This window comes from Scardinius erythrophthalmus, assembly GCF_964197995.2.
Source record: "Scardinius erythrophthalmus genome assembly, chromosome: 4".
NCBI classification, from domain to species: Eukaryota; Metazoa; Chordata; class Actinopteri; order Cypriniformes; family Leuciscidae; genus Scardinius; species Scardinius erythrophthalmus.
The window spans coordinates 37594895-37666983 of NC_138224.1; the positions used below are offsets into that span (position 1 = coordinate 37594895).

The 72089-nt window shown below is 38.7% G+C and overlaps 2 protein-coding genes and 1 long non-coding RNA gene across 3 annotated transcripts in view; 2 read left to right on the forward strand and 1 right to left on the reverse strand.

Annotated features, from left to right (window-relative positions):
- LOC308689580 (uncharacterized protein) overlaps positions 1–5071 on the reverse strand; it is a 16637-nt gene extending 11566 nt beyond the window's left edge. Inside the window, exons 1-8 of the mRNA XM_081363368.1 lie at positions 4951–5071; positions 4709–4823; positions 4440–4561; positions 4239–4343; positions 4015–4107; positions 3833–3902; positions 2016–2239; positions 1530–1689 (exon numbers count right to left, since the gene is read on the reverse strand). Of these exons, the coding sequence (XP_081219494.1) occupies positions 2188–2239; positions 3833–3902; positions 4015–4107; positions 4239–4343; positions 4440–4561; positions 4709–4823; positions 4951–5002 (609 nt within the window). The 5' untranslated portion in view covers positions 5003–5071 and the 3' untranslated portion in view covers positions 1530–1689; positions 2016–2187. The remainder of the gene's footprint in view (positions 1–1529; positions 1690–2015; positions 2240–3832; positions 3903–4014; positions 4108–4238; positions 4344–4439; positions 4562–4708; positions 4824–4950) is intronic.
- Positions 5072–24120: 19049 nt separating this feature from the next.
- On the forward strand, positions 24121–48718 carry LOC308689160 (uncharacterized protein). The gene is made up of 4 exons (XM_081362736.1): positions 24121–24153; positions 24671–24880; positions 25106–25154; positions 45813–48718. Exons 2-4 carry the CDS (start codon positions 24728–24730, stop codon positions 47693–47695), a joined length of 2085 nt encoding a protein of 694 aa, XP_081218862.1. The 5' UTR covers positions 24121–24153; positions 24671–24727; the 3' UTR covers positions 47696–48718.
- A 9058-nt stretch (positions 48719–57776) lies between these two features.
- LOC308689039 lies at positions 57777–58588 on the forward strand. The gene is made up of 3 exons (XR_014029952.1): positions 57777–57847; positions 57944–57991; positions 58244–58588. It is a non-coding gene; the product is annotated as an uncharacterized lncRNA (long non-coding RNA).
- The last annotated feature ends 13501 nt before the right edge of the window (positions 58589–72089 follow it).

The window sequence follows — 72089 nt, forward strand, 5'->3', positions numbered from 1 at the left end:
CGGCTCCGGCTCAGGAACAGACACCACCGGCTCCGGCTCAGGAACAGACACCACCGGCTCCGGCTCAGGAACAGACACCGGCTCCGGCTCAGGAACAGACACTGGCTCCGGCTCAGGAACAGACACTGGCTCCGGCTCACAGACACTGGCTCCGGCTCAGGAACAGACACTGGCTCCGGCTCAGGAACAGACACTGGCTCCGGCTCAGGAACAGACACTGGCTCCGGCTCAGGAACAGACACTGGCTCCGGCTCAGGAACAGACACTGGCTCCGGCTCAGGAACAGACACTACCGGCTCAAGTTCAGACACAGGCTCGACGTCGGCAATCTTGTCTGAAGACACAGGCTCGGCAGACGTGACGTGAACAGTCTCTGTGGCGGCCATCTTGTCCGAAGACACAGGCTCGGCAGGCGTGACGTGAACAGGCTCGGCGGCGGCCATCTTGTCCGAAGACACAGGCTCGGCAGGCGTGACGTGAACAGGCTCGGCGGTGGCCATCTTGTCCGAAGACACAGGCTCGGCAGACGTGCCATGGACAGTCTTGGCACTCTCCAGGGTCTGATGTAGTCTTTCGAAGTAATCCAACAGAGTTTCAGCTGCTCTGTCTATCTCAGACTGCACGGGGACCTCCGAGACTGGGACCACCGGAACTGGGACCACCGGAACTGGGACCACCGGAACTGGGACCACCGGAACAATCATGGAGGAGGTCTTCCTTCTCCTCCTCTGTTTCTGATGGCAATGTGCCGGTTCTGAGCTGGGCGGAATCAGTGGCGGATGGGGCTCTGGGCTGGACCTCATCAACCCAGAGTCGAAGGGGGGCCATGGTGGAGAGTGGTGTTGAACACCCTCTCGCCCATCCACTCCTCTGCGACCTCCCCGGGTCCCACGAAAAATCACCAGTCGGGTTCCCTCAAATAATCTTCTCCTCTCCTGTTCAGTGGCTGGGGAAGAGAGGTTTGAATACATACCGCTGGATCAAGATGTGACGGAGTCCTTCTGTCACGATCCACACAGGGAAACAGAGAGATCCAATATGCAGTAGTATATTTTATTGGGCAAATCCAAAATCGTATCCAGTCCAGGCAGAGGTCAATATCCAATAGAGCAATCCAACAAAAACAGGTACAAGACAACAGCAAGAACAGAACTTGGAAGTGGTGTGATACAAACAAGGACTCCGTGACACATACTAAAACAGACAGGGTATATATACACAGGGAAATAACAATGCTAATGGGGAACAGGCTGAGTGCAATGATCAGTGATAAGGGGCAGCTGAGTGCAATGAAAAGACAAGGATCATGGGGGATGTAGTTCAAGAGTGTGATGGACACCGTGGGGAAGGAGGACATCTAGTGGTGACCCAAGGAACATAAACCAGACACTGTGACAATATATATATATATACGTATTAGTATAACAATCAGTTTTGACTGCTAAACTCTTTTCCAGGAGTAGTCTGTAAGACTTTTGAGTGAATAAATACTAATTCACTAAGGGCATTTGAAGCAATAGCCTACTTACGGCTGAGGAGGGTCCGTGATGCCATCCTGTGGAGGGCCCTCTTCTTGTTCACACCCTTCCAATTAATTGTTCGGGAAAGGGGGCAGGAAAACAGGTATGATAGAATATTCCATGTCACCCTCTTCAAATCCACACCCCCGACAGCAGACAGGGTATTCACCTAGGGGCATGACGCCAGTGGTAGTGGTTGGATCACCGTTGCACAAGTTTTTAAACAGGTAAGCCACTTTTTTGACAGTTTTTTTTTCACAATTAAGACATGTGGGCAATTGGATGATGCTTTTATCCATAACATTCAAGTTACATCATCATAAAGAGCTTAGTCTAGCAATAAATATTACTTTAGATGAATTAGATTACATTTACATCATCATAAAGAGCTTAGTCTACTGTAGCAATAAATATTACTTTAGATTAATTAGATTTAGTGTAAGATGAAACAAGCGTCTTGAGTACAATGAGAACATATTGGGGGAATATGCTTACAAGGGCATGTTTCTGCCTATCGTTGGCAGTGTCTGCCAGCCAGGCCTCAAAGCGGTCCAGCTCTGCATCTGATTCCAGGGGGAATTGAAATTCCCCGGACCACTCAAAGGCTGCTGGTTGGAGGCCGTTATTGACCTTGGCCATGAGCAGGTTCACGGTGGTGGCGAGTTGGTCAACCTGCTGCTTTAGGTTTTCCAAAAGCAATAGGCCATGTAGCTGAGCCGCTGAAACATTGTGAAAGTTGAAAAAAAAAGTGTTAATCTGGAGAAAAGACTCAGGTTATTTAAACATTAAGGAAATAATACACACAATGATGGTCAATAAAATCAACCCACAGCTGCACACTATACTGTATATATATACAGTACAGGCCAAAAGTTTGGACACACCTTCTCATTCAATGCGTTTCCTTTATTTTCATGACTATTGTAATAAACCTCAAAACAGCCCTACAGTGGTCAAAGAACAGCCAGCCGGTTTAATCAAAGAGAATTTACACTTTATTTCAAAATAGAAGGCTAAAACTCATCATACGGGTACAGATAAGATATGGAGCCAGGGAAGAGAAACACGGGAAACTCCGCAAGGCACAACACTTCATATACACACAGTGAGTTTTCACGCTCAATACGTCACACAGTGTTTAATACTCAACATAACACCCCAACCTGCACAGCACACAGTAAACACACGGAAGGCGTGTTTCCTCCGTTCTCAATTCCCCAACCTCCCTCTCCAACCCACTGTCCGTTACACAATACACAGTCAAACAATTCATGTAGGAATAGATTAAAAACACTTCCCTCTCGCGGGGCAGAGAAGACTCATCCGTAGGGGGTGAGTAGTGCGAGCAGCAACCCGTCTTCTCACCGAAGACGTAACTCTACCGTCCAGGGGCGGAACTTAAAGTTCATTCATAAAATCCATCCGTCGTATGCGTCACGGCACTCATAAAGTCTCGGTAGCACGTAGGCATTCATTCATAGAATCTCGGTAGCACGTGGGCATTCATTCATAGAATCTCGGTAGCACTTGGGCATTCAGCCGAGCAATATTCTGAGGTAATCGGTGACACTAATTCCCCCCCTCTACAACTCAACTATCTCACCCCAAGGCAGCTAGCTAACTAGCTATCTTCATCTCCGGAGGACCTATTATCCCCGAGAGACAGCCAAAACGTTTTCACCACCCCAGCTCTACCCGGTTGCACCACACCTCTTTTTTTAAAGTCCCTTTGTACTCCCTTCACAGGTGCATGCCATCAAAGCAGTCATGTAATCAGCCAATAATGACACACTACACTATTTACATTGTAGATTCTCACTGGCTACTTTGAAGGAACTTGAATATAAGACATGTTTTCAGTTATTTCACTCTTTTTGGGTACATAATTCCACATGTGTTCATTAATAGCTTTGATGCCTTCAGTGAGAATCTACAATGTAAATAGTCATGAAAATAAAGGAAACGCATTGAATGAGAAGGTGTGTCCAAACTTTTGGCCTGTACTATATATATATATATATATATATATATATATATATATATATATATATATATATATATATATATATATATATATATATATATATATATATATATATATATATATATATATATATGAAGACTTCAGATGCAAAAGCCTCTAAGTGCCATCTGATATTTTCTTCTATGATCATTTTTATCAAGGTTCTATGTTTATGTTCAGTTATTTCACTTTAATGCACTTTAATGAAAATGACCTATTAATTGTCATTGAAGTGAAATATATATATATGTTGTAAACATTGTTAACACTCTTTTTTTCTTTTTCTTACGTGTGCAAGGAATTGGCCCTGAAGGTTGGCTTGAAGAGTAGGTGACCTCCAGGCTCTCCACCACCGCTGGCTAATTGAGGAAAGGTATGTAAATGTTAAAATCAGAAAACAAGAAAAAAATAAGTATATATACAGGATATTTATTGTACACATGTACTTGTAAATTTGTATGAAAAAGTCACCATTTGAATAGGGGAAGCCCATATTAATGTCAAACACTGGACTCAAGTGTTGAGGTGGTGGTGGTGTTGACTGGTGCACTGAGCTATTGATTACTAGATGACCATTGAGGGAAAATGATAACAAGAGAGGCAGATTGTCAGACAAGGAGAGAAATGAACAGGACAGAACATCACCTTTGTACTTTTATTTGTATTGTAATTTTGCTACTGAGCATGATTCCTACCATTGAAGGGGTCTGACTCCCTCCTCACATTCCAGCTTATGTCTGTATAGGTTTCCTGTCCTGTGTTGTCCAGAGACTCCTGACCCATGTCCGCTGCGATGTCCGCTTTTGGATAAAGGGATAACCGTGAATCAACATATTGCAGTGGTACAAATCACTGGACTGTACATTGTTGCAGTTGGCAATCAAATCAAAACTTACAGAGGGGGGCTGGAGGGAGACTAGGAAGGGTAGCGCTAATAGGGAGAGGCCGAGACTCTGGTCTTCTTTTTGGAGTCTGCTCAGTTTCAGAGTCAGTACTGCCGTTTTCAAATCCTGGGTAACTAGTGAAGACAGAGGTCAAATTGTAATGACAAGGCAATAGCATCATTCAATGGGCAGGCATGAACAAAGGCTTTTTTTTTGTACCCTAAACCCATCCCCAGCCATAGCTTTTGCAGTAATACAACAATTATCTATAATGTACATACTGTGTCGCTTTTCTTCTCCTTTTTGCCATTGAGCTCTCATCCTCTGACTGGAGGACTGCCGTTCCATTTCTGTTGTAGTCCTTCAGCTTTTGCCTTGCCTTACTGAAGTCATCTACTATTATAAAAAAAATAAAAAAATAAAGAAAGACAGATATGGAGATAATTAAGGACAAAGGAAGTAAGGCATAACTGTTGTCCTAACATGGAAAGACATAGAATTACCCTTTTGCTTGTTTATTTACCTTTTTCAAAGAGTGTTTTTATTTTGAAGATTTTCCAGCCAGGGCCTGGCATTTCATGCCTCTTTATGGCCTTTTGGGTTTTTTCCTCGGAAATGAATGTTGGCCAAAAACATTCATCACCTTTAACCCATGACCTCGGCACAACTTCTGTAATGTCCTCGTCGAGGAAAATTACTCCACAAAATGTCTTTTAAAAATCATTGTGAAAAAAATAAGATGATTAAAAAAATACATAACTGAACTGAACTGAACTATGATTTTCAAAAATAAAGTCTAGTCTTTCATATGAAACAACGGTATAACCACCATTGCCTCATTGAAAGGGACAGCCATGCATTTTTGTGTGAAAGATGACAGTTTGGAAAATTTTATCTTATGGTCTAGGTCAGCTGGTATCACAATGTTTAAAATGTCCGAATTAAAAGGATATGTAAAAACTTTTCAACCATCCCGTACTGTCTGTAGGCAATTATGATATCACCGTTACAGTCAATTATATTAATTATTTGACACACATTTTTGCCCATCAGAAATGTGTTGTTTCGACATGTTGTGGTCATGGTGAACCTCTCTGATAGGGCCTCGGGCATGTTCTTTGCACAATTTGATGGGCTGGTCACTTGTAACACCACCATTTAATCCCTCGGACAGGCGTCTGATTATTTGGGCCAGGGGATTTGAGGGTTTGCGTACAAAACCCTTGAGTTTTTGCAAATAATTTTCGAATGGAAAGGATGATATAACATCCAGATTGCCAAAATGTTTTGCATCCTGTGCAAGATGGGTCAACCCATGCACATTGTACACTAGCTGATCATTTCCATACAGGCGGGCAAAATGTTCCACAAAAGCATGAAGGAGGCTGTTGGCATATTCATTGTACTTTCTGGCAAAGAAAGGGGAGACCAGCATTGCCATGGCTGTCGACAGCAGCAGGAAGTTTGCATATAGATCAGGTCTTAACACCTCACGCAACACCACCGGCCCTGTGTATAAAGCCTGGAACACACCAAGCCGACGCCGACGAACTAGCGCTGATGAAAGCCGACTGTGTTGTCGCCTCGCGTCGGGGTAAAAAGCTGCACTTGAACACACCGAGACAACTTCTGCCGACTGTCAGCTAGAAAGGGCGTTCTGCGCCTGCGTGTAAATGAGACAACTGTCTATTTTTGCAGATATATTCATCTATATTCATCATTCAAAAAGGGAAACGGACGCTGCCGGCTGCAGATACACAAACGTAAACAAAGCAGTGCGCGCTTACCGTTTTGAATATCAAACCTGCTAAACACTTTCTTTATTCCACTCCTCTCGTGTTAATATTTAAATATTAGCCAAGGAACACCCAGGTAAGATGACGTAACATTAGAACAGCCGAACTATCTGTACCGTTTTGACTTTGCTCGCTGTTTTGCTATTATTCTCGTGCACTGACTTGTTACAGCCAATCAGAGTTCCCTCTTTCACCGACGGCCCGACGCCGATTCAACATGTCGAATCGCCCGTTACAAAGCCGACGAGGACCAATTTCAGCCGACGGTGCGGAACACACCGAGAAGATTTAGTCGGCCGACGCACGGAAACTGCCCGACGGCCGACCGTCGGCTTGGTGTGTTCCAGGCTTAAGAGAAACTGACGGAACTCCGTTGCCTTCCACCTATCCACTTTGTTCAGTGCTCTTGGCCTTCTAGCAAATTCCGAAGGAATGTGGGGTCTTAAGCTTAGAAGATTTCTGGATATTCTGTCCACGTCTCTCCCTGGCACACGGTGGTTGAGGTACACCCCACTCTGAATACACTTGTCACAGCCATAGTAACCGTTAAAAGCCTTTGTGACTTTCACAAAGGATTTTGCCGGTGCGTCACAGATCATCGAATGAACTTTTAAAGTGAGCCTTTTCCCCTCAAATGTAAACCCCTCCGGTAATTGTGAGAGTTCATTTGCCAAATCTGTGAGATACATTTTTGATGATTCAGGTTTCTTTATACCTGAGTACATCCCGATGACTACAGGTTCTTTCATGGGTACTCCAACCAATCTACCTAAAATGGGCCACAACTGAAGACCTGAACTTTTAAAAAGTGGCAGGCCATCCACTGACATTTGAAGATGTAAACAACATCCATCGACAAGCTTGTCTTTCCACTGGGAAAGGGTGTTTTAACGCCTCAATAATGCCAATGTAGTGGTATAGGCCACCGCAGAGCTCCCTAACAGAATAATCTCTTCTTGTGTTAAGAAGAGTTTGTGCATCTTTTGGCAAGTCACAGTGGTGGACCGTTAATATTGCCAAGAGAGCCGAAAGTGCAATATGGGAAATACAATATGTTAATGCCCAGTTGGAAAGACGATTTCTGAGTTTTTCTGGTTCCTCCCAGTCAGATATTTCTTCTACATCACTATCATCTTGATAATAAGATCTATCCTCTGGGTCAGACACAACAGCTGCCATTGGATCTAATCCAAGATTTTCTTCCATGATTTCATTTTCAGGTTCTGCAACATCATCTGTTGGAGACCCAATATCTCTGGGAGGAAGTGTGGCTGCAGGTGTTTCCTGGCCGATATCAATTAACCTTCTATTAAGGACCACTCTGGCTCTTCTCCTCAATGCTGAACTGGAAACAGGTGTCTTGCGTCTATTCATTTTTTACATTTAGGTAACTATCTCAACTGTAAATTGAATAATAATAATAAAAAAAAAGAATGGAGTTTGGAATGGAATGAAAATCTGAGTATTATACCTTCGTCTCAACATTTTGCATCATGTTTTCAGCATCTGGAAAAAGAAATGGAAAGTATGTTGTAAGTTGTTGTCTTAATTTTATTTATTATGTGACTGGAAAAGTTGTCTGGTTTATCAAAAATAAAGATTTGGTAACAAGTATAACATTTATTTCTCTATCCCTCTATTGGTCTATATCTATCTATCTATCTATCTATCTATCTATCTATCTATCTATCTATCTATCTATCTATCTATCTATCTATCTATCTATCTATCTATCTATCGCTGACTCAGGAGACTCACTTTTGTTTACAAGAAAATGAAAGTAAAATACCAATAACAAAATTGTAATTGTAAGGTTGAAATTGTAATTGGGATAGGCTACATGACAAGAATAGTGGTTATGGTCTTTGTTCAGTGTAAGGTTGGAGGCATATACATTCAGATGTATTTCTAAATTATGTAGGCTAATGTCCCTGCCACTCAGTTCTATCATATATTTTCTCTTCCTTTTCTTTAATGAATGTATATTTGATTTCAGTAATGATACTTTGGCCATGAATAAAAAAAAAAATCATAATCACAATTACTTAATTTATTTTTAGTCCAGGCAAAGTAGCATTTTACGACAGACTAATTATAAAATAATTTCTTTTCAGCATAGATCATTTCTATGAGGTGACCAGAACAACATACTAAAAGAAATCCTAGTTGAGGAAATGTGTTAAATTCTCATCAATCCGAAATGTGTGCCAATAAGGCCAGGCAACAATACGCCCCAATGGGGCTATTTTTTCCCTTTATTCCTATCAAAATGAAACTTTACACAATGAAAATACCCATGAAAAGTATTTTTTTTTGTATTACAAGTTTCTTTGAAAATTAATTGTAATATGCAAATATGGGGTGTGTTGTTGCTGGCCTTAATGGCACACATTTCGGATTGATGATAAATTAACATATTTAATAAAATACAGTTTATTATTCTCAACCAGTGTAGTCCGAGTCCTAAATGACTCTTATGAGCCGGTTCTTTTAGAGATTCTAACACACTTTTGAATCAGTACGAGCTGCTACTGAACTTTTTTCTGTTACTGAAATTATCCTGACGCTTGATTGAACCGCAATTATTACTTTCGGCATGTTCGACTCAAAATGAACCAAGCTGTTACTGTGGTATGTGTTAAGGCTCGTGAGACTTAAGAAAGTGTTTTTACTGACTGAATGTCATGTACATAAAGATACGCATTATGAGTTATTGCACAGTATGGCTATTTCATAAAAACAAAAATTAATAGCCTACTTAATGAAATGTCACCATGGTTTTTAGCTATGATTACAGGGGATTGGGAATGACAAACTCTAGAGTACAATTGCAATTCATATAGTTTGGTGAAGCTGGTATTAATGTGGCTGATTTTACCAACTGTTCTTCTAGTAGCCTTCAATTTGATCAGTACACTATTTTAAAGATAGCATTAATCTCTGTTAAGGCCTAACCTTTTACTATCGTGTGTCAATTGATTTTGATTAATATGCGTGAGGGAGAGAGAGCAAGACAGCGCTCGTGTTGTTTGAAGACTGTGAGAGTGCGCGCGCGCAACCGGGCGGGTCTCTCTCTCTCTCTCTGCTCGTTCGTGTTGTTTGAAGACGGTGAGAGTGCGCGCGCGCGACCGGGCGGGTCTCTCTCTCTCTCTCTGCTCGTTCGTGTTGTTTGAAGACGGTGAGAGCATTGTTGCCAACTTAGCGACTTTGTCGCTATTTTTAGCGACTTTTCAGACCCCTTCAGCGACATTTTTTCAAAAAGCGACTAGCGACAAATCTAGCGACTTTTAGGACAAACCTTAGCAACTTTCCAAATTTTGCCAGTACTGCAAGCGTGACGTCTTACTTCCCCGCTGCGTCTCTCTGCGTCTGCTCTGTTCAGTGAGCGGCTGAGAGGAGCAAGCACATTTGACTGCACGCTAGCTGACATAGACATGAATGAGCTGCGCATGTGCATGCTGTGTTAGCAGGGACCAATCAGTGATCACATATCAGCTGCCTCTCCTTTGTTTTTAAAGGAGAACTTGGTAACTTTTTTAACTTAATAAAACGGTCTAGAAATCATTTGGATGGTTAAACAACCTGTTCTGGTGATATTGGTGACTTTCCCCGCTCCCCCCATCGTTCCCAGGCGGAAAACCAACCTTGCAACATGGGGACTACCATCCCGGCAAAATAGAAATTGGAAGTCTCGTGAGAAGCGAGAACGAGAACGAGCGCGAAACACGAATCGCTTTATGGCAATTCAACATAAACACACATGCATGTATGATGTATTACCAGATTACCCACCTCAGTAGACATAGCTCCACACGATACAGTTGGCTTGCTCCGATCAAAACAAACACACATGAGCAGCGGTAGAGAGGGGGAGGAGGCCGCCGCAAGTGAGTTTTTTACGACCATGTTGTGACATATACGCCCCCCCACAGCTGTAGGGGGAGCTCGTGGGGAAAACATGCGACAACAAAAGGGAAAATCAGCGAAGAAGTGACTAGAGTTCGCAAGAGTTGCCGAGTTCTCCTTTAATTCAAACCATTTAATTTGACCGTTTTTCTTGGCATGCGCATTGCGGTTATTTATTCACTACTATCAGACTCAGAGCATTCAGAGGTTTAGTTCATTCCGGTTCGGTTTCTGAACTCTCCGACTTCAGATCGTATATTTATAGACTCTCTACATTGTACTTATCCAAACATAACAATAAACTTCCACAAACTCATATACACACATAAAAACGCATACACACAATATAAATTCAACTTTATCGCCAGTACTGCAAGCGTGACGTCTTACTTCCCCACTGCAGCGACATCTCTCTGCGTCTGCTCTGTCCGTGAGCGGCTGAGAGGAGCAAGGCAAGGCAAGGCAAGGCAAATTTATTTGTATAGCGCATTTCATACACAGCAGCAATACAATGCGCTTCACACAAAAATGTAAAAAATAAAAATAACAATATGAAACTACATACAATTTTACAATATATGACACCAACAAAATAAATAAATAAATATATTTATTTATACACACATTAACTGTAAAAAGCATCTGAAAAAAGTTTGGTCTTTAATCTAGTTTTAAAAATTGTGATAGTTGGAGCGTTTTTAATGTTTTCTGGAAGCTGGTTCCAGAGATGAACGCCAAAATAGTTAAAAGCTGATTCCCCTTGTTTTGTTTTAACAATAGGTTTTAGTAGAAGCTGTTTATGTTGTGATCTAAGGGGTCTTGATTGAGTATACGGTTGAAACATATCACAAAGATATTTTGGTCCCAACCCCTTTATTGACTTAAAAACTAATAAAAGTGCCTTAAAATTAATCCTATATCTAATTGGTAACCAGTGTAAGGACTTTAAGATTGGAGTAATATGATCTATTCTTTTGGTTTTAGTAAGGATTCTGGCTGCACTATTCTGTACCATTTGAAGCGGTTTTAAATTCTTTTTAGGGAGTCCTGTTAAAAGCACATTACAATAATCAATCCTACTCGAAATAAAAGCATGTATGATCTTTTCAAGATCCTCCTTAGACATGAATCTTTTTAGCTTATTAATATTTTTAAGATGAAAGTACGCTGATTTTGTGATTGTTTTTATGTGATTATTAAAATTTAGATTATTATCTATTTGGACACCAAGGCTTCTTACCACTTCCTTTGCTACTAAACCCTTTATTTCTAGCAGGGTAGAGATTTTACATCTTTCCTCATTTCTTCCAAAAACTATAAGCAGCACATTCAACTGCACACTAGCTGACATAGACATAAATGCGCTGCGCATGTGCACGCTGTGTTAGCAGGGACCAATCAGTGATCACATATCAGCTGCCTCTCCTTTGTTTTTAATTCAAACCATTTAATTTTACCGTTTTTTCCCCCCTCAAACTCATATACACATACACAAACTCATATACACATACACAAACGCATATACACACAATATAAATTCAACTTTATTAAACATATGAACATAATATAAATATAAAAGGCGGATATATACACAAGTAAATATAAATACAAATACACACAGCTAGAACATTAAAAACATTTAAAATAGCAATCATGTCACACTCTAAGGTATATTTAGTACAGGAAAGAATGGGAGTTAATTCCTAGGCTTACTGTCTGTACTGCAAGACAGAATTTTGTGCCAAGTTGTCCGATGTCAAAAAGCATGCCTCAACTCAAAGGAAAAGTCCAAGCCCTTTAATCAGTCCAAGCAAACAACGTTAACATTTGCTCCAAAAAATGCAGACTCTTGCAAACATGCAGAGGCAACCATGGCAATGGCGATTGCAGAGCATTGTTCCATTCTTTCTTGTGACCACATTGGTAAGGCATGCAAAGCTGCTTTCTCTGATTCTACTGCAGCCCAACATTTTCGGATGCACCGTACCAAGTGCACGGAAATGATAAATGGGGTGTTGGCCCCATATTTCATTGAAAGACTGGTGGCTGATATTGGTGACTCCAAATACAGCCTCCTCCTTGATGAGAGCACCGATGTAAGTGTCTCAAAATACCTCGGAATCGTGATTCGGTATTTTAGTGAGGAGACAGCATATGTAGTGGCCACCTACCTAGGCCTTGTTGAGCTGGAGGGAGGGGATGCTAGTGTGGCGTACGGGCTCTTAGAACGAGTACACAAAATAAATAAACCAACTACGCCACCCTGGGGGCTTTTCTTTACCAGGGAATCGCCCTTAACATATTAGGAGCACACAAGGCTCACAGGCTCGTATCAGCTGGAGTCAGGCATGAGACAGGGGTGAAGTACAAACAGTAAAATCGCTTTTATTGATTTAAGATGATCCAACCGATCACAAAGAAAAAAAAAGAAAACATCCACAAAAAGGATATACAAAGTTGGACGCTCCTGGCGACGGAAATAGGGGACGACAGCCAAGTCCCTCAACCCAAGGGGCCTCTCTATTCTCCTAAAAAGAAAAAAAAACAAAGAAAACCACAAACACACGTGCACTCACACTGCACTCAGTCACACACCTCCGGGTGGCACAGCAATCACTCCCCAAATACCCCCACCAAGATGAGAAGGGCTGCCGCCCCTAATCTCCTTGCCGCCCAAGCCTACAATAAAGAACACACATCAGACTCATATACCACAAAATAAAGAAAACAAACAAAAAAAAAGAAACACGAAAACAATTGTTTGACCCAATTGCACAATGTTCGTCTCACACAAGTATGATAAAAAGCATTCTCGTCTTAGGCAGATACATTCCAGATGATTGTTACCTCACGACATCGTTGAATATACACGTTCACCACTTAACTCAGGGTACTCTCATGAGAACAATTGGATGACCGGATATCCTAGACAGCCTCAGAAAGACACAGACCAGGTGTTGTTTAACTCTTACCGGGCCACAAAGACCACACTTGAGCCAAAAAGAATTAAACAAAACACACATTCACATAATAAATGGACAAAACAAATAAAGAGAATTAGGAAAAAAGGAAAACAAAACAAGAAAACTTAAATCAAAACAATAAACAGTGATGACTAAGAATGAGCATCAAAAAGCGACTTTATATACACTCTTTACATTCTGAGTACCCAATATCAACCCCCGGGCAATGAAAACATCCACACCAGTCCTCATGGAATGAAAGAGAAAAGTTAACGTTGTTAGTGCCGTTGAGATCGGAGATGTCGCAGTGACGCTAGTCAACAAGGCTACACAGCAGAGCAGCACGCAGTAAATTTGTGGTCGCTCAGCAGTTTATGTTGAACCGGACTGTTGATCAAAACGTCCAGTGAACGACAATGACGACGACAACCCACCATAACCTTAAACAGGCATATGAAACACACCTGAATTAAAACAAAGAGGAAACTCACTAAGCGAACTTGAGTCAGACTGAGGCATTGAATGTAAAAGATTAGAAACATACCTGAACAGCACATCATTAAAGAACCACGAAACTCATCCGCTTCTCTAGAAGTTCGCACAACAACGCGCGCCGCCGAGTATATGCCGGTTAGTTCCGCTGTCCACTACAACAAAGGAGTCCACATCAACTAGTGCCACAGGAATCATTTGCAACAGAGTCGCTAACCAGCAGATCTTACCTCTCCAGCTCTTGCACACCGCGCCGGAACAACAATGACATGACGTCACGTGTAATGCCCTCACAGGTGACATGCACAATCCGCATTTATAGTCCTCATAACTAGAGCTCAATCACCATCCAGCCGAGCATTAATAGGCGGAGCTAATGCCTACTGCTACACTAGGTCAATAGCCAGAGTGGCCTCAAGAAGGAGAACTTGCTTGGCATTGGCACAGATAATGCATCTGTAATGACAGGAGTGTACAATGGCGTACACAAAATTCTTAGGGAGGAGGAAGGATTACAACATCTTGTCCTTATCCGCTGTGTGTGTCATTCACTGCAGTTAGCTGTGTAAGCTCTGTCTACAAATACACTCTTCCACGTAGTGTGGAATTTCTTGTAAGAGAAACATACAATTGGTTCTCTATTTCACCAAAACACAGAGAGGCATACAAGGCTGTCTATCAGACAATAAACTGTGGGGAGAAGCCTTTGCTGATAACAAAGGTCTGTGCCACACGCTGGCTTTCCATAGAGCCTGCTGTGTCCAGAATTCTAGATCAGTGGGAGGAGCTAAAATTGCATTTCAGCCTTACCATGTCAAGTGAACACGGTTACATGGCAGATGTTCTACATTCCATGTACAGTGACCCACAGAACCTCCTGTATCTCACTTTTTAAAAATCTATTATTAGTGAGGTGCAGTCCGCTGTTAAGGCCTTTGAGGGGGAACAGTCAGATCCGCTCAAGCTGCTTGACTGTTTAATGAGGCTTATAAAGTCTGTTTGCAGCAGGGTCATTAACCCAATGGCAAAAATTGATGTCCTAAAAGAATCAATAGATGGCCACATTTCTCCCAAGCCATACCTTGGCTATGTATTTGAGTCCAAGGCAGCACAGCTAAACCTCTCTCCAGAGGAGGAGGACTGTGTTCGAAGGAGATGTGTGAGCTACACCATCTCCTTAGCAAATGAACTTAGTGCGAGGCTCCAAGATAATTTGGAGATACTGCAGCACATGTCTTTGTTCAATGTGGGGGAGACACTAAACCACAACAAGAGCCTGACAGACATGGTCAAATTTGCTAATCTTTTAGGATATTGTCCGGACACAATTGATAAAATTATTAATCAGTGGAGGTCTATTCACCTTCAGAAATGGGAGGAAACAACAAACACATTGACATTCTGGGCTTAAGTTAAAAAGTACAGAGATTCAGCTGGCATAAACCCATATGAAGACTTGGCTTCTGCAGCAGTTTCTGTCCTCTCCCTCCCACACTCAAACGCTGAGGTAGAACGGCTGTTCAGTCAAATGAGTGTCGTTAAAAACAAGCTGAGGAACCGCATGTCCCTGCAGACCCTCACCTCTATTCTGTACATCAGATATGGTTTGATATGGCTGGAGAAGCATGCTATGAGCACTAACTGCCTGATAAAGTGCTGCAGCTCTTTGGAACTTCAGCTGCTTATTCTTTTAAGTCCTGCCCAGGCTCATCCTCTGCATCCAATATCACCCCACAGGAGGAGAGCACTGAGGGTATGGATCTTGTGGATGAAGATGAATTCGGTCTCAGCATTCTAATGATGTGATCTGGAATCAATCCAAGAAAAGTTTTTTTTTTTTTAAATAAAAAAATATTTTCCATTGTCTATGTGCATAATTGTGGCACTCGTGTCTGCCAAATGATCACATATATCGTTTGTAAATAATATATATATATTTTTTTAATATGCACATAGTTCGTTTGTTTTTGTACATCTGCACTTTATTTGTAAATGTGCAGTTTCTTTTTTTTGTAAATATGCACATAGTTTGTTTGTAAATATATATATTTTTTGTAAATATGCACAGTTCGTTTGTAAATATTTTTTTTGTAAATATGCACATAGTTCGTTTGTTTTTGTACATTTGCACATTATTTGTAAATGTGCGGGTTTTTTGTAAATATGCACAGTTCGTTTGTTTTTGTACATCTGCACATTATTTGTAAATGTGCGTTTTTTTTGTAAATATGCACATAGTTCGTTTGTAAATATATGTTTTTTTGTAAATAAGCACAGTTCGTTTGTAAATGTTTTTGTAAATATGCACATAGTTCGTTTGTAAATGTTTTTTTTGTAAATATGCACATAGTTCGTTTGTAAATAAAACATTTTTTTATATGCACATTTGTTTGTAAATATGTTGTTTTTGTAAATATGCACATAGTTCGTTTGTAAATAAATGTTGTTGTTGTTTTTTTAAATATGCACATTCGTTTGTAAATATATGTAATTAATTCAACCTAAAGGCCCGTTCACACCAAGGACGATAATGCAGTTTAATAATAACAATTATTAATACAATTTATAATACAATTTATGCAGTTTAGCATAGTGTAACAAAATTACCTCAGCTTTCACAATGTCCAGGATGTCTTGAAACTGTTGTTGATTCATTCGAAAATATGAATAAAATTTGTCTTCAAAAGACGACAACTCTCTAATCAGAGTGACGGATTCTCCCAACTCCTCTCGTCTTTTAATGATATCGTGTACCCAAAAGCCCCTGTTTTTCTTTTGATATTTTTTTGTAACGTAAAGCAGCAGTAGGTCATCCATTTTCGCTACTTTGAAACCGCAGCGTGGGCGCGCCCGGCGCACCGCGCGTGCTTTGAATAAAAAGACTGTTATCGGTCGTTGGTGTGGACGCATATATAGTTATCTTTATCGTTATCTTTATAGTTATCGTGCTTGGTGTGAACGGGCCTTAGGTTTACCTTCTAGGGGCAGATTATCCTTAACGTCTCTGACTAAAACTGAATATCATTGTTGTGGCTTGTAGTATGCTGTGAGAGAATAAGAAACACATTCTGTGGAATCTAATTGTCTCTATGAGTTATCATTGTACATGTAAATATAACTGATAAAATCACCGCAGATATGCTGTCTTCACCTTACATGTATAGTGATTTTGTCCAACGACATCGAGGTTACAAATCCGGAAATTTGTCAGTGCTGTGGAAGTAAACTGCTGGTTAACATGTAACGTTAGCCTGTTCCGTTCCGTTGTCTAACAGAAAATATGTAATTTATTGAGAACAGCTTTACTGGACATTCGGCTATAAAAACAGTGTGTGAGCACGGTTGAGGGGAGATAGCCGTTCTTATAAACTGAAGTACCGACAAATTAGGCAGAATGCAAATACGACGGGATGACGTCATTAATATGCTAATGACGCAATGACGTCATTAATATGCTATTGACGCATGACGTCATCTGGCGACATTTAGCTACTTTTCGAGCAGGCTTTAGCTACTTTCCATTGAAAATATTTGGCAACACTGGGTGAGAGTGCGTCTCTCTCTTTCTCTGCTCGTTCGTGTTGTTTGAAGACGGTGAGAGTGCGCACGCGCGACCGGGCGGGTCTCTCTCTCTCTGCTCGTTCTTATATTCGCCCAGCAGTCATTCCCCGATCAAAATAAGGCTTTGGCGGGACAAACACTTTTGCTTTGGCGGCCGCGAAAAAATGCAGGAAAACCTTATCCTGCATTTTTTATTAAAAAAAAATAAACTGATACAGATCAGTCGGCCTATGTAGCTAAGGTGCATGGCAATATGGAACTTTGGAAAACACTGTTGATCAATCCACAATATTAAACGACGCATTAAACAATTCACACGTCGCCTTAATGTAACAGACAAATAAACATATTTATGTAGATAAATGAGTCCCTTATTACTAAAGACAACCCTTCCACGTCGCTATTTGTTCCATTTAAGAGGTGAATACGTAGTACAGCAGTTAAACTCCGCTTCTCTGCGTGCTCCCGCGGCCAGGGGATGCAAATCCTGGCGGGAATAAGTGCCTTTGCACGACACCCTAGCCGATAAAACATTGCTGACATTCAAAATGACTTTCATCTGTGTTTTTGCTTTAACTGTAAATGCAACAAGTGCAAACATTAAAATGCAACCAGCTGGTAAAAGCGGAGAAATGGGCATTTTACAGCTTTTTTTTTTTTTTTAACAGCTTGCTAATAACTACGTTATGCCTGTTCGACTGCCTTGCTAACAAAGTTCACAACCAAATCCTTCTAACAATATATTCTTAAGAACCAGAACCGTTTTAAAAATACAGAGTAGGTACTGGTATCGGATAAAACCCAACCAATACCCAACCCTAGTAATAACATTTACACTTACTCTTCCTCCACACTTAGTGCAATGCTCCAGCAGTTTTGCGAAGGCTTGTCTGGAGAATCCCGGAGAGATGATCTTGAGTTCCTGAAGGGAGCTCAGGAGGTCCAGTGTATAAAGTGTGGAATTGTTGACAGAGGCTGGCCAATATCCACTTCTTAGGAGGTCTTTAAAGTCAGGGGTCCACTGCTGCTGGCATGTTTGACATACATATAGTGGCTGATGCAAGTCAAAACGCCCTTGGAACAAAAAATAAATTAAAAAACATAATACACATTTACCACATATTTAATTTTACAACACTTGGTTCATTCTACACATTGTGAATATAATCCCACAATTATATTTGTCTAATTCACTAAATTCCACACTGCTGTGTTGATTGGACTTCATGCTGGAAAGATGCTAACTATTTTTTTCTTTGCGGAGGACAAACATAAAAAGATATCTGTCTTTGTTTCAGTTAATAACAATAACATGTGCTATTCCATAGGTTTTGACACTTCTGCAATTGTAAGCACAATGTCACAGCACACTAGTGTGAAAAACATCTTTTGTTCTTTTTTTTTTTACCATTGATGATAATTAAAATCACTGGTTTGCCTGGTAACAGTGAAATTTGTGCCTCCACAGGAGCAGTCTGGCACCTTCACAGTTGGCAAAATGCAAGCTGGCAAAAAAAAGGAAAACCAATAACTTAGATGATCTGTAACTGTCTGCAGACACACATTGAACAGCAAAATTAGGGCTTTCGTGAGAACGTACCTTGCTCATGGGTGCAATATCCATCTTCCCCTTTAATGATGCATGTGGTCGGAGGAATGGCTTAAAAAAAAACACGAATCACGCATTCCTTGTTGTTGTCACATTCACCGTCTGTCTTCTCAGCACTACACTTCCCAGAATCCTCCGTCATCATCACCTTCACCTGCATATCGTCATCATCATCCTCAGCACCTGTGTTCACTCATCATCATCTCCTTCACCTGTTGTCTTGTCATTATCTTCTCTGTATTTAAGTTCCCCTTCTCACCCATGTCTTGGCCGGTTATTGTTTGCGTTCATACACACTGTTCCGTATGTTTGGATATTGACTTGTTGGAATAAAACCTTTGCTATTTTTATATCTCCGCCTACCTTCGTCTTCTTCATCAACCCGTTGACGTAACAGTTGTGGAGTGGCTGTTTTTTGTGATGCAATACATCACAGTCCCCACAGAACCACTCCTCAGGAAGACACTCTCTGCACCTAGAGAGAAAATAAAACAATATTATAATATAATACATTATTTCAGGTGAATAACTCATATAAAGTACAGTATGCTCAATTTAAGCTATATCAATTTTACTAGGTTTGATTTTATTGTAAAGGATTGCATAGTGGCTCAGTGTTTAGCACTGTCACCTCACAGCAAGAAGGTCCTAGATTTACTTTTCTCATTAATGTGTTTTTCATCTGGGTATCCAAGTCTTCTCCCATCCCGAAAGACATGTGTCTTAGCCTATAAAGCAGGGCACTCAGCAAACCCACCCTGGCTTATTGAAGTTTGGTATTAATGAAAACCAACCTAATAACAGCAGGCTCGTTGCAAAGGCAACACAGGGGATGACCAACAGCCTCTATTGAAATAAGGCATTTTAGGTGGTATGGTCTTGCTTCTTTCCAGCGCTCTGAGGCTTTCTGCTGCCGAAAAGACCATGATGATGCAGAGCTTCTTTGAGGCTCAGCAGAAGGACATGACGCCAAAATCTCAGAGAGCCTCTCCATATTTTTTTCTGTAAAGAAAATACGAAATAAAGCGGTAAGGGATAATTTAGATAAGGAACAATTAAAAGTCACCTGATCAGTATTAGAATGAACTGTGAATTACCAAATTCCTCTTGAGGATTTAGTTTTGTTGAGGTTGCAGTAAGTGGAACCTCCACACTGGATGACGGAGCACTCAACCGTAAAACAGCACATAGAAGAATAAGAAAAAGTTAGGCTTCTCTATGTGCATCTACAGCCTATAGTGGAATAAGGAGAGGGGGAAAAGAACACAAAGTATCATTATACGCTGATGACCTGTTAGTTTACATCTCCAACCCCTCACAATCAGTGCCAACTATAATGTCAATCTTAGTTAAATTTGGGAAAATCTCAGGATACAAGATTAACTTTTCTAAGAGTGTTATATTTCCAATCAACCCCAAGGCCCAATTCGAAACACTTTCCTCTTTCCCTTTTAAAATAGTAAATTAATTTAAATACCTAGGGATCACCATAACTAAATGTTTTTCTACCCTTTTTAAAGAAAATATTCTGAAACTGTACGAATATACTCAACACATTTTTAAGAAGTGGTCTAATCTCTTTATCTCTTTAGTAGGTCGTATTAATATGGTGAAAATGAGTATTTTGCCCAAATATTTATTTATTTTCCAGTGTATCCCAGCTTGCATTAATAAATCATTTTTTAGAAATTTGGATAGGATAGTTACCCAATTTATTTGGATTAATAAGGCCCCCAGAATCAAGAAGATATATCTACAGAGGACTAAACCGAAAGGTGGGATGGGCCTGCCTCATTTCCAGCTGTATTACTGGGCATGTAATATAAGAGCGCTCTCATTTGGCATACAGGAGGGGTCGATAGAGTGGTGCGATATGGAAAATAAGTCATGCTCACCTTCCTCTTGGCCAGCTTTAATTTATTCAGCCTTGTCTGCCCCCCGTCCAACTCGATTGAGTAATCCAGTGGTTTCCAACTCACTCAAAATTTGGAACCAAAGAAGGCATTTTAAATGGCAGGCATGCTCTATCTTAACCCCATTAACCACGAATCATTCTTTTCTCCCCTCCCAAATTGATCCAATATTTCAGACCTGGTTCAAAAAAAGGGGTACGCTCCTTCCAAAATTTGTTTATTAATAAATGCAGTTACAGCAAATATTTGATCTACCTAGCTCACTTTTTTTTTATATATATCTACAAGCTCGCAGCTTTGTTCAAAATAATTTTTCATCATTCCCTAATGAACCGTCAACCTCTCAGATGGACACGCTGTTTTTACGGAATCCACTTATCAAAGGAGGAATATCCATTATATATAATAAATTATCACAGTTGGAAGGTGATGTTTCATTCGAGCATGTAAGAGCAGCATGGCAGACTGGCAATGGTAATAAGCACAAGAACGGGTTCACTCTTCTTTGTGTATTAAACACAGTTTAATACAATTCAAGATCTTACATAGACTTCATCTGTATAAATTAAAGCTCTCTAGGATGTTCTTCTCTGTGGACCCATTATGCGATAGATGCAGTCAAACGCCAGCGTCACTAGGACATATGTTTTGGAAGTGTCCTAATATTCGTAATTATTGGATTTCAGTTTTTCAGTTACTGTCAAAGGTGTTGGCAAAACCACTAGACCCAGACCCAGTTATGGCTATTTTTGGTGTCAGTAGTGACAATGTGGAGCTGTCTAAAAAACAGTGTATTGTGCTTGGAGTTGTCACACTCTTAGCACGTAGATTGATTTTGCTCAACTGGAAACAAAAAAATCTACCAAACTGCTCTGCCCTGATTAGAGATGTTATGCACCACCTTCAACTCGAAAAGATTAGATTTTCCTTAAAAAATAAGACTGATCATTTTTATTCAGTATGAAAACCCTTTATTAATTATTTTAATAAGACAGCAATAATTTAACCTTTTTTTTCTTTCTTTTTTTTTCTTCTTCTTTCTTTCTTCACTATATCATTACTTGTGTTAAAATATTAATTGTTTACATATAAGAATATTTCTGCACACTGTATTCGAATTAAGTGAATTGTAAGTGAATCGATGTAAGTGAATTTTGTTGGAGGTTTTTGTGTGTGTGTGTGTGTGTGTGTGTGTGTGTGTGTGTGTGTGTGTGTGTGTGTGTGTGTGTGCCAATGTAGTAAAAAATTAATAAAGAGAATGTTCAGAAGATCCCTTAATTGTATGTCAGATTTTTTTCTAGTTTGACAAAATGAAAAATTTCATTAATCCATGGAGAATGGGTTGGGGGTCTAGGTGATTTTCAATTTATTAAAATTAGAAGTCTTGCCAAGAGTGTGACAAAAGCTACAAAATCTTATATTTGGGCATGTTAAAGGGGTCATATAATGCCATTTTTGTACAAGCTAATATGATTCTTTAGGGTCTAAATTAAAAGTTTGTAATATACTTTAATAAAAAATTCTCATTAGTATTGTAAGAAAACACTAATTTTACCTGGTCAAAAACAGCTCTGTTTTCAGCACGCCGTTTCAGTGCATGTGTCTTTAAATGATAATGAGCTTTGCTCACCCCGCCCCTCTGTTCTGTGGGTACACCGTATTAGACATTCTCTGACCGTATCTAACACAATAACCACGTGTTATTCGTTATAAACGTGGGATTATGAATTATATTGAGAACGTTGTACATAGAAAACATGCCGTAATGTACCCTGAGTGTAAACCTTAGACGCATTCATCGTGAAGCCTGCAGCAAGGTTTGCAAATTTCGCAAAGATTAATATAAATACTAATATAAAGGTTAATAAAACATTACACTCACATCTTCTGGAGGTTCAGCAGGAACACGTTGGTACCGATCCGTTTTTTCTCGTTTGTGAAGCTGTCTGGTGTGAAATGATTCGCGCAAACATGAAAGCACAGATGATCGTGGGGAATCCCCGTGAGGGAATCCCCACGTCAATCCTTTGGGCATATTGCTTCAAAAACAAAACTCAGCCACTGCTTCTTCAACGGCTCGGATTTAGGAACATCCAAATGACTGCTGTGTTCCTTATTACATCTAAGAACAGAACACCACAATCGCTTAGACGCCATTCTACTCCAGCATATCCACAATGGCGGACTACTATGACGACGGCTGTCACAGCTCGCTCAGGGCGGGTCTTGTGTTGAAACACGGCTGTCAATCACAATAGCGGGAGGGGCGTACGATCTTATGACGTCACAATATCGAACGGCTTGATTTCAGAGATGGTCAAACATATAAGGAGATTAAAACACAACCACTGGATGGATTTTTATCATGATAGGATGGTTGTGTACAGGCACTGCCAACAGACATTTCAGTGCAATCAACTTGTAAAAGTGCATGTACCATTATATGACCCCTTTAAGCAAAAAAAAAAAAAAGAGAGCACCAAATAAAGCTGTGACAGCCAATTCCAATTTTAAAGATCTGGGACCATAATAGTGTTAAGATGGACAGGACCAAAACATATGCGCAGTAGTCGCAGGGGCCTGATGACAGCGGTCACACATGGGATCCACATCAGGATATATTTTATATTTTAACTTTGGTCCAGTGGGTGCGATGAAGGATTTTACACTGAATCAGACCATGTTCGGCACAAAAGAATGAGTGCACACATTGATGTTCTGGAATATTTTCTCCTATGTCCTCCTCCCACTGAGATTTAATAGATGCAAGTGAGCTTTCACACAAGTTGCAGATTGCATCATAGAATTGTGAAATCATACCCTTCATAGTATGGATAGGTTTAAGGAAGGAGTAAATGGGAGTAACACTAGGGAGACTAGGAAACTGAGGGAACAAAACTGCAAACCTGCAAATATTTAAAAAAAGGTTGAATATATATTTTTTTCTATAGATATGGTTTTTGACTTGGTGTGTGCCAAGTCTGGTGTTATTATCAGGGATTTAAGGTATGGTTGCTAGGTGATTGTTTGATTTTTGTTTCCTCCAGAAAACTTTTTCTCAAAATTGACTTTGCTGACTTCAGTTAAAAGTAGCTCATTATTTTTTTTGTATATATTTTTTTGTATATATATATATATATATATATATATATATATATATATATATATATATATATATATATATATATATATATATATATATATATATATATATAAAAAAAAAACACACATTTCCTTAATTTTTTTATTATTATTTATTTCAGCTGAAAAAGAAGACCAAATGAGCCTGTATCACTCTTTTCAAACCTGTCTCTTTTGTAGAGAGGGGTGAGTTTGGGCATCTAGTGCTTGGGCATTTACTGAGAAAAGAAACTTCCAAGTCTTTTTCATAATGGGGAGGAGCAGCAGTTAGAGATTATAAAAATCAAGCAGAGGCTTTCTGCAGCTGCAGATGAAGAACAGATTCAAGAGGAAACCGAAATAACAGCAAGTCTTTTTCTTGTCATTTTAGGCTACATACATAGAATACAAACTTTTTTTTCTAATTTTATTAAAGTCTTTATTTACTTTCAATATGGATGACACTAATCTTTGTTTTGTCCTTGTTGAATTAAGGGATCAAATAAATATAAAACTAGAATTAATTTACTAAAACTGAAAAATAAATTATACTGTGTATTTTCTAGTATAACAAATAGATTTACAAACTGTTGCAAGCATTTTGACTTTACAGTGATTGTAGATATAAACTTAGGCTTCAGTTCTTTTTAAATATGATTAAACCACTTTTTCAGCAGTAGGATTTATAATCTGATACCCTTGTATGTCATGTCAACAAGTTGTTCAAAACTACAGTAAAAGATTGAAAATCTTAATAATCTTAAACAATTTCTCTTCTATTTATAAATGGCATGTCATACCAGGTTTTTACAAATTTGAAATGTAAAAAAACAACTGTCAAATCTATAATTATTAAATAGCTTGTGTGAATTGTTGTGTCAAGGAGTGTAACAGAAGACCTAAACGCAGATTGACAAAAGACCAACAAGAGCTTCAGACAATGGCTACTCGTGGAACTCAGGGCAGGATGAAGGGAACGAAGCAGAATTTGAGTAATGACAAGAGAACAGGAAGACAGAGAACGTCACCAACAGGGAGTGCTCGCAGTGGAGGAGAGTCTGGCACAGGACTAAACTGCAAACCAGGAACAAAAGTGAGTAAAGCAGTCTCCTTAAACATAGAGCCCATTAATTCTGCATTGATGAAAATGTATTTAAAAAAATGAGCAAATCTAAAAGGTCTAGATGACATCTTAAACAATAAAGTTGAAATTCATTGTAGTAGACATTAGATTCAACGGCCAAAAAAACAATGTAAGTTTTTTACTGTGATTTTAATAATAATCAAAACCTTTCTTATTCAATCATTATTTTTCAAGACAAACAGTGATCGGTTGCTACCACAGAAAAAAGCAGGGCTTAGTCCAGGTGAGTACATTATCAGTTATTTTACATTTGAATAATATTTCACAATATTGCTGTTTTCAACTGTGTTCTTGATCAAATAAATGTACTGTAGGCTTGGTGAGCATACGAATCTTCTTTCAAAAACATGATAAAATCTAACTTTTGAACAGTAGGGTATATACAGTAGATGCCAGATGTTACAACAAGTATAATTATACAGACAAAAAAGATAAGAGAAAACCAAAAAGATAATTTTAAGGAGGATTAAAGGTTAAACAAGTGCACAACCTTTCCTAATGAGGATTAAAGGTACAGTCAAAGTTATTAAATCACATTCAAAATCATGTTCAAATGTATAGAGAAAACATCTACTATTAACAAAACTAATTCCAATGAAAAAAATGGTGTTCTTGTAGCATTTTTCTTGAAAACATTTTTGTTGCATTTTACTTTGATTGCATTGTAGTCCTCACCTACTAGATTACTAAGAATGATCTGTTTGTTTTCTTTTAAAATTTTCTCTGTGTAAGGTCATTTTAAAGATTTAGATTAACTTCAGAATAAAAATATCTGACATGATTTTATCATTTCTGGAAGTTTTGAGAAATCTGATTAATTTTCAAACTAAATAGTTTTCTCTCTCTCTCTCTCTCTCTCTCTCTCTCTCTCTCTCTCTCTCTTTTTTTTTTACATGTAATTTCACCATGTTGGCTGTTAAAAAATCACATTTTGTATTGGTACAGTAAAGCCTTAAACAGTAAATACAAAATATTTAATGATTTAATAATGAACTATAGAGAAAATGTGCTTTTCAATACTTCCAGAAAAAAAAATATGGTAGATTTTTTTCTTATTTCGCACCGGACTCAAAATTATCTGTCGACTACAGTCGACACTTAATAATCTTTATAATCCAGCTCAGCGTCTACAGTTGACAACTGGCTTCGAGTCGGATGACGTCTCATCCCTTTTCCTATAACACTGTCAAAGTGTCTAGTAGGCTTTACTACCTAACTTGCCGCGCAGCATTAAAGGGCACCTATTATGCAAAATTCACTTTTACATGGTGTTTGAACATAAATGTGTGTTGGCAGTGTGTGAGCATCCTATAATGATAAAAATCCACCCAGTGTTTTTTTTACAATCTCAATAAATCATAAGCACTTAGAACAAATGAGCTTTTCTAAGATTCTATGCAATGTGACGTAGAATTGCACAGGCCCCGCCCATGACGGTTGATTGACACTGCAGTTTGAGCATAGACCCGCCCTGAGAGAGCTGGACAGTCAGCCATTGTTTCGACGCTTGAGCAGCTGTAGACAAGAATGTCTCCTAAGCGATTAAGGTGTTTTGTTGTTGGATGTAAGAATGAACATAGCAGTCTTAATTTACTCCCGTTTTTACTCGAGGATGGATCTGTACTGTTTGTGATCCAGCTTACGGTCTTCAGAGCGACAGGCCTAACGTTACTGACCACGGCAAAAATGAAAGTGAGAGCACTAGGGGTGTAACGATTCATCAACTACATCGATGTATCGATTTATATTCTTAATGATCCAACTACATCATTCTGTGCTCGGCAAGTTATATCGGTCTAGACATATATCGATCTAACATCGTTTTAAAAGGTAATGAATCGATTGTATCGATACTATGAAATAACGCATTAGATTTAAGCACGTCAGACTTTATAAGGATTTTTTTTTTCTAAGCACTTTTAATGATAAAGGCGTTAAACGTTACTCGATTCAGCCTGCCTATCTGTGACATGATCGCCATGCGTGACGCGCCAGCAGCAGCGCAAAGACAAGCAGCGCAAAGTCTCTCACCTCAGAAAAACTGTCCTGTCCTCTCAGCCGCTATACTGCTGTAGCGCGCACTCTTCAATTGCACGCGCAAATGCGGCGGCGCGCGCTGCAGGCTTATATCGTTTCACTAGCCTATATATAAAGCACAAAATAAACTACAAGCATGCAACGTCGTTACGTTTTAAATTAGAAAAAGACGTGTTGTCCAGATTCAGTATCTGCGGTCAGATGATGTTGTCAGGCTATATGTCCGTGTCATTATTCTATCATTATTTTCATAACTTGTAACGAAATAAAGTCTCTCACCTCAGAAAAACGAAATCTCATGTCCTGTCATCGTTATACTGTGCTCGTAGCGTGCACTCTTTAATTGCACGCGCATAATTAATTGATACCTGATTCCCTTTCAAGAATTTTTGGCTAAAAAGTCACTGAATCGATTTCAAGTCACTGAATCGTTTCGGATCGTATCGTTCTAAATGAACCAATATCGTCCTTGAATCGTATCGACAACCACGAATCGCGATACGAATCGAATCGTTGTTAAAACGAATCGTTACACCCCTAGAGAGCACGCACTTTATGACAGCTCATTCAGTCGTTTTACGGATATAAGGTTTACCAGTTTATTAAGCACCCACTGAAAAGGTGTGTTTATATTTGTTTACTGTTAGTTGTAACGAGTGTTTTGTGTACTTCACTGTGTATGTTGATGATAATGAAAGGGAGAGAGAGAGAGTTTATGGATAAGACTTTAATGCTCACTTCTTATACTGTGTTTGTTCAGCTCTTACTGTGATTCTCTGGAGTAAAACTAACGCTTCATCTTTTGTGTGATGTACAATAAACTTCACTGAACTCATCAGTATATTTTGGTCATCATTCGGACGGGGTCTGCTACAGCAGGCTTGTATTAATAGTGGATAAAAGCAGATGACAAGTAAATTATAACCATAATTAAACTAAACTATACCTGTCCAATCTCCATACAGCATTATTCTCTGGCTCTGTGGGCATTATTGTCCGACTCCGAGTCGAAATGAACACCGCAACTGAGAGTTTCTGTTCTGATATTAGCCGTTTCTCAATATGCGTTCTTGTCTGTACTTGTGTTCTTGTGGACTTTTGAAACGTCATCAGTCGCTGCCCAAGTACTGTTCCAATTCAAAGTTCACATCTAGCCAAGTCCAGTTCAAATCCCCGGATGTGTTCTTGATCCGCCCCCTTTACCGAGGATGCATCGAGAGGTGACTTGTGCGGACTTGAGACAGCCAGGTATCCCAGAATGCATCTCACACCAACCAGCAAGCGTCAATAGCAGAGGAGAAAAAATACTGCTGTAATTGTGTCACGAAATGTAGTTTTAAGAGTATTTCAGGCGAGAATGTAGTTGTTTAAAGCTCAAATCTTTGGTTTATTTATAAAGATAGCGCCTATTTGAAAATTTGATCTGACGTTTTCGGAGTTCTTAGAACCAGGCAATCGGACGCTCGGCGCTCGTACCCCGCCAAGAACAGCCTTTCCTCGGCTAGTGCTGCTGACGTTTGCCGCTGGCTCGGATGTCTCCAGTCTAGTGGTTTAACATGAGATATAAATCGTCTTGTGCATATTCTAACGGACGATTTATTTATTTATTTATTTATTTATTTTCTTATTAATCTATAATTTGTTCCCTGGCAAAACGTTAAGCTGAGGGCAAAGTGAAGTTTCATAGCTTTATTTAGTCTATTTAACTTTAACGTTGTAGCCTAGAGAGCTGACTTATGTTTGACTGAATCGTTTGCTTTATTATTGTATAGCTTCTTATACCTTTTAGGCTGCTTATACTTTTATAATGGCTATTAATGATCATTAAAACTGACATTTAACAAAAAAGGTTATGTCAATTTATTTTATATATTTAAAACATAAAATATTTTATTATACATGTTGCCTACATTCTCTTCACTGTATGTACATATATAATAAAATAAAATGACACAACTCTTTTTGCTAAATGTTAGTTTTAATGATCAATATTAGGCTATAATGTTTTTTATTTATCATATTTTTAAAATGAAAACAAGAGTCAGGGTTGTGCTTTATATTTCGTGTTGTTATAAATATGCAGTGAAGATAATCAATTGCGTTGCCTGAACCACATTTTTGTGGCCAATTTGTTTAAGATTTTTTTAAATGAAAATGAAAAGAGGCACAGTGGTGGTTTATAACATATTTTGTTTTATTTGTAGCCTAGATATACATAAAAAGATAACTGGAGTAGCCACAGCGAGCTGAGTGACGCTATCAAGTACGCCGCTGTTCCATTTCAGAATTATCGGACTTGCGTCCTCCTGTCCTCGGGAGTTCGTTCTCCTGAGTCGAACTTGTCAAGTCCGAACTACCAAGGACTCAAGTCCGAACTTTGCGTACTTGGTATTGAGAAATGGTTATTATCAGATAAGATTCTCCTGGCTCTGAGCGCGAGCTCGTGAGGCTCCGCCCCCTGTGCCGTGCAGCTGCAGTTCATTTGCATTTAAAGGGCACACACTAGAACAGCGCTTTTTTCTGAGCCCCAAAGAATGACAATTTAAACATGCTGTAAAAAATGATCTGTTGGGTATTTTGAGCTAAAACTTCACATACATACTCTGGGGACATCAGAGACTTATTTAACATTTTGTGAAAAGAGTCATAATAGGTGCCCTTTAACTAAACAGACTCCAGGCAATGCTTTCGAATATGCTTTGATCACAGCCGGAGGATCTCAGACAAATATCAGAGAGAATCCCAACAGCAAAAAGAATACAACAGTTTTTATACAATAGGAGCATGGCGAAAATTACATGATGCATTAAATCATTTTCCTACAATTTGATTGGTTGGCAAACTATTTTGTTACTTGGTAGAAGCAAACTCTGTTTTCTTGATTGCTTGACTTTATTACTCAAAAAAATCACAAGCTCATAAACCTAGACATCCGTCTAGATACATTTCCCCTTTTGTTGTTGTATTCAGCCATGATTCATTAACACACACACACTCAGTCACAAGTTTTTGAGTAAAAGGGTTTGGAAATATTTAGGATTCAAAAGCATAAGAATGTTATTCCTGCAAGAAAAATAAATGTTAGTTATGATTGATTAAAAAATCCATCACAAATATATATTTACAGTATATATTTGGGTCATTCCTGGGATTCGGTAATATTTCAACTTGGACTTTTTAAATTTTTGAATTACGTATGATTACATTTCTAAATACCCCACATTATTAGGCACATATCAAACCTTCAAAAAATCATATTTTCCCATCTCAGGCATTAAAGACTTTTTATTATTTTCAGTTTTTTTCAGATTTGTACACCTTTTATTCTCAACCCCGTAACAGACAAAATTTAATTAGTTTAAACAGGATTTTACACAAAACTTGTTATAAAACAAACATCTACCTACTGCTCATGTGTCCCTCATACCAATTCAATGACTTCAAATGTAACATTTATGATCATTTTCACATTTGTATGTGATGGAAGTCACAAATATCCAAATTGTTTGTCCGTGGTCTCTTTATTTTAGTAAGAAAATTTTTTATTTAGATGTTTCACTAAAACCACAATTTTACTGTGTTAGCCCTTAACATGTCGGGTGGTAATCAGCAAGAAATGCTTTAATTTTTAATTTTATTTCCCAAAAATATTAATGTGACAGGGTTGAGAATAATGTGATGGGGTTGAATACTGTAACAGGGTTGAAAGGACACATTGGCCAACTTTTAATTTGTATTTCTTTTATACGAAAATCCCTCTTTGAGACTCAAACAAAACACTATTTTATTTTAGGCAACCATGTAATAAAGACATAGTCATATTTAGTTTTTTCGTTTTTACTTTATTATCTGAACTGCAGTGAGAATTTAAACAAAGAAAACTACTGCAGACAGTACATAGTAAATGTAACATAGTATAGTAACTTTCAGGGTTCTAAATTAACACCCGCCAACCCGCCAAATGCGGGTTAAAATTCATTTTGGCGGGTGTTAATAAAAACTTACTAGCCAGTTTGGCCGGTGATGCATGAGGCATTACATGCAGGGATGTAGTGGAGGCTAAACGCACGTAAACGCCGTTTACGCACCTCCCAAAATTCGGAAATAGCATTTCTCCTAAGTGTGTAAATTGCGTTTATCCACCTCTAAATTTCACGCTTTTCCAGTGCGTGATCGCCGAGCGGTACATGATTCGAGCATTTGGCCCGTTAACGACAGAGCAGAACATTGAGCAGAGAGCGCAGCGCGCCGACACACACACACACACACACACACACACACACACACACACACACACACACACACACACGGAAGAGAACGGCGCACACACAGAGCGGAAAAGACACGCTCGTGAAGTTACTAGCTGCGAGAGAACGAAACCTGATCGCCGAACACGGAGGGGCGGGACGGAACATTTTTGGTTTTATTTTTATTTTATTTATTTTTTTGCAAAATCGTCTGTTAATGTCGGCAGCCATTACACTTGTGGAAACTACAGTGTAACTTATATTGTCTTTCTTCTGTTAATTACAGAAACTTTTTTTCTGAGTTTTCTTTAGCCTAAAGTTTGCGAGAAACCATGGAAACGAACGGACACAGAAAACACAAGAAATAAGACAAACGGAGTTGGCTAGTAAAGTAGGTTAATATTAAACGAAATGCGGCAGTGGTTTGGACAGACTTCTGGGGGCGAGAAGAGGAACGAGGCAGGGGATGAGGAGGGTATCGACAGAGAAACTAAGAAAAGAAAATGTAATGCCAAATGGCTGACGGGTCGTGAATGGCTAGTGTTTGATCACAATAATGTCATCATGTATTGTCAGGATTGCCACATGTATAGCCTACTCAAAAAAAAAAAAAAAAAAAAAAAAAAAAAATTGGCTAGTGGATATTCTGATTGGCTGGTAACTTTAGAAAGTTACCAGCCACATTGGCTGGTGATCAAAAAAGTTAATTTAGAACCCTGGTAACTTTCAAATATTTTTGGTAAGAAAAAACAAAAATAGATTACCAAACATAACCTTTTATCAAATGGGCACAATAGGTAAATTCACTAGTGTCTAAAACATTCCTCAGTGCTGGAACATAAAACAAAACTGCAGCAGATAAAAGTTCATAATAACATAAGTAACAATCAGTGGGTCATTACAAAAGAAAATGCCATGTTAACACAAAAACTCAACATAAACAGGACTCTTGCACGCACTCAACAATTCCAACATTTTAAAATATTACTTTATGAATATTTGCATAAAATACCTGAACAAATATAAAGAAAAAAAAAGGTCTAATCCATATTTATTCATAGAGGCACCACAGTGCTGAGCTACCAAGTATGTGTGTGTGTGTGTATTATAAATAAAATAAAAATAAATAAAATAATTAAATATTTTTAGCTAGTGATTTATTTAATTTTTTTAAGATTTTATAAATGATTAGCTATTCATCAACTCGAACCCCCTGCAGTTCCTTCACATACCCCATGGGTTTAAAAGCCCCAGTTTGGGGAACCGTGCATTAGACAATTACACATGCTCATTCTCAGCCCGAAGGAGCGACGTGGGGCCGCTTTCCCATAGGCTCACCACCTGCAGGAGGGACCATAAGGGGCCGGTGCTGAGAGGATCGGGCGGCAGTCGAAGGCGGGGGCCTCGACAACCCGATCCCTAGACATAGAAACTAGTTCTAGTGACATGGAACGTAACCTCGCTGGCGGGGAAGGAGCCTGAGATTGTGCGTGAGGTTGAGAGGTTCCGACTAGAGATAGTCGGGATCACCTCTACGCACGGCTTGGGCTCTGGAACCACACTCCTCGAGAGAGGATGGACTCTTCACCACTCTGGAGTTGCCTATGGTGAGAGGCGGCGGGCTGGTGTGGGTTTGCTTATAGCCCCCCAGCTCAGCCGCCATGTGTTGGAGTTTACCCCTGTGAACGAGAGGGTCGATTCCCTGTGCCTGCGGGTTGGGCATAGGTCTCTCATTGTCGTGTGTGCCTACGGGCCAAGCGGCAGTGCAGAGTACCCGGCCTTCTTGGGGTCTCTGGGAGGGGTGCTGGAAAGAGCTCCGACTGGGCACTCCATGGTTCTACTGGGGGACTTCGACAGTGACACCTGGAGGGGCGTGATTGCGAGGAACGGCCCCCCTGATCTGAACCCGAGTGGTGTTCAGTTATTGGACTTCTGTGCTAGTTACAGTTTGTCCATAACGAACACCATGTTCAAGCATAAGGGTGTCCATCAGTGCACGTGGCACCAGGACACCCTAGGCCGTAGGTCGATGATCAACTTTGTGGTCGTTTCATCTGACCTGCGGCCGTATGTCTTGGACATTCGGGTAAAGAGAGGGGCGGAGCTGTCAACTGATCACCACCTGGTGGTGAGTTGGATCCGATGGCGGGGGAGGAAGCAAGACAGACTCGGCAGACCCAAGCGTACTGTGAGGGTCTGCTGGGAACGTTTGGCCGAGTCTCTCTTCGAGGATCTCTCAATCCCGCTGTCACGTCTTCCATTGAGAAAGCAGAGGCTGAGGGCTCAGAGGTGGACTCGTCCATCACCCAAGCTGAAGTCACCGAGGTAATGTAACGTAAACGCATTAGCTCAAATGATATACAGGGAATTTTAATAATTAATCAGGAATATGATTAATATATATTGCATATTACAGTTACATTAAAATTATGAAAAATAGATTAATTGAATATATCAATATACCATTCTTCAGATCAATTATCCTGATATCTTTTACTGGAAATTAATGTAATTATCGAACAGTTGTTTGTCCAGCAAAGACCGTAAGATTAACTTCTCATAAAAAGTATCACTTCTTATAATTCCAGGAAAAATAGTTTTCTGGCCATGAAAACTATTCTCCTGTCCTTATAACTTTAGGTTACTAAAACCGTAATCAAATTGTAAAGCTTGTAGCTAGATCAAACATTTCAGGGACTCGTAATGTGAGAAATATAGACAGAATCAATCTAGGATATAATGGATTTTAATCATTGAACTAATAATACATACTACAGTTGTATACGGAATATATTACAAGAAGACGAAGAACGAATTACGATAGGATGAGAGAGTGAGGATGAGCGAGGGAAAGTGAAAGCAAAATGAACGATCAGAGTGAGAGAGAGAGAGATCGGAGAGAGAATGAGAGAGTGTGAGAAAAGGGAGGAAAAAGAGATCCTCTGGAACGATCTCTTTAAGTTATGGCAAAATCACAAACAAAGTGGACCTTGAGAGCCAACAAGGAAATCAGATCACATTAAAAGTTCAGTTAACTTATCTTGCAAAATGGTTCTCTTGTGTTGGTTGAGGAAAGCAGAGTCCTGCGTGTGTCCTTAAGAGCAGCGTGCGTGTGTTCCCATCTCTCCCGGGCGAGCGAGGTCACGGGAAATTCAAAGAGTCTCTGTCTTTGAGGTGAAGTTGCCAGGAATGATTCAGGCTAAGTTCATTCAGCTCGTGAATGAACAGAGGCGAATAGGAAAACGAAACTAGACTGTAGAAAACATACAAAGAAATAAAAGAGAAGAGAAGCAGGGCGAAGCCGGTCCGGACTTGGGTTTCCAAAGTTTTCGGAGGAGTCGAAGGAGGGAGAAGAGAGAGAAAGGAGACTGAAGGTTTGGACTTTTATCAGTGTCCCGTGTACAGTGTCCTGTGCCCCCCTTTTTCGTGGAGGACGAATCATCTTAGAGCATTCCGAGCGGGAAGATTCTCTTTGTGTGTTAATGCAGCCCGACCCTCGTGTGGAATCACAAGGAGGCAAAATATGATATTATGCTCGGGGAATTAAAACGCATGGAACCATAACGTTTATCACAGTCTCTTATCAAAAATCTCCTTCGTCGTACAAAGGGGATTAAAACAAGACCAAGAAGGAATAGTGACAAAGATAGAAACATATAGATACATTCTTATGTTGAACAAAGGTACTTTAGGATTAGACTACAGTGATTCAAAAACACAACTACTCTAATATCACACTGGGGAACATGCAAATTACCTGGAACACTCTTTGTACATTTGTAATAGTTAGTAAAATGAAATTTTACCAGTGGAAGTCCATATATGGCCATGTGTGTGTGTATATCTGTGTGTGTGTGTGTGGTGTAAAGTCACGAGATTGAAAATCAGGGGACTTGGTCGAATCCATTTGCTAACAATACAGAGCTTGTTATAAATGTGTCATACGCCAGGGAGACCCCAGCCAGAGCGGCGCTGGTAATTACCCTGGGGCGTTATCTAGACATTGTGCATTATTCTTACATTTTGCAGAAGAGTAAAAACAAAAAGCTCTTGTTTTCTCATCTGACAAAGGGGCTGTGTTTGAAAAGTCAGGATTCGCCTAATTCAGACCATCTGGCCGGACGCCAAGTCAGTGTTGCTACAGTAGTCAAGAAACTCCTCGGTGGCAAGGCACCGGGGGTGGATGAGATCCGCCCTGAGTACCTCAAGTCTCTGGATGTTGTGGGGCTGTCTTGGCTGACACTCCTCTGCAGCAGAGCGTGGCGGTCGGGGACAGTGCCTCTGGGATGGCAGACCGGGGTGGTGGTCCCTCTTTTTAAGAAGGGGGACCGGAGGGTGTGTTCCAACTACAGGGGGATCACACTTCTCAGCCTCCCTGGGAAAGTCTATGCCAGGGTACTTGAGAGGAGAATACGGCCGATAGTAGAACCTCGGATTTAGGAAGAACAGTGTGGTTTTCGCCCAGGCCATGGAACACTGGACCAGCTCTATACCCTCTACAGGGTGCTAGAGCAGTGGTTCTCAATCCTGGTCCTGGGGACCCACAGCTCTGCACATTTTATATGTCTCCTTTATCTGACACACCCAGTTCAGTTCATAGAGCTCTTTCCTAACGAGATAATGATCTGAATCAGGTGTGTTAAATGAGGGAGACATACAAACTGTGCAGAGCTGTGGGTCCCCAGGACCAGGATTGGGAACCACTGTGCTAGAGGGTTCATGGGAGTTTGCCCAATCAGTCCACATGTGCTTTGTGGATTTGGAGAAGGCATTCGACTGTATCCCTCGCGGTGGCCTGTGGAGGGTACTCCGGGAGTATGGGGTCCGGGGTCCTTTGGAGGGTGTCAGGTTTGGGGACAACACGATTTCGTCTCTGCTCTTTACAGATGATGTTGTCGTGTTGGCCTCATCAAACCAGGACCTTCAGCATGCACTGGGATGGTTTGCAGCCAAGTGTGAAGCGGCTGGGATGAGAATCAGCACCTTCAAATCCGAGGCCATGGTCCTCAGTCGGAAAAGAGTGGCTTACCCACTTCAGGTTGGTGGAGAGTTCCTGCCTCAAGTGGAGGAGCTCAAGTATCTTGGGGTCTTGTTCACAAGTGAGGGAAGGATGGAACGGGAGATTGACAGACAGATCGGTGCAGCTTCTGCAGTAATGCGGTCGATGTACCGGTCTGTCGTGGTGAAGAAAGAGCTGAGCCGCAAGGCGTAGCTCTCGATTTACCGGTCAATCTACGTTCCTACTCTCACCTATGGTCATGACCGAAAGGACAAGATCCCGGATACAGGCGGCCGAAATGAGCCAGCATCTGCGTGCACGAAACTGCCTTTGCCTCTCTGCTGTTGATGTGGGTGCCATTTCTGACTAGGATGCCTGTTAAAGTTTAAGTGGAAACATTACATCAAATATTTTATCTATAACAAAAATATGAGTTATGATTTTGGTAATAATATATTTACTGAAATTAAATTTCTAAATTGAAATCATTGATTAAATTAAGTGAATAACTCAACCGTCACAATGTTTACAACCCCGAAACAATGACATATGTGACGGGGTTGAGTGTGATGGGGTTGAGTTTTTTTGCTCAAAATGGCCACTGCTCTTAATGTGGTGTAGAAGAGTGGGCCACATGGCATCCAATAAAATAAGTATATTTTAGATTTTTATGGATTAAAATAAAAATTTGAAAAGTCATCATTTTCCATCTTAATTGTATGTGATGGGGTTGAGTTGTTAAGCTTGACAGTACCCTCCCTGACTATAATACACCTCAAAAAATGAATAAAAAGTGATATCTTGCTTTTTTTTTTTTTTTTTTTTTCAAAAGCAAAGAACACAAATAAATACTTGCATTATTGCCAAAAATGATAGACACTGTGCACATTTTATTAATTATTTTCCAAGTACAAATTCAGCGAAGAACCTCAGGGACATGACAAAATGCTTGCTGTAAGACAGAAATAAAAAAAATTTAATGCTAAAAATTATTTAAAGGCAGGGTAGGTAGGATTTTTCTAAAAAAAAACCATTCCAAATTTGTTTAAACTGTCTTTATATACCAATACATAATTAAAATGTAAGTACTCTGAAAAAGAAAATATAAAAATCGAGTGACTGTAGACCTTTTAATCAGCAATAAACACAGCTCATTATTTCCATTCACTCCCACCCCCTCCCTTCTGAGCTCCTTCCAAAGCCACGCCCCCAAAACACATGAACGCGCGACGCCAAACGCTCAGGCTCAGCTGGAAGACACATTTATTACCTGAGACGAGTGGAGAGGAAGGAGCGCAGTACATACAGTGACATCTTGTCAGAATCACATGTAATAAAATACCTAACTTTATCACTATGAATATAAACAAATAAGATTTCTTTTAGTACTCACTATCAAGCTAGCATATCGATAATGGTAAAGTTTCATTCGGTAACGAGCTATATTTATAAGGCAAAACTAAAAACAGGTTGCATTGATACACGTTTTTCCATTACCATCAGTTACACTGTGATGAAGGTGAATTTTGTGTAAGATTCATAACATATACGGTGTTTTGCATGTAAGAGTTTCCATGATGAAAACATTGTTGACTCTAATGAAGACTAACGTACACTCCGAGTCCGGAGACAAGTACCGCATCGTCGGTTCGAGGACAGGTCCGGGGTTGAGGGCGAAGCAGAGGAGGTCGTTCAAGAGTGCGGGCAGGGTCCGAGGAAGTAGTTTTTGCCTTGTTTGCCTTCGCTGACTGCATATGCAGGTGCTTTGAGCTGAATATTTCCGGGAACGGTGACATGTGATGAGTGCACGCAGGGCAGCGCACGCAGTGGGGCTCGGGCATGAGACATGAAGGCATCTGATTGGTTCTTTACATTCGCACCGAATGGCAGTGATTGGTCAGAGTTTTTACTGTCCTGCAGCTGTTACAGAGGTCTGATTTTTTTTATTCCTTTTTCTGAACACATAATGTATTGACTACTCTCAGGATGGAAGGACCATTTCACCCAGTATAAAAAAAAGTGTTTCTGAACAGGATTACCTACTATAGCTTTAAATGTAATAATTATTTGTATTCATTATAAAGGACATACCAAAGTATTGTGAAAAGCTTTTAACATTTCATTTTGGTGAACCACCACTTTAAAAAATCTAGGGGACTGAAATATTACAGAATCCAAGAAATGACCCATTTAATAAATTCTACTATATTATTTGATTTATTTCTAATATTTTAAATATGATGGTTTTATTATAAATATGGTGATGATTTTTAAGATGGACATCCAACTAGGGATGGGCAATATATTATCGGTTGCGATATACCGGTAACAATTCTCCCCACGATAAGAATTAGTCTTCCCGTGATAATAACGATAAAGCCTAGCTGATGATGTATTTCTGTTTGGGACCCATTCGCAGCTCACTCGTAAAGCAAAAACAACCAAATAAATACAACTGAACAAAGATACAAATTAAACAGTAAAGCACTGTTTATTTAATTTGTATCTTTGTTCAGTTGTATTTGTATCATTGTATCAGGTTTTCAGGTCTATTTAGGTACAGAAATTTAAATCAAATGTAAAATAACACTGCACAGTTGTAACTTTATAAGTAAAATATATATATTAATCCTTAATAAGATTAGGGAATGATTTTCCTTTGTTACTTGATTAACCTTAAACACATACAGGCAGCAGGAATATTAGGCTGCTGACAAATTATATGTCAGGATATAATATGTCAGCAGGAATATTAGGCTGCTGAATAGAGCTGCATGGATCCAATATACTAGAGAAACATGTGATTTATTTCCCAACTGTTTATGTTCACTTAAAACAGCAGAACCATGTATGACAGGATATTTAGACAATTTTGCATATTTAAGCGCAAGATGTGAAAGAAAACTAAATTCAGTATCTGCACACTATGATTTGTGTGTAGGGATGCACCGATATCAGTATCTCAGATGGTGCATTCAAGTCCTCCTGGGAAGTTCGTACGTACGAGGTGGGAAGTCGTGCTTATAACGGCATGTGCGTTCAAGTCACTTTCATCGGAGCAAGATGGCTGTGTACTTTCTCTTAATTAATTACACAAAAATACAGTAAGGTTCTTAAACTCTTGTTCTAGAAAATGAAGAACAAAGAAATGTGCATCAGGTGTACTTTGTATTTTTATGTTTTTAATTAATTTATGAAGCCACTGCCAACTCATCGTTACATGTTGCATAGTTATATTATAATTCTATCATATTCTGTGTTGGGGATTAGCTAACTGCGCTGTAAATAGAAAAGCCTGACAATATCACAGCTAAATACCTTTACGTATTGTGTATTCCGCCATGTTAATCACTGACACGCCCCCAACTCGTAAAGATCGGAGCTTAGAGAAAATCCCGAGCTCCCCATTGGTATTTACGACATTGTGGTGGCGTTCAAGTGCGTTCAACTCGTAAATACGATCTATACGAGATGACTTGAACGCACCAAGATACTGAGCTCTCATACTCAAAAAAATGCTCTGATACCAAAACTGATACCATGCAGCGTGTGTACAGTGTTTGTGTCCAGAAAAAGAAAAACAGACAACTATCTAATTAGTGAAATATAAAATGCCTGCGCATTTATACGAGTGCACAATGGCACAGACACACAAACTTGTTGAGCGCATCCCTTTTTCACAGACGTCAGTGGAAAGTTTGTAGTACAGTCGGAAGTCAGTGGTAAAGAAAGTAAAACGAGGCATGTGTTAACGTTAACTGACGAGAGAGAGAGCGTGCACACTGAATGCTTTTGATTGCTGATCGTTCACTCAGCACACGTCATTTGGATTAAAACTAAATTGTATATTTAAGTAAAACATCAACTGTTACCTTATTTATGTTTAACGAATGTTTCCCTACATAATTACAGGATGTTTTCAAGTCAACAAGTTTCATGAACGCAAACATTTAAAGCGCGCGCCCCGAATACCAGCATCTCAGAAAGAGCGTGAATACTGAATTGAATTATCTTTCACGTCTTGCAGTTGTAAGGACGAATTCACACATAATTATGTAAAAATGCCCGTCTTGGCGAGTATCCTAGTAGTCGGTTATATTTCAAGTGACCGTACACAGTATTCATATTGGATCTGTGCGTTCAGTCTTAAAGGGACAACAGTCTAATAAACCTGCTGCTGTGTTTTAATGTTAATAAAATAAAGGACAAAGAAATCACTCACTGCTCTTGACTAAATACTTTTTGTAACTTTATAAAGATGAATCTGTATTTAATTTAGACAGTAATGAATATGCAGTGTTATTTCACATTTGATTACTTTATTGACTTTATTAACAAATTAAGCCAACTAATAAGATTTATATTATTTTGGTTTCTCTACCCAATACATTTAAAAATTACAAATGCAGTGAAAATACAGTTATCGGTATTAGTACTTGTTATCGGCAAGTACCAAAACTGGTAAAAGTGGTATCGGTGCATCCCTATTTGTATGTGCATCAGATGTGAGTATGTAAGTACCAAATTCACGTAAAGTCACCATTACTGTATACCTTTATTTATAAAGAATGTCACCTATATTCTTTATATAGGACTTTCTACAGTACAGAATGTTGTACAATAAACTAGCTTTACAGTAATAAACAGGAAAATAATAAGTCCTGGATGCAAACAGTTCAATCCTCCTGTAAAGCAGCTCAAAAAGACAATAGTAAACACATTATTCAGTTTAAAACAGTTCAGTGTTGATTCGGTTTGGTCCAATGACTGTGTAAAGTACATCAATTATGAAATGAGTTACGTTTATTTATAAAGCAGCTCTGGATAAAACGAATTTTCAGCCGCCAAAAATTATTGGCTGAAAGAGGAAAAAAGGCCAAAAATATAAGCCGGAAATATGCTGTCCCGCCCCTCCGTGTTCAGCAATCAGGTTTCACGCATGACTTTGCGAGCGGCCCCGCTTTCTAAGATGCACAACTTCAAAGCGACTGCTCAGTGTTTCGCTCTTTGTGTTTGCTTCACGCTCTGCTCAGTCGCTCACAGCCCAAACGCTCCACTCACGTACCAATCACGCTCACCGGTAAAGCAACGCCCGCTCAAAAAATGCGCCGTCATTAAATTTGTTTCTGTTTGCAATAGCCCTACTGTACTGTAACATGGTGTCTATAGCCGTGCTGGGCAACACTGGTAAAATGACGCTATCCTCTTGTTGACTGATCTGCTCCCTGCTATCTGCTCACATGCTCTGATAATAATAGCTACTTTATTTTGATAATAGGTCAAAAAATAAATCTAAATGTTAGATAGAACTGAATGAAGAATAATATATTGATACTAATAATATATTAATATAGGCCTATTTTTGGTCCAATTTTTGTGTTACTTTAAATAATAGTGTGGTTATTTTGTTGGCTTGTTTTTAAATTCAGATTCATTCAATTATTTTATTTAAATAAAAAGTCTCAAAAAATATTTTAAAATAGGAAATTGAAAATTCTAAATTAACTTAAGTTAATTTAAATTTAGTTTCGGCCAGGAATTTTCAGTACCTAGCGTCACTAATATATATATATATATAAATATATATACACATACATACACACACACACACACACACACACACACACACACACAGCCGACTCGTCTATACACAGACTTCTCACTCCTGGCCGTATATATGGAGGAGCAGTTGGGCTAAATTCCAAGCTCGATCCCCTTTGGACAGCACGCCAAATATGCTTATTTTACTCTTTTACTTTATCTTTTACTTAATTTCTTTATCATTTGTGAGCATGAATTAATTTATGTCGTTTTTACGTTTTTTACGTTCTTATTATGATAGGACAGTGAGTAGATAGGTACAGAGGGAGAGAGAAAGGGAGCCGGGATCAGGAAAACCTCAATGTTTTATTCTCCATCATTCAATGCACATTGCCTGTACATAAATTAACCTTTATGTTATGTCATCGCAGATTCCAATCTATAAAGAGTAGAGCGTTGGCACTTGCAACGCTGGGGTCTTGGGTTCGATTCCCAGGGAAAGCAAGAACTGATAAGAATGTAAAATGTGTACCTTGAAATGCTATGCAAGTCGCTTTGCATAACAGTGTCTGCCAAATGCATAAAATGTAAAAAAAAATATAAAAATAAATAAATAAATGTAAATCAAAATATTTATTGCATTTATGAAGGCTCAGCACCCAAACACTCTATATAACCTGTTGCCTCAGTGGTGTACAGTGTCTTTGGGCGGTTTGCCGGTAGCAGCCATTTGAGGATTGTTTGTGATTTGGTCTAAGTGACTTGGGATAAATAAATAGAATAAATAAAATGTCATCAGCATGTGCTACTGGTAAACAAATAGAGCAAGAAGTAATAAAATGTCATCAGCATGTGCTACTGATAAATAAATAGAGCAAGATTAATAGCACTTTGGCAATTGTGCGTTTTAGCGCCATGTCGTGTTGATCTATACACCATTTCATGTTGTATTTTTATTGCCTGGTCAGTAGACATAGGTTGTAGCAGCAAACACACTGAGAAGATCATGCTAAATTTATGACACTGTCAGAAAATGATCACAGACTATCTTTGGTCACAACATCGTGACAACAGCCATCTTTAAACCTCTCTCACTGCATGACGTAGGACCACCATTAGGAGCCACGATCACAGAAATCACCAGGATTGTTTCACAATGCTCATCTTTCATCTGGGACAGCCCAAAATCAAACAATGTGTATCAGGCATTAGAGCAAAACATTTTGGAGTCTAAACCCTGGACTGACCCACCCATTATTTTTAAGAGTTTCTCCTAAATCGGCAAGTTCGGAGCTACTTTTAGATGTTTTGTGAATATGCCCACAGTTTTCCTCTGGCCAAATGAAGCAATGGTTATGATTCCAGGCTGCACCAAAAGTCAGATTGTAAATTTATATTATTCCAAATATTGAATCCAGTTCCTTTTGCTTGAAGATTGGCATACATCACGTTAGAATATGGTGAAAATGAGTCGAAGCTGGCATTGAGCTGAATTGATTTCTCTTCCACATCTTTTTGTGCTTGAATGGTTTAAAATCAAATTAAAATTATCAGGGGAATCCATTCGCAAAATAGAAATTTTAAGTGTCCAATTCCTGACCTTAAATATCTCATTCCAACCCTCTACAATGCGAGTAAATCACTTGCATATGCGACAACGTTTTCATGCTATGCGACTAAATTTCTATAAATAATGCCATTGGCTAATATATTGTGAGATTTCACTCGCCTGTGTTTGAGTTAGAAGTTTAGCACAGATATATTTTCACTCGACTCGTGAGAGTTTCGCGCTCCGACTTTTTAAAGTTGATCAAATTCGAAAAAGAAAAAACTATAAAGCAGCCAAGAGAAACAAATGATAAATTCATTGCTTAGCTGGGTCTTCAGGCTATGCAGTGTGGTGACAAATAAAATTCTATCACTGAATAAGAGACAAACATTTCCAATTTGATGAGGTTTATTTTCTTGCAAGAAAAGGCCTGCAGTCGTACAGTCACACAGACCTGCGTGAAGTTGGCCCCCCACCCAACGCAAAACGTCGTCAAACTATGCTCAATCGTTTGTGCTCCGTTTGTGCTGGTTTGTGCTGTAAAATTTTTCGTTTGTGCTGTTTCGGTTTTTTAGATATTAAAATAATTTTTTTAGGTCATTCTGAGGTCACTCGCTCCACATGCTCCAAATTCACCCAAAATAGTCTCGTTCGTTTGTGCTGCGTTGGGTTTTAAAATATCAGAAATTGAATTATAGACGATGACGTCACCAGCCCCCCCCCATCTGCATCTTCGTGAACGCACCACACAGAAATGCACATTTCATACATAAGCAGAGAGCAATCTGTTTTCTTTCGTTTTGAATTGTTCTGTTTAAAAGTAGACATGTCTGTGATGCAAGTAGCCTAGGCGCTGAGTTTCGGTTAATTTATGAGACCAGCTGCAGTTCAGGCGCCGGCGCCTCTATGTCCTGATTATCTATTGTCTGATATAGGCCTATTTACTTCTTATTTTGCCTATTAAATCCTGGCAATTGGTAGATGAAACATTGATTAAAATTAAGATACAATTAATACAAAATGAATTTCACCTGAAAGAAAGGCTTTGTGCTTTCTGTTTGAGGTCTCTGTGAAAGTTTTAAAGCAGTCTTTTAGTGCCGTTTTTAGAGCGGTCAGTAAAAAAAAAGTAGGCTCAGTCAGCCAGCGCTCATACCTGTATTTACATCCTGTTTTCGGTCGAAGTCCACAGTAGTCGATTGTCGAGTTCAACGCGCATGATCATAGGTACTAAACCTATGGGCGTGAACTCGGCAATCGACTACTGTGGACTTTGACCGAAAACAGGATGTAAATACAGGTATGAACGCTGGCTGAATAAACATCATTTTTTATATATTTCTTTCACATCTACTGCAGTCAGATTCACCCGCGTTCACTCCGAAGGAATAACTCACATGACCTGTGCACTTGTAATGACACATCAAGGATGTTAAGAGCCTAAAAGCAGGTTTAAAACTTGCCCCATTGAAGTCAACAGAGTGCAAATTTTAAAAACAGGATAACACGGTGTAGGAAACACCGATTTTTGTCGTTGTTCTCTGTACTGACAGTACTCCAAATTTACAAAAAAATGAGCTCAATGTTAAAATTGACCGGAGTTCTCCTTTAAAGAATTTATCCTCAACTATTTTTGTGGTGTAAGTCTATGTATTTTAAAATGTTAACTTCAAATAATAGTGATTTGAAGATGTGGTAGCATTGGATCTGGACTCTGGAGTTGGAAGGGGTGCCGGCGCGACCGCCGATCCCAGGGGTTTAAACCTTGAGGTTCTGTGGGGTGCGGACTGGATCGACTCCATCCCTTGAGCTACCGAACAAATGTTTTTTTGGGGGGTGTGGACTGACGGGGCAGTGAACCCGAGGTCAGTCCTGGAGCTCCTCCTGTCCGATTTTAGAGAAAAATCGGGTCCATCGGAGATGTCCAATGTAATTCTTAGGCACGCCGAATAAACACCACAAACTCAGTGTAAGAGTAAAACTAAAACTGCCAGATGGGAAGTTTATTCTATGTATAATGTTTTTACTACTTTAATTCATTTTACTCTAATTAATTTTATAACTGTATCCTTTATCTCTTTTAATTCCTTTTATATCTGTTTTAATTTCCCTTGCTCTTATTTTGTGCTTATTTTCTATGCAAAGCACTTTGAATTGCCATAGTGTGATATTTTAATTCCTTTCTATGTAAAGCACTTTGTATTGCCAAACTGTATGAAATGTGCTATATTAAATAAACTTGCCTTGCCTAGTGTTAAAATCACATGATCAGCGATTAGTTGGTCAAGTGTAAAACATTATGGCAGAGAAGTTGTGCAACCCGCTTGTGTTGTGTATTCGCTTTTGTTGCAGTACTCTCTGTCAACTAATAAATTATTCAATTATTGATAGGTGATACAATTTTAAATTATTTGACATTTTAGTGATATTGCACAGGGTTTTTCTCACTTCTTTTGTATACTTTATTTATAAGTGGACGTACAAACAATAATTTCCTTTTCCTTTAACCAGCAGAGGCGGAAAAAGGTCAGAAAAAGAATATTAAACAGTGCCGGTCTGCTGTTAACAAGGATTTTAACATGCCAAGAGAAAGCACAAGCAGATCATGGAAAATCATGGAAAAAGACCACAGTTATGGAAAGGGATTAAGTGTTGTAAATATTATAAAGAACAACCGGAGCAAAAAAGTGGAAGATGGAAGCAATGAAAACCTACCCATGTTTAAACTCAACCTGTCTGAAACATGGAAGAACAGTGATGGATTCTGCAGAAGAAGCACATTTGGGAAAGAAAAAAATAAAGAGAACAAGACCATTATGATGATCGGAGCCACAGGTGCAGGAAAATCCACTCTAATTAACAGCATGATCAACTACATTCTGGGAGTGAAATGGGAAGATGACTTCCGGTTTGTGCTAGTAGATGAAGGGAAGCAGAAATCTCAGGCTGAAAGTCAGACTTCAGAGATCACAGCATATCAAATTAATCACAATAATGGTTTCCGGGTCCCATATTCTCTGACTATTGTGGACACACCAGGCTTTGGTGATACCAGAGGAATTTCACATGACCAGAAAATCACAAAGCAGATTCAGGAGTTCTTTTCTAATCCAGGAGGGATCGACCACATTGATGCCGTGTGTTTTGTAGTACAGGGTTCACTTGCCCGTCTGACACACACACAGAAATACATCTTTGACTCCATCCTTTCCATATTTGGGAAGGATATTGCTGAAAACATCCTTGTGCTGGTCACCTTTGCAGATGGGAAAAAACCTCCAGTTCTCGAGGCTATCAAAGTGTCTGAGGTTCCCTGTTCAACCAATGAGTCTGGAGAGCCACTTCACTTCAAGTTCAACAACTCTGCTCTGTTTGCTACCAATAATCAATCTGGAGAGGACGAGGAGTCTGTCTGTGGAAACTTTGACCAAATGTTCTGGAAGCTGGGATTTTCTAGCATGAACAAATTCTTCACATCCCTCAACAAGATGGAAACCAAGAGCTTGTCTCTGACACAGGAGGTCCTGAAAGAGCGTCAGCAACTAGAAGTACATGTGCAGGGTCTCCAGCCCCAAATCAATGCTGGTCTGACAAAACTGGATGAAATCAAGAAGACAAGAGATGCTCTGGACCAACACAAGACTGAAATGGAGGCAAACAAGGATTTTGAATATGAATTAATAGTAATTGTCCCAAAACAGATCGAAAACATATCAAGATCCTATTTGACCAACTGCCAAAAGTGTTACTTCACATGTCATAATGCATGTAAGTATGGAAATGATAATGATAAAGAGAAGTGTTCTGCAATGAAAGATGGAAAGTGTCGTGTCTGTCCTGGAAAGTGTGCCTGGAACGTGCACTCTAATCAGAAATATAAATGGGATTATGTCACAGAAAAGAGAAAGGAAACCTATCAGGATTTAAAAAAGCGATTTGAGGATGCACATGGAGAGGTCATGTCAAAAGAAAAGATCTTTGAAGAGCTTGAAAAGGAGCTTGAGCTTGTCCAGGATATTGTGGCCGGACTAATTGAAAAATCTCAAAAGTCCTTGGAGCGTCTGGAGGAAATCGCCCTCAAGCCCAATCCTCTGTCCACTCCTGACTACATTGATCTGATGATTGAGTCTGAGAAACAAGAGGCCAAGCTTGGATTTCAAGATCGCATTCAGTCTTTAATGGAAGTCAGGAAGAACGCAGAGATCATCAGTAAGGTTTCCACAGGAGAAGTACTTCCAGAGCATTTGAGAGAATACAAACCCGGAACAAGAAAAAATGAATCATCCTATGATCCAAGGGTCCTGTTCAGTGAAGGGTTCAGTAAAGGGATCAGTGAAGGGTTCAGTAAAGCAAAGAATTATGTTCAAGAAAAAGTAAGCTCTGTATTCAAGTAAAACTTTTATCTACAATTACTACAGCTATAAACTCAAACATTTGGTTTTGTGGTAATATGCTCTGCATGCATTTTTATTATACTTAAAAATACTTTACCTTAAAAATGGTCTTCATCTTCATTCTTCGTTTGATGTATAATACATACCTGTATGATTTTGCCTAACAGCTTGTTGTTAGCAGATTGTAAAATAATCCTGTTTTGGAATGATGTAATTTTACTTTCATTGATGCTAGTCATTCATTTTGCATGAATAATAATAATAAAATAAAAAAACAAGTAAAGTTGACAATCTAAACATTGTGCCAATAAATACATTTAATATGCATATATATTTTACCTTTGGTGTTCTTTTTTTGTTTACCAGTCGGGACATTTCTCATATCTTAATTTAGTTTTGAAATGTAATGAAAGGAAATCATAAAGAGAAAGGAAACTTGTCAGGATTTTAAAAAAAGCTATTTGAGGATGCACATGGACAGGTCATGTCTAAAGAAAAGATCTTTGAAGAGCTTGAAAATGGGCTTGAGCTTGTCCAGGAGGATATTGTGGCCGGACTAATAGAAAATTCTCAAAAGTCCTTGGAGCGTCTGGAGGATATCGCCCTCAAGCCCAATCCTCTGTCCACCCCTGACTACAATGATCTGATGATTGAGTCTGAAAAACAAGAACATTCAGTTTTTAATGGACGTTAGAAAGAAGGCAGAGACCATCAGTGAGGTTTCCACAGGAGGAGTGCTTTCAGAGCATTTGGAAACATATAAATATGTAAACAGAAAAAAATAAAGATCATATGATCCAAGGGTCCTGTTCAGTAATGTAAACAATTACTTTAATAAAAAATTCTGTAAATGAAATAAGTCTTCATATTTAAATGTTAATGCACTGTACTTAATCACAACTTTTTGAACTCTTTATCTATCAACTATAATTTTTGATTTTGTTGTAAAATGTTCTGCATTCATTTTAATACTTTAAACTGTCCTTAATGTAATACTTTTTTTTTAAACAGGTTTGACAAATGAAAAAAAAGAGAAAAGAATAAAAAATCTAAATCTGATTAATATGAAATACTAAATTAATTGAATGTTATGCATCACAAATTATCAGATTATATTGTGTTGCTGTTTTGGGATGATGATGTTTTTTTCCTGTCAATGAAGAATAAGTAGATTCAATGAAAGTAGTATAAAATCTTAACCTTGTGCATTGCTCTCAAAATATATTTAGCATGCTAATGGACTGGATAATTGGTAGTGCCTGAGACAGATTAGACAAACAATTTATCCAATCAAATTAATCCCAAGAAAAATTCTGACGTGACCCACGCTGAAGGACCCCCAAGTTTGTGCCAGGCTGCGGCCTTGTCTTCCCATTCATCCAAGAACTTCTGCAACTTCTTTCTCTCATCATTACAACTTCAGCAAAGATCAACTGAAGCCTTGAGAACTTGTATTAGTACAGTCATTCAACAATTCAATTCAATTCAATTCACATCACAGTTAGCTAAAAATTTATTAATTTAAACAATCTAATAATTTAAGGCAGAAACAATAAGCCCATCAATGTAATGAATACTTGTCTGTTAACAAATTATTATGACATGGAAAAAATATATAGCATTGGTGCGTGTTGATTCAGAGTTTGCGTCATCTGAAGTCTTCGCAGGAGTTGGCTCCACAGGTGTTGGGCTTCTGAAGACTATATAATAAGCTGGATCCAAACTGGAGCTGACATACTTTCTAGTTACCTTAGGATGGGTATTCCAAGATAAAATAGAAAATAATTAGCGTAGCTGCTGTTCATACCATTAAGTAATGATAATCATGTGCATTTGATCTGATATAACTGTATAAGGTTAGGAGATGCATTATATGAATGCTATGCTAAAGAGATGTGTCTTATCTTGATTTAATAGTGAGAGAATTCTAGGATGGTAGTCTCAGCATGCAGAACATGACAGAAGGTTTTCTTTGTTCTGTAAGAAGGTACTGGCAACATCTGTTGCTCATTATGCGGACCTCTAGGTTAGGATGGGGAATGGGCTCCTATTCTTCCTATTCTTACACAGTATAGGGTCCTCTTGGCTGCAGATGTACTCATGGTGAGCTAGCCAGAAACTGACCATATATGGACATGTTATTCAATGTATTGTATTCCTATATGATGGAAGGTATGTATTCTTATTGGTTAACTGTGCAACTCCCCTCATATTCTTACTATATATACTCAGACAAAAGTGCCAATAAAGTTGAGATAAATTCCTCCCTCAGCTCCCTCAACTGCTAATTTGAGGACTGAAATGAGGCACATTGGGACCGCAAATCTTACAAATATACAGGAGCTAAACCATTTAGGGCCTTATAGGTCAGTAGCAATACTTCATAATTTATACAGAACTTAATAGGTAACCAGTGTAGAGATGATAAGATTGGTGTTATTATGATCATATATTTTCTTGACCTAGAAAATATGATATATGATGCTTAAAATGTAGGCTACACTTAACTTTTAACTTAAACTTTTAACATTTTTAACTTAAAATGTTAAAAAACATACACAAGCATTCAACAGGCGAGACGTGCAAATATCAGACTTTATCTTATTTGACTTTAATATCATCTACTCCTTTTCAAAAAGGTGTTAGAACAAATAACGATGTTTCCTTCAGTCTGTTGGGTGGCAGAATATCAAATACTGTCATAATTACATGCTTTTATTCTTTACTCTGCTTCAGCTTTAAGCCTCTTCCTACACCAAACTCTGTTGTGTATATTAGCACAGTTTAAGTGTTTACTGTAGGTAATAAAGTTCCTAATCATGCTGATCACAGCTATATGCTCTTACAAAGTGTTGGATAATTTTATGGCCATGTAGAGTAATATCCTACTATATTCTACAGACCAGGGGACTCCAAACTTTTTCCATCTCTTAAAAACTGAATCATAACTCTCATATTACCTACTATTCAAACTGTTTTACACCTGAAAGAGTTTTTGTAGGCTTATATATGTCACCCTTTAATGACAGAGAAAATAATCAGAGAATAAAACTCATTATGAAAAATAGTACTTTCATTTCATTTCATTTATTATACAGGAAAGGTTAAAAGTAACATTATGTTACAATTTAAACGGGCCTGACTCAGTTTACAAACTGGTCATTAACATGGGCTAGACAGATACAAATGACTAAAAACATCAATACAAACAGTGCAAAATCAGTGAGTACAAGTGTAACTGTTTAAAAGAAACAGTTTATATGCATTTTTGAAATATATGATGTACAGATGGTACTCAACCAGAATAATACTTTTACCGTTCCCGCTGCGGTAAATTGCGGGTGTGTATTTGCAGCCTCTTACCGCTAAGAGGCGCTACAATCACAGACTTTGCAAAGTGTCAGTTTATTCCCTATTGCGTAATCTGCCGCCACGGCTCATTGAGAGCGATTGAAAGCTGGTAGCAGATGATCACTTCAAATGAAACATTTAACGAATTCATAATCACAATTCGGAAATTACTGAAATCAAATTGAATAAATTTAATAATGAAAACATTTTCGACATAAAACATTGCAATAGAAAAATATGAGGCTACATTAATGAGGCTTTGCAACACCATAAGACGTTAACTGAACAGCATTCAGACAATAGCCTTGTGGTCAACGCATTAACATGAGCCGCGCGGAGCTTCAAGCTATTCGAGATCGAATCTCAGTGTAGCCGACAGCGTGTACGTTTTACCGTTCTTGATGCTTAAATATGTAACTGTTTATTAAAGTCAAGCATTTTGTTTAATTATCGATTGTAGGCTACACTACAACATACATTTTCTACATTCCAGTAGAGCCTCTGCACAGATGACAAAACTTGAAGGAAGATTGTCAGCCGATCGCACCAGAAAATGAAGATTATAAAGCTCGTCTTTAATCTGCTAAATTATTGTTTTGTGAATCATTCACGAAATTGAGATGACTGACAGTGATACCTGGACATTTTCAAAACAGATTGAAAAAAGAGAAGACTTTCAATAAAAAATGAAAATGTAAGAGAACACTAAAATTAATTAAGTTTGAAACCCCATCGAACATTTCAAGGTATAAAGTGTCGGGACAGTTTATTTATTTAAAACAGGCTTGCGCAAGTTTAGAGTTTTTTACCTTTGCGATGCAAAATAAGAAACACGGAATCTTATTCTTGCAACATTTTAAATTTGTATTGCCAAAGAAATTGCAGCCAAGCTAACCAATTAAAACGGTACAAAACGAAAATAGTTCAAAGCAACATAAATTAGGCGCAACAATCACAGACTTTGCAAAGTTTATTCTTTCTATTGCGTAATCTGCCGCCGCGCTGCGGCTCATTGAGAGCAATTGAAAGCTTAAGCGAAAGCTTAAATTGAATACATTTAATAATGAAAAATATCAGGCTGCTACATCAACAAGGCTTTGCAAGAGCAGACGTTAATTTGATTGTAGCCTATTCAGACGATAGCTCTGTGGTCAACGCATCAACATGAGTCTCGCGGAGCTTCAAGCGATCCGAGATCGAATCTCAGTGTAGCCGACAGCGTTTATGTTTTACCGTTCTTGATGCTTTGTTTAATTATCAATTGTACATTACAAATTTGCTACATTCCATTTGAGCCGTGCAGAGACGACACATCTGATGAAGGAAGACTGCCAGCCGATCGCACCAGAAAATGAAGATGATGAAGCTCGTCTTTAATCTGCTAAATTATTGTTTTGTGAATCAATCACGAAATTGAGATGACTGACAGTGATACCCGGCCATAGCAACGGAAGACATTTTTCAAAACAGATTAAACAAATCAGAAAAAGAATTTCAATTGCTTTCACACACACACACACACACACACACACAAAAAAATAAATAAAAAATTGCTAGAGAACACTAAAATTAATTGCGTTTGAAACCCCATTGCACATGTCAAGGTTTAAATAAAGCGTCGGGACAGTTTATTTATTTAAACCAGGGTTGCATCGAGTTTAAAGTTTATTCCCTTTTGCGATGCAAAATAAGAAACACATCTCATTCTTGCGACATTTTACATGTGTAGGCTATTGCCAACGAAATTGCAGCTAAGTAAAAAAAATTTACCGGTACAAAACAAAAATAGTTCAAAGCAACATAAATTAAGAACAGGCGTTTTTCTTTCCCTCTCTCTTGCGCTGGATCTCTTTTTAGTAAGTTTATTTTGTCTCCCTCACTGCGCACGCAGGTCTTTCTCGAAATTAAACATTTCAGGGTAAAAACACACCATACAGCTGATAATACTGTAGGCTATATGTCGCTGCGTGTCATCCACACAAATCACGAAAGAAAAAACTGTAACAAATAGCCTTTGTTGCTTCAAAGATACAGCATGCCTTGCTGAATTCAGCTTTAAAATGAGGATGATCGCGAATTAAAGAGCTCTGTATCTGCTAAATTGAAATTGTGTGTGGAAAACCTTTAAATAGCCTACAATAAATAAAACTAGATATAGGGTCTACATTTTTGGAGATGTTGATATTTATCCTTAAAATAATTTTGCCTTTTCCTGCTCATCAGGCTGGCTATCAGACACTCTCCATATGAAAGACGGAACATTAACACCTATTCGGGTTGGTCCTGCACCCCCACGATAAAGCAACTGCCTTCTCCAAACCCCCCACAGGCTCTGAGTTTGAGACTGACTTAAAACAAAGAGTTATTCTAGACATTAGCAGTTTTGAACGATGTAGGGTGCTCTACTCTTATCCCATATCTTTATTTTATATATTTAATATGGTCTATTTCATTGTTTCTCAACCTTTTTGGAGTATTGGACCCCCATAATATCTGAAGCCAGCCTCATGGACCCCTACCCCTGTTCTCACCCGCCATCCACTGTTTTCTTTCCAATCACAATGATTTTCACAGTTAAACGCTATGAATGCAATATCAGTGAATGCAAGTTAAGTAATTAATATTTTTTTTAATGACTGGCAACTAGAATTGCATCTGGCCATTTCATTTGATTGCATTGAAATGGCACAACACATTACACAATCAATCACAACAACATTGTCAATTTCAGAACAATATTCTACTGCATTCTGTAAAGTGTAAAACATCACATGTCCATTAATGTCCAATTTGAGATTAATATTTTAACTACGTCCATTTGAATGTTACTTTCTTTTGTAAAATTTACACTTTTTTAATACTAAAATGTCATTCTACTGCATTAAAATTACACAACACATGCTTTATATACAGCCAATTCTTTGGAACAACATTCTCTTTCAACACATGGAACAGTTTCAACACTGCCATCTATCTAATTTGGCTTTAACTTTTTAACACGTCCATCTGAATGTTATTTTGCTTGAATCTTTTGTTTAATGTGAAATTTGCACCTGTTTATCACAAACACTGCATGAAAAGACTCAAATCCGGCAAAATACGGGCATGGTAAACTCCTGTGTAATTTGATGTTTGCCGGATGTATGTGGGAAAAAGCGGATCACAGTAACATGGAACAGTATATTTCCACATAGACCCGGAAACCTCACATATGCGGACATATACAGGAATCCGTGAAATTTCACGGACATATACAACTGAAACACTGCTGGGTGTGAGAGGACTGACAACTGTTAGGTGTGAAGACCTTTCATATGTTAATGACTGACACAGTGCTGGCTGTTCTCAGAGGGAGGGGTGGCCAGGGAGGACTTCAGGATTGACTTATCTCTGGACTACTAGGTTAGGCTACAGCAAACAAGCTTTTTGTACAGAAAAATAAATAAATTCTTAAGGCCCTGAAACACAAAACCGACGTCAAAGAACTAGCAATGACTAAATCCGACTCTAGGGTTGGCTCACGTCGCCTGTGTCAGGGCCTTAAAACCACTGCATGAAAAAAAGTCTCTTAATCAAATATTTTTTATAAAAACAGGACAAAATAAACACCCAGTCTGAGCATATACGTTCACAAAAACATCTGAATATTTAATTAAATAAACAAAGGAATTTAATTAGTGCTGGGAAAAAATTAATCACATCCAAAATAAAAGTTTGTGTTTGCATAATATATAATAATATATAGTATAATATATAAATAAATAAAAATCTTAAATATATACATGCATATGTGTGTATTTATATATACAAAATAATTATACACAGTACACGCACATATATTATGCAAACACAAACTTTTATTTTGGATGCGATTAATCGCGATTAATTTTTTCCCAGCAATAAATTTAATGGAACAAATAAAGAAAAATGAACCAAACATTTCAGAATATCTAAAATTTTATTGTGAAGTTTTACAAATTGCAGACAACAGCATTTGTCACCTTTTTCACAATTGGCTTTTAGCTTGCTTAGTTGGGGACATTTCATTTAAAATTCAACAATATTATTGATCTGCCTGCGTTGACACTATTATATGAGATCTGAACTGAGCTGGACGATGACATCACGGTTTTCTCCAAAGTGGCTATATATATGTAACCCCTAGGGGGCGCTCACACCGAAATTTGTATAGATAAACTAGAAACCCCAAAAACCCACACTCCCTTCTTAGATATTGAGGCAGGTGGTATCCAGTGAAGGAAAGGACATGGGACTGATGTACTCAATTATAAATTTATTAAACAATCAATATAATAATTGGCAGTAAAAATAGACAAATATTCCCTCCAGGTAACAGTAAGCAACTTTACAATAAATAGATCACAGTGAGTTAAAGCATCATAGTGCATGGATACAAGATATAAAAAGTCTAACAATATCAAATCTACAGTGCATAAAGTCTACTAAATAAGTACTGCTCACAAAACACTCAAACACTGCAAGAAATACTCCAAACCAATACTACCATACAGACACACACAACACAGCATTTCACACTTCACTAGTGAACATTACATTACAAAATGGATACTGTTTCCAAGTGAAATATTGCACAATGCCCATAGGCCGAATGTTAGAATGGCTTAAGCCCAACTAGATCCAAGTCATCACTGGTAGTAGCCGCTCCTCAGGACGCACACATACACACACAAAAATAAAAAATAAAACAATGATTAAGCTCAGGAAAAACAGTGGCTAGTGACCGACGTAGGCAATCCTCCTGTAAATCACAAGCATAAGTGGTTTATGATGCTATGACAATTTAAAACAATAACCAATCTATAATTGGAAGATTAAAACAGGACAAGGATCAAACTTACGTTTTTCTTTAAATCAACGCCGTATGCCCCGTAGCAATACGATCAAGTGGTGTGGATGACTAATAACTGTGCACACTCACATCAGTGTTGTTTCTTTCTATTCATAGGTAAAATTAACAAGAGAATAATCAGCACTACACCTTATACACTATCTAAAAGGAACAGAGTCAGTGAACTTACATTACTGCAACTCTTATAGGATCACTACTCGCTGTATGAAAGCAAGTTTCTGTAAGCTCGTCACTGCTGGTACCATTTACTGGACACCATTAACCGCAGACGCCAGACCGAGCTACAAACAAACACACAATGAGCCGTGTTGAACGGTTCAATGAATTTAAAAACACATAGGCATGGACTTCCAAAAGACTTGCGTTACTTACGTTACTGCAAGAACTATGTAGGATTACTACTCGCTATATGAAAGCAAGTTTCTGTAAGCTCGTCACCGCTGGTACCATTTACTGGACACCATAACCGCAGACGCCCAACCGAGCTACAAGCAAAGAGCCGTGATGAGCGGTTCAATACTACCAACAAATAGACATAACCTCCCAAATAGACTCACATTCTCCCCGTCGCACAACCGATACACCAAGAGACTCACTCTTCACTCCCACCGCACCATTTTTCTGTTCATATCTCCCCACATTTAAAGGGACACGTCACTTACGCCACCTGATCCCAATAATCAGCAAACCTTAAAGGTACACTTCCCAAACTCACCGCCTGACCCGCTACATATATACACATTTAAATGTATTTATTTATTTATACAACAAAATTAATCACCACTGAACTGACTTAAGCTGGACTGTGAAGCTATTTAATTTCTTCTGGAAACAAACTTTATTGCATTATTTTCCTGTTATCTCTGTAAAGCTACTTTGAAACAATCTGTATTGTAAAAAGCGCTGTATAAATAAAGGTGACTTGATATTTATTAAAAAGGTAGAAGGAACCTGAGCTTTTCTACTCCTCTTAATTGAAGACTGAGCTCACTACAGTTAAAATCTCTTGCTGAGTTAATCCACCTTTAAACTATTAATGTCTATGAACAAATATGTATTTTTATGTCTGTGTGCCTCAGCATTTCTGAGTGAACACCGCTGGTTCACTCACTATTTTAAAGTGTACTGTTGATCACGTGATATGACGTCATGACGTGCAGCTGACGTTACCTGAAAAATCTATCCAAGATGGCTACCCTCTCGAGCGACGTGGTATCAAGAATGAAACAACTTGTAAGTAAACCAAAACACTTCAAAACTACTTTGCTTGTTGTAATATTGTAAGAATATCATATTACACGTGATATTTTGACTGTTAGACGAGGCTATTTTTAAGTTGCACGCGCGGTGCCGCGGGCGCGATTGCCGTCAGTCCGCCTGCTAGTGACAGAATATCCTGTGTAACGTTACTGTTAATGTCGTGGCAGGGCAATAATGTTAACGTTAGTCAATAACTCTTTTCAGCAAGCGATAGTCCTTCTATTTTTGAGTGTGTTGCTGCTGTTTGTGTTAAGTGCTCTGCTCTGGCAAGTTCAATGTGATGTTATCTACATGCACCCAAATGAGCTAGTGGCTAACGTTAGCAGTTACGTTAACTTTTACTCAAACAAATTTAAGGTTATGGACATAATAGTTACCGAATGAACTCTGCAAGTTTTTATTAAACCTTTACAAACGTCTTTTTTCATTATAGGTTTAAGTGGAAGGAGTGCAGTGAGCATCCCCCAAAATCAAGGTGACTCAAATGTTAATTTAGGCTGTAACTATTTTTCACCATTTCTTTTATTTGGAGCCTAATTCATTAGCATCAATCAAACGTCTCTTAAAAATTAAATCCGAATTAAATCTCTTGCTGTCTGTTTTTGTGTGCATGTGCAGACCTACATTGTCACCAGAGAGCAACTTTATCGGTAAGTTACATTCACTTGAAATTTTGTATCATTAATTTGTAAAGAGGTTGATTGCATAATTTGACTGGTTTCATATTGATTGTTTTATCTGTGCAGGTGAAGGACTTCTTGGGGAAATGGCCGGCTCTTCGGATTGAATCACAGGTAAAACAGACTCACTTCTCTTTTCTGCCACTCTTCACACATATTTCACTGCCAAATTTTTAATATGTATCACATTCAAATGGAACAGCAAATGTCACTATTCACTGTGTGTAAGAACTATCACTTTGCATGTGACCATGTTGCTCAACAATGTAATGTAACTGAACATGTTGCATCACAAATGTGTTTTCTGTTGCAAATTGAGTATAAGTCTTTTTATATAATTATTTTTGTTTGTTTTTGGTTTTGTAGCTTTGTGCTGAGTTCCAACGCATCACAAACGTCAACATACGGAACCAGTTCTATGCTGTGCTTGACCAACATACACCAGCACTGGTGGCCTTGTATAGGCAGAAGGCGGCACAAACCGGTAAGATATCAGAGGCGCTGAGTGACATCTTAAAGATTTATGAACAGATATGTTTTGTCTCTTATGTTTACTGTGATGGCCAACTTATTCAAACTGAAAATTCAGTTTTGTGGTTCTTGCAGATTGTGAATCCACTTAAACGCTTTTTAATTTCAAACTTTACAGGAATCTGTAAGATGCCTCCATAATTCAGAGAACAACCCACACAAATACGATCCACAAACCGGCTAAGACTGCGTATTGTATACTGTAAATGTTAGTTTAATCTACTACTATATGGATTTGAAATACCAAAACTGAATTTCATTAATGATGCCTGCAACTTTTTCCCCCAGAATAAATTCATCACATAACCTGGTTGTGACCACTTACCTCTTCGAAGAATTAAGGACAACTTTTACAGACGTTGACCCTGAATGTGCAAAAGGTAATCTTAAAGATGTTGTAATCATTTTAATGTCCTCTATTTTACTTAGTTTTATTGGCATTACATTTATTTATGATTTATTCAACAGGTTGCAAGACGTATTTTGAGACTTTGCGGAGGAAGTATTCTTTGGCTCAGCCTGAAAAGGCCAAGAAAAGAAACACTATGAAGAACACTGCAAAGAACCGTCAAAGAAAGAGACGGGTAAGTTAAGAAACTGGTTAAGCAGTTGTTGTTTTTTTCTTCTTCAGAATGTAACTGTCCTCCTCTTTGTGTTTTAGTGGTTAAATTACTGTCATGTTTTGCAGTTGCTGGAGACCAGGTCCAGTGTTGTACAAACCCAACACATAAAGGGAACTGTGGAAGACTGCAACAATAGAACTGATGTCTGATGAAGATGCTATTGTTGATGGAAGGCCAGTGTGGATGCTGAGGTCTCCACCAAACAGAACCACAGAGTTATCTGCTCTCTGCCAGGTACTACAAACCAGACTAGAGGCTGACCCACGCTACATGTCACACCACCAGTGCATCATGGCAGTTTGAAAATGAATATTTACATATATTTTATATAAAATTTAATTTCTATATTTCTTATTTATTGATCTCTGATATTGATTTGTATATTTGTTCCTTTTTGATGTGCATGTTGCTTATCTCCACGTTTTGTATTTTATTCCTTTACACCTTTGTTCACATTTCTTTTTCCCCATTCATTTTAATGTATGTTTATAATGTTCTTTGGAATGTTCATGTTATATTTGTTTTTGTTCCTTTACATTTTCATCCCTTCAAATATTTTTGTTCCCCCATTCCCTTTTAATGCTTGTTTATAATGCTTTTTGGAATGTTTTATTTACCTTAACAAAAATGTCAGACTTTCTCATTGTTCTTTGTGTGTGTTTTTAAAATTATATTTGAATGTATTAAAATTGGGGGAAGGGGGGGGTTAGTGTATACTGAGCAATATCTGCATAGCTGGCCTATAACCAATCAAATCACTGTGCGATAAGGCCTAGGGTGGGTTATGTTCTAAAAGTAACCAATCAAATCACTTTCCTGGGTTTTCAATGTGTCCTGTCCTCCAATAGTGGTCTGGTTAATGGGAGTGGTTTTAAAAGAAAAGGACCAATAGGGGGGAAGGCCAAAAGGTGCACAAAGGTGTGAAAATGTTCTCTTGAAAAAACCTTTGAGGGATTACTTGCCATGGCAACAAATGGCTGTAGCATGGAAGTATACGTCCACAACATACATCCGATTTGGTATCATTTCGGATGTATACGGAATATACAGACCCATGGAATTTGAGCTATCCGGTCAGTATACTCCTGGATTCTTCCGAATTTCAGCAGTGTATACAGGAGTATACTGGTCCGGATACACCTCTTTTCATGCAGTGAAATAAGCTTTTGCATCCTGGGGTGAAGTGTAGCAACAGCAGCAATAAGGTTCCTCTCCAAGCTGAGTCTGTTTCTCTGTTTTGTTTTTATGTGTGCCATGGCTGAAAATGTGACCTCACACAGATAGGTTGATCCAAAAGGCAGCAGTTCATACAGAGCATGTTTCCCAACATCAGGGTACTCCTTTTCAACATTGCACCAAAACTGTGTCAGTGATGTTTCTGAAAACATTATTTTCAAACCCCTATCTGAGGACAAATCAATAAGTCTTTCCTGGAGAGTAACAGGAGCGGTCTGGGTGCAGGTAGCCACAAAAGGGTTCCTTATCCAGTCAAGTGCAGAATTATGAACCTCAATGTCAGGAAAATATGATCTGAACTCAGAGGAAAGTTTGTCCAAGTGTGCTTGTACTGTCTGCAGAATGCTCACTTTTTCAGCTCTAACATTAACAAGGCACATGTCCAGCTGAGGGAAACTACTGACATCCCCATTCTGGCATTTCTGACACCAGAGCTCAATTTTCTTCATGAACCCTGACACTCGATCATACAGGTGTAGGACAGTTGTGTCTTTACCTTGCAATTCCAAGTTCAAGTCATTCAGCCTGCTGAAAACATCTGCCAGGTAAGCTAAATATGCCAGCCAGCTGTTGTTCTTCAGCAGTGGTGCAAGTGAATGCAAGTGCTCAGTAAGAAAGTCACTGACTTGATCCCGTAACTCAAACAGTCTCTGGAGTGTTTTTCCCCTTGAGAGCCAGCGTATATCAGTGTGAAGCAATAATTGCTGGTGTTCAGAATTTGCTCCATCACATAGTTTTTCAAACAGTCTGGCATTTAAAGGTCGGGATTTAATGAAGTTGATGATTTTGACAGCATCATTAAGGACTTTGTGTAATTTGGGGCACATACGTTTTGAAGCTAAAGCTTCCCTGTGAATTATGCAGTGAACTGTCTTAATGCCAGGGTTTACCTGTTTCACGCGTGCGAGGAATCCACGGGTGCGCCCCGTCATTGATGCTGCACCGTCAGTGCAGATATGTGAGCAGCGCTGCCAGTTCAACGAGTGCTCCGTGAAAAAAGAGTCCACAACATTAAAAAACATCCTCGCCGGTGGTTCTGGCCAGCATTGGCTTGCAGAAAAGAATATGTTCGGTGATATTATATGTGTCCTTGAAGCGAACAAACGCTACCAGTTTTGATTTGCCACTAACGTCAGTTGACTCATCTAATTGTAAAGCAAAATAGTCAGACCGCTTTAATTTTTCCACCACTTGCGCAAGGATATCCGCAGACATATCATCAATCCGACGGCATACAGTGTCGTTGGATAAAGGCACTGTTTTAATTGCTTCAGCTGCCTTCTTGTCTAACATCGTTTCTGCTAAGATGGCAGCTGCTGGCACAATTAATTCCTCAGCAACTGAGTATGGTTTTTTCGATTTGGCTACAAGCAAAGATACCTCATATGAAGCAAGCAGGGAAGAACTGTTCATCTGTGTTGCCTCTTTTAGTGTGTCTTGGCTTTTCCGAAATTCAGAAAGTTTTCTATAGAAAAAGTCTGCAGATTTACCTACATATGAAGCATGTCTCGTTGTCAGATGTCGCTGTAAATGGGATGGTTTCATTGCGTGGTTAGACAGGATCTCACCACACAGAAAACATAATGGCTGTGGAGGCTCAGTCGTTGTTGTGGTAAACCCAAACATTTTGTAACTGTCTTGATATTGACGTGCTTTTGTTCTGTCCTTTTTAATTCGCTTTTCTGGTGGGCTGGAATTGTCTTGTCTTGTGTCAGACCCGCTGGTAGATGGCCCATAATTTTTTTTAAGCCACCTGTCCATGTTTGCTGCTCTCCCCTATGTGACAGTTCTCTGACTGAAATCAACGCGCTGTAAACATACTGGATTGAGTCAAATGGCGGCAAATCGCGGCAAAAATAAAAACGCACATGAGGTAATTTAAAATAATTTGTAATTTCAACCTTAATTCTGGTTTTAGTAATACTAAGCAATAAAGCTAAAAAATAATTTTAGGATATTTAAAAAATATATATTTTTAAATGGTTTTACGGACCCCCTGCAATTATGCCACGGACCACTAGGGGTCCGCATACCCCCGGTTGAGAAACACTGGTCTATTTAATTAGCATTGATATATGTATAATTTTTTTTTTTACAGAAATGCTTTTGAAATTGCGATTGTAATTATTATAGGCTACAGATGTAAAGTTATTGCATAATATTTGTTCCTTGGTGTAAAATGTAAATGCATGGTAATTTTATTTTATAAATATAAGCAAAAAAACTATGGTGTAACAGAGTTTTAGAAGACAAATCTCTCTGCATCAATAATAGGCTATAAAATGCATTAATAGGCTAATATAAAAATTACAGTAGTTCAAGTTGATTCGGGATTTGAACCCGTGTCATCTAAATGATCGAAACGTAAGTTCTACAACTCGGCCATTACTTTACTTGATGCGAAATGACCAAACGTTCCAATGTGCGTTCGCTCACACGAGCGGGAAATGCTCTTCATTCTTCTCATTCTTCAATAGAATAGTACAAATAATCAGCTTCATTGCACATAATTTACTTTTGTTTGTTATTTTTGGTATTACATTTGTTTTTGTGGGGTTTTCTTTTTGTGTGTGTGTTTTATCGCACTGCTCCCCAGGGAATAGGCGTGTCGCCCACCGACGTCTAGGCCTACAATATGAAATACAGGTTATATTGTTATCGTCTCTATTTTTAACTTGTTATTCTATTTTTCTGGCCTTATAAAAATGTTCTATTCTGTTTACTATAGTTGTAGTTTTCATCCTTACTGTTAATTGACATTAACTCCACTTAAGGCAATTGAAAAAAAATGCAGCAATTGCTGCTGTTTTACACAATATCCCTTTGCGCCACCTGGTGGTCATTTCGCAAATTACTTAGAAATGCGACTGGTTTATTTTTACCACGGAAGTTTTGCCGCGGTGGCTGGCGCGGCGGTAATAGGCATTCTGGTTGAGTTCCATCTGTATGGTAATGTTCTGATGTGATGGGGAATATCATTCCGTATGAAAAAAGGATTTCTGACCATAGTTGTTTTTGTATGGGGGGACTGGAATAAGTGCCTGTGAAACTGACCTACTAAGGCGTAATGGTCTTATATTGTGTATTGGAAGAAGTGTAGCAAGTGTTGGTGAAGTGCTATTTTGAATCTGAAAATAAAATGTAATAGCGTGACTGTTTATATATTTCTGGAAAGTCAGAGCGCTTGAGCATGTGAGTGCAATGCAATGGTGGGACCACTTTGGAAGATTACTGTGGATCTTGAGAGCTCGATAGTATAATCGTGCTATTGGTTCAGTTATTCCCTTAGTGGTAAGAGACCAGATTGGAAGACAGTAGGACATTGTTGAAAACACAATTGCATGTAGATAAGTTTCAGAAACAGAAGAGGAAAGATATGATCTAATCTTGTTATCCACATAAAGTTTCTGATTCAGCTTTTTTGTTAAATTAGAAATGTGATCCTGGTATGTAAGGTGTGTGTCAAGTAACACACCAAGATATTTATAAGTCTTTGTAATGACAAAGATAATCTCGACTAACTTTGATAAACTCGACTGAGCTACTGCCTGGTAAAAAACAGACCACGTATTTGTTTCTGTTTGAATTTTAGAAAGATGCGATTGCGAACCGGCGCGTGACAGTCTAGCAGTCAGGCGCGGATTTATGGGTGCCCACCAAGATTGATCGGTGGCCCACCCAATCAGATTAATAAAAACAATTACAATTTTTAATTTTAATAATAATTAATTAATAAATAATTTCATTTTAATAGTTTCCTGAGGACAATCAGGACATTTATGTACAGCAGCTACGAAAAATAGCTATAAAATAAAAATATTATGTCGACATATCACGTGTCAGTCCAGTGATGCTATCACGCAACACCGCGGGCGCGTTTCGGACCAAAAGTTTTCCGACGCAGCAGCAACCTAACTGAGCTACGGCTAAACAGCTATCATTGACACACTTAAAAAAAAAAACACACACATCTAGATGATGATATACTTCTGGACCATGTCATGCCTGAGACACTTAACGTTAGTGGCTCATTTTTTCAGAAATGCAAACATGAAAAATAAAATTCATATTTTATGTTCTGTGGAGAGCCAACCCTTCTTCATCCGGTTGGTAACGTTAGTATTACTTTTGGTTTGCGCAGTGTAATTCACAGAATTACAAAAAAATATTTTGGCACCTAAAATTTAAAGATTTTTTTGTGTGTGTGTCACGTCCGTTGTGGCATGTGTAGCCTATTTCATAAATATAAAACGCATGTGTCTGTGGACTGATATTTTTCTAATGTCTGGACTCCTTTATTAAGGGAGTATGGATATAAACCGTTTCAATATGTATTAAATGCTTTTTCTGAGAATTTATATTTGAAGTTTTTACTGCAAATGTCACGTCCATAATGCTGGGATTGCCCAATTTGAAAGAATTTAACATTATCCTCAACTAGTTTTGTGGTGTAGGTATTGTATAATGTTAAGTTCAAATAGGGTGTGTGTCGCGATTTCGGTTTCATACTGTTACCACCCTAATTATTAGAATATAGATATTAAGAGAATAAATTGTAATGCAAGTACTTTTTCTTTTAATACTTAAAGTAAATTTAAAATCAGGTACTTTTTACTTAAGTAGGGTTTTCATTGTGGTACTTCTACTTTTACTTAAGTAAATATGTCTCTGGTTATTTGTGCTTTTACTTAAAGGAGCCGTATGTAAGATTGTGGCCAAAACTGGTACTGCAATCACTTTCAAATTACTGTAGAGCGGTGTATCCCCTCCCCCTCCCCCCTGACTCGAGGTTGCCAGATAGGCTGCAGGATCCAGCATGAACGTAGACTGACACGTTTGTAGCTGCAGCTGTGGTAACTAGAGCTGAGCTGGCAACCCGGATGCTGAAACACTACTGACTTCGTGATTGGTAGATAGGTGGAGGGTGGCGCTTCAGGCCAAAACACAAGATGACAACATCAGTTGAGGGCTGCAACTTTACTTTTTAAATGACAATATCCTGGCCGTACTACTGTTGTCAGTGATATAAGTATTTGAAATGAACATGATTTCTTAATGTCTAGTGACATATCAGGGCCATTTTATGATTACATTTCTTACATACAGCTCCTTTAAGTACTGAGATTCAGTACTTCACCACTGTTCAAATCCAGAAGTTATACAGCAACTTATATTTAAAAAAAGTTTTGTCAGCATTGCGATTCTCTTTGTACGCATGTATACACTCTTTAATAAACATTTTAACACAATTTAAACAACGTATTATTCAGTGCTACTTCTATAGATATATTAAGTTGCTCAAGCAAGTGGTAAAATATTTAACCATGTAGTAGTACTTATATTAAAATCACAAAGTTTTTAAATTAAAACTTAAAATTGACAAAAACAGCCGACTCTCATGCCTTTTCTTTTGCACTTAAGTTTTAATACAATAAATCTTACATGTCACAAATAACTTGTTTTTTCACCTCCATGAATGCGACGAGTGTTGTTCATTATGTCACCTTGTTGAGGTAAATTGTAGTTTTCCTTGCTTTACCCCGGTCTTAAAGTAGCCTAAAAGAGATGACTGTGAAATAGAGTATAATTAAATTAAATGCATTTATGGTGAGATTACTACATTTTATTTATTTAAACGCATTTATGGTGAGATTATTATATTTTTCATGTCAATCTGTGTTCATTTTAACCACGAACCATGCGCTGTCACTTTAATTCAGCGCGTGCAGCACAGCAAAAATAGACTCTGTGCGGAAACGATCTCTGCACTGCTGTACCACACCGCACCGCTACTGGAACGCATCGCCAGACCGCATCTGCGCGCAGTGTGAAAGCTCTAATAGGGAGCCCGGGAATCAGGTGTGTATAAGCTTAAAAAAAAAACGAGGCCCCTCCGTACAGTATATTCACCAGGCCCACCTATTAATGACGTTCTGTATCCGCCACTGCTAGCAGTGATGCCAAATTACACTTTTTTAAAACTTCGTTCGTTCACTGGATTGTTTTCATTGGACTGATTGATTTGTTGCAATATATTAAGAAATTATCCTGAAATCGTAAGACATTTTCGTGGACAAATTTAAGTACACTCCAATGACAGCCATTAAACCACACAAGCACGCGCACACACACACACACACGCACACGCACGCACGCACGCACGCACGCACGCACGCACGCACACACACACACACACACACACACATACACACACACACACACATTATAGGTGTTGTTCATAATCTGTTTGCCTCTACAAAGTATGCTTTATTAATAAAGTAGGCCTATATTGTGTACTAAATTTGGTGCTTCAATATCACTTTTTTACACCGCTCTACAGTAATTTGAAAGTGATTGCAGTACAAGTTTTGGCCACAATCTTACATACAGTTCCTTTAAGCCACATTAAGCGTATTATATGAGAAAAGAACGTTTGATTACGGTGCTGTTGTCTGTTTTAGCACATACTGCCATCTAGTGGTAGCAGGTTTTCTCAGACAGCTGTGTGTGTGTGTGTGTGTGGATCGTGCACGGCTGAACCTGCGAAATGAAAGTCTCAAAATCCAAATGAATCAAATAGGATCGACTCAGAAACGAGTCGATGAATACACGCGTGTCACCTGATCCACAAATGCGCATCTTACTTGATGCATGCACAAATTCTGACCTACATTAATACAATATCAAGGTTTTGTTTCAACAACTATGTCTCTATTTGTACAAAATGCTGCACATTCATGCATTTCTGGATTTTGCACACAAGTTGTATTGTATTAGTTTAAATGTAAATGCGTATTTGTGAATTTGTCAAATAGATGGGTAGTTGTGCACACATTAATAATTAGCACCAGGCCTATTAATTTGTAGTTGTTTGTGTGTGGGTTGTGAAATGCTTTTAAAACCGTGAAAAGAAAGTCTCAAAATCAAAATGAATCAAATGAGATCGACTCAGAAAAGAAGTCAATGAATGCATGCATGTCACCTCATCCACAAACGCACATCTTCTTTGTTGCATGCGCAAATTATGATACACTAATACAAAAGAAAACATTTGTATTCACAAATGTCTCTATTTGTACAAACTGCTACACATTCATTCAATTTAGAATTTTGCACACGCAAGTTGAAAGGCATTTGGTTGTAGATAGTGTAAAACATATCTGCAACCTTTTAACAAGTTCATGGATTATAGTGATTGCACGTGTTAATCATTTTGATACTATATTCATCCCATACTTGTGGGCTTCTCAGTAGTTAAAGGTATAGTGGAGGATTTTCTTTTTCTGGGTGGATCATCAAGACTATTGGTCCTCCTAATTGTCAATCATTCTGGTAATGTTTACGTAAGGCCCTCGTACGTGCTTGTCCCTAGGTAGTTTTCGCTTTCTGCGCATGCGCACTTTCGTCGCAAGAGCAAAAAAGTCTACGAGGTGTATGAGAAGAGAAAGGCCGCAGAAGATAGAAACGAGACCAGTGTGTTTTTGGGAGATTCATTCACACGATGGCGTGCGCTGAAAGCACAGGTTGGGCTTCCCACTGATGCCTCAGTCGCGAAGTTTCTACTCGACAGGTAAAGTTTGGCAAATCACTGCTAGTAAAAGTTATCTACGTCTATATTGTAACTTTCCAGGGAAGATTAGTTTATTTATTTTGTAATTTGCATCGTTAGTAGTTATTAAGGTGGCCAGATTTTTAAGTAGTAGTGTTATTTGCGGTGAAACTTTTTGTACATAAATATGGGTGAGATGAGATCCATCCGAGTGATCGTCTTATCATTGCGTCCCCGCCCCTCCTCCCTCATGTCATAGTGGAAAAAGTGCAAATCTTCTTTTGGAAAGTAAGCATGAGCGATGCCGACAGCAAATTGTAAACAGAGCGTGCACGAGGAGAACTGGGCTCGTTTAATAGGCGTTCCCTCTCGGGAGCAGGTAGAGTGTTGCGCATGTGCAAGTAGAGAGGGCGGTTCCTTTCTAAAATTCGGAAACATCCTCCACAATACCTTTAATTGATGCTTCCTTATTAGAGAGAAAACACATACGGAAGTCTTGTGTGTTTGACATTAACTCTCTGAGTTTCAAACAATGGTGCATATAATGTAGGCCTATTTCTGTTTTTAGCATGCTTTTTACTTACATTTAATTTATTGTTTCTAAATCTACTAACATACATTAATTTTCAAAGTAAGTAAAGTGTTGAAATAAATCGCACATATAGCATGGGGACATTGATACAATGTTGAGTTTTGATCCAAACCATAATTTTGGTTGAGATTGACATATCAGTGTTTAAATTGTGTTGGATCAGCATTGAAATTTTGATGAAAGCCAACAGCACACAGGGGTGGAGACAGTGACATTGAACTAACAGTGATTTGTAGTTTATGAGCACAAGATCATTCAGGCATGTATCTCTGCAGAACACTAGTGGGTGTTTGTCTATCATTGGGGCATTTTCAAACCACAATGGGCATTTTCAACCGCTTTACCTTATTTGCTCTAATCCACTGGGGGCTTGGTTTAGCGGTGGGGTGGTTTAGCAAGGCTGCGTTCGAAACCGCATACTTAATGAGTAGGTACTTAATTTAAATAAGTACTTACTTAACGAGCGCTAAAAGAGTAGGATATATAGCCTGGTCTCGTTAAGTATAAATGCGAAACGGACATCTGCCATGTTGATGTTATCATGTGACCTACGACCCGTTATCACACGTGCAAAAACTTAAAAGATTTGAACGACACGCTTAATTCATCTATCTGTAAATATCTTGATATTGATTAAACTTGCTCATTTTGTGGTCTTTTTGAAGAAACTGCTGCCCATTTATTTTGTGAATACATTTAGAGTTGATTTAAGTTCTTATATTTAACCCTACTAATGTGACCCACCGTTTTATCCTTAACGATATTATTTATTTTTATTACGAAATCCCAAAATTATCATCTCTTGAATATGTTGTTCATTTCTTTATTTTATATCCAAACATTTTCATCCACAAGCAAAATTGGCTTACTGCTTTATGTTTTCCTCTTTTTCTTGTTGAATTTAACTCTCGTTTCATCCCTCAGGCCTAGGCCTATAAATAACAAAAAATTAAGATATTCAACCTTGTAGGTTATTTTTTCCTGTGTATAAAATCTCATAATGTATGCAAACTCATGATATATATATATATATATATATATATATATATATATATATATATATATATATATATATATATATATATACACAGTGAGGAAAATAAGTATTTGAACACCCTGCTATTTTGCAAGTTATCCCACTTGGAAATCATGGAGGGGTCTGAAATTGTCATCGTAGGTGCATGTCCACTGTGAGAGACATGATCTAAAAAAAAAAAAATCCAGAAATCACAATATATGATTTTTTAACTATTTATTTGTATGATACAGCTGCATAAGTATTTGAACACCTGTCTATCAGCTAGAATTCTGACCCTCAAAGACCTGTTAGTCTGCCTTTAAAATGTCCACCTCCACTCCATTTATTATCCTAAATTAGATGCACCTGTTTGAGGTCGTTAGCTGCATAAAGACACCTGTCCACCCCATACAATCAGTAAGAATCCAACTACTAACATGGCCAAGACCAAAGAGCTGTCCAAAGACACTAGAGACAAAATTGTACACCTCCACAAGGCTGGAAAGGGCTACGGGGAAATTGCCAAGCAGCTTGGTGAAAAAAGGTCCACTGTTGGAGCAATCATTAGAAAATGGAAGAAGCTAAACATGACTGTCAATCTCCCTCGGACTGGGGCTACATGCAAGATCTCACCTCGTGGGGTCTCAATGATCCTAAGAAAGGTGATAAATCAGCCCAGAACTACACGGGAGGAGCTGGTCAATGACCTGAAAAGAGCTGGGACCACCGTTTCCAAGGTTACTGTTGGTAATACACTAAGATGTCATGGTTTGAAATCATGCATGGCACGGAAGGTTCCTTTGCTTAAACCAGCACATGTCAAGGCCCGTCTTAAGTTTGCCAATGACCATTTGGATGATCCAGAGGAGTCATGGGAGAAAGTCATGTGGTCAGATGAGACCAAAATAGAACTTTTTGGTCATAATTCCACTAAACGTGTTTGGAGGAAGAAGAATGATGAGTACCATCCCAAGAACACCATCCCTACTGTGAAGCATGGGGGTGGTAGCATCATGCTTTGGGGGTGTTTTTCTGCACATGGGACAGGGCGACTGCACTGTATTAAGGAGAGGATGACCGGGGCCATGTATTGCAAGATTTTGGGGAACAACCTCCTTCCCTCAGTTAGAGCATTGAAGATGGGTTGAGGCTGGGTCTTCCAACATGACAATGACCCGAAGCACACAGCCAGGATAACCAAGGAGTGGCTCTGTAAGAAGCATATCAAGGTTCTGGCATGGCCTAGCCAGTCTCCAGACCTAAACCCAATAGAGACCCGTGTTTCTCAGCGACAGCCCAGAAACCTGACTGATCTAGAGAAGATCTGTGTGGAGGAGTGGGCCAAAATCCCTCCTGCAGTGTGTGCAAACCTGGTGAAAAACTACAGGAAACGTTTGACCTCTGTAATTGCAAACAAAGGCTACTGTACCAAATATTAACATTGATTTTCTCAGGTGTTCAAATATTTATTTGCAGCTGTATCATACAAATAGTTAAAAAATCATACATTGTGATTTCTGGATTTTTTTTTTTTTTAGATTATGTCTCTCACAGTGGACATGCACCTACGATGACAATTTCAGTACCCTCCATGATTTCTAAGTGGGAGAACTTGCAAAATAGCAGGGTGCTCAAATACTTATTTTACTTATTTTTTTGTGCTAAATTTCAAAGAACAGACATTCAAAAATAATCTCCTAAAGTTTCGTAGTCCAGATAATTGAGTAAAGGTATTTAAATGACTATTAAAGTTTACAAAGATTTACTAAATTCGCTGGAAATGAATATTGCTTTTCTCAACTCCTCTTCATCACCTCTGATCATTTCCCGGGTATCCCCTGAAACATCTGTGCTCTCCAAATATGGTGTTACACGTTGTATAGAACCAATCAAAAAGCTTAGAAATGTACACAAATGCTGATCATTTGTCAATGGGAAGCCCCATTTCGACTGACCGGCACGCGATTGGTCCAGCCATTCGCCTGTCAGACTCACAGCGCTCTGTGTAAACAAGCTAGCAGATCTCCTCAGAAAGATTAAATATTATTAAATTGAGAAATGTCGCTGTCAAAAGAGAGCAAAGTCGCCAAAAAGTCGCCAAAAGCGTTGAACTCACTGGAGGCTTCTAACCTAAGCTCTGCTGCTGGTCATCAAGAGTGGCTAAGGCTAGTCAGTGATTGTTTTGAATCTGGAGACGTGTCATCCTCTGATGACAGCGACAGCGAAAGTGACGGCCCTGTGGTATTTATCGTGTATGGATGTGAGTGAGTGCAATTATTCTGTGAGTGTATTTATCTGCAAGGAGAATCCATTACAATGTGTTTGATTTATTTTAACCCAATATTTAACTGTTGGTATATCCGTTATGAATATGTTACACTGTTATTGTCAACTAGCCTACACAAAGATATGATTGCATAGGCTAACATTATTTGTTCTCTGTTTCCTTGTCTCTCTGCCTCTCTCACTTTCTCTCTCTCTCTCTCTCTCTCTCTCTCTCTCTCTCTCTCTCTCTCTCTCTCTCTCTCTCACACAGACACACACACACACACACACACACACACACACACACACACACACACACACACACACACACACACACACACACACACACACAGAGAGAGAGAGAGACACACACACACACACACACACACACACACACA

Bases quoted from the DNA above. Each gene is read 5' to 3' on its own strand.
- LOC308689160 (XM_081362736.1), top strand. From the start codon at position 24,728: ATGGCTACTCGTGGAACTCAGGGCAGGATGAAGGGAACGAAGCAGAAT. The intron at 24,881-25,105 runs GTGAGTAAAGCA...TTATTTTTCAAG, and splicing joins ACTGCAAACCAGGAACAAAA to ACAAACAGTGATCGGTTGCT. The intron at 25,155-45,812 runs GTGAGTACATTA...TCCTTTAACCAG, and splicing joins AAAAGCAGGGCTTAGTCCAG to CAGAGGCGGAAAAAGGTCAG.